Below are 72,089 nucleotides of genomic sequence, written 5' to 3' on the forward strand. Positions count from 1 at the left end.
TCACTTGATAAAGAGTTGCAGCGGCACTCGAAAGCTCGTGAACTTGTAAGCTAGTGAACACTTTTTGCGAGAGTGATCACGAATTTCCTAGAAAGCCAGTGAACACTTTTTGCGAGAGTGATCACGAATTTCCTTGTTGACCATAGTAGATTGCGAGACAAATGAATACCCTCTAGCGATTATTTCAATCCGCAATAATGAACCTATTTAGTATTAGAGTAAACTAGTTTACTCTACTCGCTGAAATGGGAACCAGCGCGTACAACTCTATGGAAAACTCCACATAGAGTTGTACACGCTGGTTCCCATTTCAGCGAGTAGAGTAAACTAGTTTAATCTACTCGCCAAAATGGGAACCAGCGTGGAAAATTCTCAATAGAGTTGTACACGCTGGTTCCCATTTCAGCGAGTAGATAAAGACAGATTACTAGTAATATTTATTTCGTTAGTGACGATTCTCTGACGAAATAAATCTGATTAATAAACTGTCTTTATCTACTCGTGAAAATGGGAACCAGCATTTATAATTCAGGAGAATTTTCTTAGATGGTTCCCATTTTGAAGAGTAGATATAGAGAGAGATTGCCAATGAGATTTATTTTGTCAGTGATGACTCTTGACGAAATAAATTTCACTAGTAAACTGTCTTTATCTACTCCTGAAAATGGGAACCAGCTATGCTGGTTCCCATTTTCACGAGTAGATAATACAGTTTACTAAAGTGATTCATCCCCAGATATATCTTGTTTGTGATTTATTTAGTGAATCGATTTTGTAATATAAGTTTTTGTCAACATTGTGAAAGTGGCAGAGTGGTCTTGAAGAGCAGGGAAATGCGGGGTAGATGGATAATTACAAAAATTATAATTCCGCGGAAGCGTCGATGTCATCTGAAAACTTGTCCACCCATGGCAAACTGAGCCCGTTAAACATCGCATGAGGAAAGAGGTAACCAGTTGTGTGAGGAGCTTCGCATCGTAAACAAAGCCTCTCGCATCATAGACCAAAAGCTTCAGTCTCTGTATTTTGGTTGTTCCGCTGAACTACGTTGGCTCCACTCACCATACATAGACTGAAGGGGATGGGGCCCCGTACCTACAGCCAACGTATAGTGAACTAGCGTTTTATAGATCGCGATTTAAAACTGTTTTTTAAGCAAAATTGAAAGTTTCATGGTTTCCATTATCAGGGAAATATAAATAACTTAAGTAATTGCATACCTTGGGCCGGAGTTATTGAAAAAAATCCTCTGGATGATTGAGAAATCTGTCATCTAAGACATTTTCACCTGACCTGACGGTTTTTCTTGCAAGTTGCCATCTTGAATGACGTCATTATCGTTATTAACTTAATGTCTCGAATCGATATATCGCGATTATAACTAGTACTAGTACTAGTATAACTAGTATCGGTTTCGTTCGCATATGGAGCAGATCGTATAATATCGAAAGCAATATCGATATCACATTCGTAATTGTTGACGTTCGTTTGTAAATATTTTATAGTTTGGTTGCCATTTTGACCATTTTTATCGTGTTCAACCCAATTAAACATCGGTAAAGTATAATTTTCATGCCTTTTCATCTATATCGTTTAAAGTATTTTGTTAATGGAATATCAAATTTTAAAAGTTTGTTGTTTTATACATCCTTAGATTGTAAATTCGATGTGTAAAATTACATCAAACTTTGGACTGTGAATTGACAAAAGGGAGGGAATGAGAACACATGCGAGCCCACACGTACACCCTACCGTCGGTAAATGGGGATTACAGTAAAATGTCAGAAATTGTTGAATAAATCCCCAGAAACGACGGTTATTCCTGTCTACTCGCATCAATTCTTTTCAAAATCGCCGAAGCGAAGATTCTTTACATATCGTGGTGAAAGGAGGTACAAGTTCAATTTGGCTACCAGTTCCCAAAAGCACAGAATGGCCAGCGATGTCTGGATTACCCCTTTCTGAGATTTTCTGAGATACTCTACTCTCGAGCTCTCCTGAGCCGACATCCTCATTATACACACCACACAGTTTCCTACGCGTGGGTCTGAGGTAATTTCATTTGTTTTTTTAACCATGTTCCCCAACAGCCAACTTACCTTGTCAGTAACCAGAAGGTCCTTCTTCGATTGTTTGTCTCCTTTTGCACCTGCCGGTAATAGCAGATAAATTAAGGAGACTAAAGCAACAGTAAATACTGCAAGCACCTTCATTGTTCTTGTAGAAATCATGCGGTTAACAACAAAAGGTAAACGGAAGTTGGCTATTGAGAAAATGCACCTCGTAGTTGATACCGCTCAGCCTGTTGAAAATAAATAATTTACGTGTAATTACGTTTCGTACCACTGCACAGAACGAGTGGGGTTAACATTTGGAACAAGGCTATTTACTTAATATATTTGAGTAACTTAGGTAGTATGGATGGGTGGTGACACGTGTATCTATTTCGATTGGTCCAAAGACGAAAGCACTGGGGCCCGTAATTTCATAAATACTTGCAATCTGGTTGTAACTTTGCCATTATGGCAACTACCATGGAAACCTTGATTATAATTGGCTGCTGAGCCTCGTTACCATAGTAGTTACTTTTACAGCAAAGTTACAAGTCCTTTAAGATGGTTCCCGGAGCGGGTCCTAGATCATATATGTATTTGTCAGTGCTAAATTAGTCCAAAACAACCATGTGGTATTTTTTTAAGTTAGGCTAAGGGCCTAGCCTATATCATGTTGGATTCAGCTCAAATACAGTATCTTTAAATAATTTAGACCATCTTCAGGAACGTAGGCCTATTAGGCCCCAGGGTAAGGCCAAGTATATTTTTGAAATGTATAAATGTTTTTTGCCCGAATCATGATTAAACCTGCAGCAATTAAATTACATTCAGTCCTTTCTGGATATGTAATAATAATAATAATTAGGCCCTTAAAAATGGTGATGTCCTATCGAGCGCACACACCAATCTCATGGCGCTAGCCCATAAATATTAAGCTCCCTACAATCACCATAAGTTTTATGGAGCTTAAATTCAAACATATAAATCGAACGAAAAATATATTTTTTATCGCATTGATTGAGGCAAACTAAGCAATTGACAAGTTATGTCAATATTTTTCGTTGGCATGCAATCGCGCAAGAAGCAGAAGACCTTAACAAAGTACGAGGGGCGGACTTGACGTATAGAAGGAGATTTGGAAAGAGAAAATGTTTATCTTTGTCCGGCGTGCGCTTAATCTTTTGCGAATAAAGATTGGCATTCCAATTCATGAAGCATTAAACATTTTTTGAAGCATTCATGCAAAAGAAATTTATGTGAAATGGCCGAAGCCCTTAGCTGCTTTATGTCACCCCACTGACTGAAGTGGAATATTGCCCTCTTGCGACGAACCGCTCGACATTTTCCCGAGCTCAGTTGCAAAGGGGGTTAGGTCCATTATTCATCAAATTTGATTTTTTTTTTTAAATTTTTTTTTGGCCTAAATGTATAAACTTAGTAGCTCTATAAGATGATACAAAAGAAAAGTGGAATTTCTCATTAAACAGTGATCAAAATGGCAAAGAAAAATCACTCTTTTTCCATAAGGGGTTAGGTCCATTTCAGTTTGTTGCAAAAGGGGTTAGGTCCACAAAGATTTTTTTTAATAGAATATTTTTTAAAATATGAAGACAGGTAGATTTACTTTATACCCAATCTTATGTTCACATGGTAAGGTATCATGACAATTTAGTTTCGCATAAGAATAGTGTAATATTCTTAAGACATGGAATAGCCTATATAATGAATTGTCACTGCCCCAAGTGTGCACAGTTTTGAAGCTGCTCTGGATAGATGCTAGAAACATGAGCCAATAAAATATGATTACGAAAGCCCTGTTCCCGGACGTGAGCCATCTTGTGGAGGAAAACCTAGAACTAAATACTATGCAGAGGCATAACATAACTACATTTAGACATTTCCTTAGGTATCCCTAGGTAATATGGGAGAATTGAAAAAAAAATGATTTTCATGGAGTGGACCTAACCTCTTTTGCGACCAAACTCTTCTGTTTTGTTTTTTTTACGAAGTAAGAATGCCCTTCTGTAAAATTGTACTTGATTTGTATTACTTTATATTACTTTGTATTATGTTTTTTGAATGGAAATGAAATAAAAGAATTGAATTCTGAAGAGCTCATTTCTCAAAAGATTTTTCATAAATTTTATTGTTTTCTGTTTCAAAACCCAGTATAGATTTTTAGTCGCTCTGCATGATGATACCAAATAAAATGTGAAATTCACATTAAAACGTAAATGAAAGTGGCAAAGAAAAATCACTTTTTTATTCAAAAGAGATCGGATTCATTTCAGTTTGCTTGCAAAAGAGGTTAGGTCCACAAAGATAATTTTTTTTTTAAATATATTGAAAAAAATTGAAGACAGGTATATTTCTTTTAAATCCAATTTCATGTTCATGCTAGGACAGTACATCATGACAATTTAGTTTCTCATAAGAATATTGCAATAAGGGAGAATACAAAACATGATTTTTCTCGGAGTGGTTGTTACACCCACAAATGTAATAATCGCCCACAAATGTAATAACGCCCACAAATGTAATAACACTTTACCCACAAATGTAATAACGCCCACAAATGTAATAACACTTTACCCACAAATGTAATAACGCCCACAAACGTAATAATTTTGATCGCCCACAAATGTAATAATGACTTTACCCACAAATGTAATAAATTCGAAGGGATTTTTGGCGAATCCGTTCTAAACTGAAATCCTATAGTAATACGTTCATATAGCACAAAAGTGCACAAAAATAAAGAAAGTATAATATGATCCAAAGTCTTTTCTTCCAGACCCGGTTGTTTCAAAAATTATAATATAAGTCCAAAGTCTTTTTCCAGACCCGGTTGTTTAAAAAATTATAATATAAGTTCAAAGTCTTTTTTCTAGACCCGGTTGTTTAAAAAAAATTATAATATAAGTCCAAAGTCTTTTTTCCAGACCCGGTTATTTCAAAAATTATAATATAAGTCCAAACTAAGATATGATAATGATATTCCAGTGGAATAAAAATGAGAATTGAGCTTAGTCTTTTTCCAGACCCAGTTAATTAGAACTGGCGGAATTAGCGTCTTTGTTGTTGTTTTCACTTATACGGCGCATATTGTGAATATATGCGCTAAGAGTAAATTGAGAATCAAGCATAGTCTTTTCTCCAGACCCGGTAACTAAAAACTAAAACCCTATAGTAATGTGTTCGTATAGCACAAATGTGCAATGTCTTTTTCCAGACCCAGTTGTTTCAAAAATTATACTCTAAGTTCAAAGTCTTTTTTCCAGACCCGGTTGTTTCAAAAATTATAATATAATTTCAAAGTCTTTTTTCCAGATCCGGTTGCTTCAAAAATTAAAATATAAGTCCAAACTAAAACAACAAAACAAAGACCTATGGTGTAGTCTTTGCTCCAGACTCAGTTATTTCAAAATAGGAAATTATAAGAAACAATAAAAACAAACAAACTATATCAACAAAGACCCCACAATATCATTGATGTAGAATAACGTTGTTATTGTTATCTTGAGTTTTTAAGGTCTGTATCATTCAGATATGAACATTTAGGCCTATGATTAATTTGTCGTTTTCGTGGTATGCGTTATCACAGGGTTTTAGTAGTTTAGAAGATGCTGGGGTTAAGTTTTAAGATTAAAGTTTCGCTTAATTTGTATTTTTCAGAGAACTGGGGGTACAGACAACACTCTAAACCCAATCATTTTAACTGGGCTTAATTTTGAAATTTGGTCTTATTTTTTTTTTTTTCAATATTTCTTTATTTTTTAAATAACCTGGTCTAGACGAAAGACTAAGCATAATACTCGTGTAATTCTACAGGAATAAGAATATGACAAAGTCTTGTGTTTTTTATGACTGTTTGAATTATTTTTAAAATGACTGGGTCTGGAATACAGACAACGCTCTAAACATGTGCTTTTCTACATGATCTTAATTTGGAAGATTGTTGGTTCTTAGATTCGTTGTTGGGGTTGGGTTTTATTGCTTTTTTATTCTTGAAATAACTGTGTCTGGAGGAAAGTCTACAATCGATCTTCATGTTATTCCACAGTAATTAGATTATTGGGTATTCGTTTTAGAATATTTATAAAAGCTATCTTTTTTTTCAAATAATAACCAAGTCTGGAGAAAGGATGTTTGCTTTATCCATGCATTATTACAATGTTTTGTAGGGGTCTTAGTATTATTAAAAAAAAACTGGGTGCGGGGTAAATACATATTTTTACACCCAATAAGGGTGTAACTTTTGAAGATTGGTCTTAGATTTGAACTGTTGAAGTTTTTTAATTCATTTTCTTCTAAATAACCGGGTTTGGAGAAAAGAGTACGTTTTAAAACTCGTGTTATTCCAGAAGAATAAGAATATGATATAGTCTTGCGTTAGAAGATTTTTTTTGGGGGTAATTTTTTTAATGATTAGGTCTGGAATAAAGACAATGCTCTAAACCTCTTTTTAAAACAGGTTCTTAGGTTGAAGGATTGTTTGGTCTTAGATTTGGAATTTTCTTATTATTACTGTTAGCGTTATTTTGAAGGAAAAAAATAACTGGGTCTGGCTGAAAGACTATGCTATATGTCCATGTTATCCAGCATTAATAAGATTATGGGGTCTTTATACTGTTTGTGTTGTTGTTGTATTGTTATTTATAATTTTCGAATAACAGGGTTTGGAGAAAAGACTAAGCTCGATTTTTATTTTTATTCCACTGGAATATCATTATGGTATCTTAGTTAGGACTTATATTATAATTTTTGAAATAAATGGGTCTGGAAAAAAGACTTTGGACTTATGTTGTAATGTTTGAAACAACCGGGTCTTGAAAAAAAGACTTAATTTAGACTTATGTCATAAATATTTAATTAACCAGGTCTGGAAAAAAGACTTTGCACTTTTGTGCTATATGAAAGCATTACTATAAGGATTTAGTTTTTAGTTTTAAGTAACCGGGTGTGGAGAAAGACTACGCTTGATTCTCAATTTACTCTTAGCGCATATATTCACAATACGCACCGTGTAAGTTCAAACAACAACAAAGATTAATTAACTGGGTCTGGAGAAAAGACTAAGCTCGATTCTCATTTTCATTCCACTGGAATATCATTATCGTATCCTAGTTTGGATTCATTTTATATTTTTTTCAATAACCGTGTCCGGAAAAAAAAAGACTTTGGACTTATATTATAATTTTTCAATGACCGTGTCTGGAAAAAAAAAGACTTTGGACTTATATTATAATTTTTGAAATAACCGGGTCTGGAAAAAAAGACTTTGCACTTTTGTCCTATATGAACGCATTACTATATATGATTTTAGTTTAGAACGGATTCGCCAAAAATCCCTTCAAACTTATTACATTTGTGGGTAAAGTCATTATTACATTTGTGGGCGATCAAAAATTATTACATTTGTGGGTAAAGTGTTATTACATTTGTGGGCGTTATTACATTTGTGGGTAAAGTGTTATTACATTTGTGGGCGTTATTACATTTGTGGGTGCAACAGTGGTCCAGAGTGGACCTAACCCCTTTTGCAACAAAACTCATTCAGGGTTGGGTTTGCGAGCAATATGTTAGCCCTTAGTTTAGAGACACCGATTTCCATCATTCGGGAGGCAATGCGAGAGGGCACGGAAAACACAAAAAGAAAAACGAGGACATGTAGGCCTATACAAAATCAGGTTAAACATGTTAACGTTCAAATAAGTGGCCTCTGGTTTTTGTCAATGATTTTCTTTAATGTTGATCGTTTAACTAAAAGAAAACAATACTGATTATTAATGGTCAGGCTTTGTATCACCTAGTACAATCCTGCACACTTTGCGTACACATTTGAGCTTCACTTGTTCAAATTTTGTATAAATGGGTGTCCAATTTAAAGGTCAAGTCCACACCCAAAAAATGTTGATTTGAATGAATAGAGAAAAATCAAACTAGCGTAACGCTGAAAATTACATCAAAATCGGATTTAAAATAAGAAAGTTATGACATTTTAAAGTTTCGCTTATTTTTCCCAAAACAGTGATATGCACAACTCAGTGACATGCAAATGAGACAGTCGTTGATGTCCCTCACTCACTATTTCTTTTATTTTTTATTGTCTGAATTATACAATATTTCATTTTTCACAGATATGAGAATAAGGACCAACTTGACTGAACCAAATAATATTAAACAATGCTAATTCCACATGTTCAGGGAGAAATAAAACTTTGTTTCACAAGACAATGAATAGAAAATTAGAACATTTCATATTTCATGTAATAAAATACAAAAGAAATTGTGAGTGATGTCATCAGTTCCCTCATTTGCATACTGACCGGGATGTGCATATAACTGTTTTGTGAAATTAAGCGAAACTTTAAAATGTCATAACTTTCTTATTTTACATCCGATTTTGATGAAATTTTCGGTGTTATGCTTGTTGGATTTTTCTCTTTTTATTCAAATCAACTTTTGTTGGGGTGGACTTGTCCTTTAATAGAGACAATAAGGAGCTTAAGATTTGTGACGGCACCGAGGGCGGCCTTTGGATATTTTGACAGGGACGAAGACGAATCTATCCTCTTCCTTTTATACTTTCCTTTCTTTAGGCTTTCACTTTTTTATTCATATAATTCCAATTATTGACATAAAAATCGTAGGGAGGGCGCTCGCCTCTCTTGTGCTCTGTGATTGTACGATGGGCGTACCTCGGAGAACAAGGCTAAACTTTACATCTTCACAGACGTCCTTATTTCACAGAATGCCTAATTGCTATGCTGAATCCGAATCCCATAGTGACTTCAGAGATGCCTTTTGCGACTGATATCGGATATCCTGATGTACTTCGGCGATTTTTTGAAACGCTGAATTTCGTTCAAGGAAGACCCCCCCCCCCCCTCAAAAAAAAAGAATGAAAAGCATTGGGGTAAACCGTCACATATCGGCGTAGTTTAGATGAAGCAAGGGTGTGCCTGCATGTCAGTTGGAGGGGGCCTGATATATATGTGTTTAGATTTATTTTTTTAGCTAGTTAGTTTGCAATAGCAATTTCTCGCTCTGAATTTACTGTTCACGTTATTGATGATTCAATGCCTTTTATTACGCCATGGAGTCTTTAGAAGGTGAATGGATACATTGCTATCTTCATTAGATGACTAGTGGTCGCATTTGGAAGGCAAATAAAATTAATGTCCACTTAAAAATTATTAAAAAACAGTTTATTGGTGGTTTTATAAAAATCTACAAAACTAGAACTACCTGTCTGAAAGACATGTCGAGAAATTATTTCTTTCTAATCTGTTTCCAACTTCGTTCTACCCCCTCGCTCTCTTCCTTCTTCTTTCTCCCCCCCCCCCCCTCTCCCCCTCTCCCTTTCCCCCCTCTCTCTCTCCCCCCCCTTCTCTCTCTCTCTCTCGCTATCTCTATTTTTCTTTTTAATCTCTCTCACTTCATTACCCATTTCTATTAAGCCACTTTTTAATTACCTTTCTGCACTCTTGATTATCGTCTCCACTCCTCTTTTGCCCATTAATTTATCGAATTAATGTACTTTGAATAGACCGAGACCTTTTTCTGTCATGTCCTGTCCATGTCATAAAAGCCATCAAGGCTCAAGCTGGTCCCGGATCTGACAGGTTTCGTTGTAGTTATAAAGGGTCAGCGAACCATGAATAGATAATGTCTTATGAGTGGAGCTCTAATGAGCTAGTCTTCGTCGCATACGTTGCATCATTCGTACATTATTATCTTTATCCAAACTGATATATAAATTATGAAAATAATAATCCATGATGGTGTTAATTTTGGCCTTAACATATTGTTGTTGCTCATAATTCTTGGGAATGACAAACTATGAAAACTGGGGGAGGAACTGGCGTAGGCATTTCAGATACTTTTATAATTCACACGATGAAACGGTCCTTCATTAGCTGCTATAGTGAGATGTGAATGTCGCGTGATATGGTAGCGCTAGCTGTCCGTTGGGTAATCCGTCTGGTTTGGCGCCAGCCCCCTGTACACTCAGCATGACTCCGAGAAGAAGGGATAAACAGAGAGAGAAAGAGTTTGGGAGAGGAAGAGAGAATGAGTTAAATAAATCTTACCTGTTTGACTTACCATAAATGGGGGAACGAATTAAGTATTAATAGCGTCTGGACCTCCTTAACAAAGGGTTAAGATTTCCCCCACTGTTTCCTTAATCCTATAGAGTAGTTGTCAATTAAAATGAGAAGTATCTCACCTTGGTGTCACCGATTATTTGTGAGGATTTTTTCTTCATTTTTTTTAGCATGGACCTCTCTAGTAGGTCCATGCTTTGAGGAATCAGAAGGAATGTTTCTTATCATAGGGAAAACAAAATAACGCATATATTATGTTCGAAAATATACTTATATTTTCTGACATTGTAGGGCCTGCTTTATTGATCTTTTCTATTTCATTAATGATGCCAAAACAGCTCATGCTGTGACACGTATCAATCATGCTTTCCATACTAACACTGAAATTAAAATTTTCAAATAATATCCAATCATAATTATTATACTGTGATTTTTCTCTTTGTTTCATTTATACAAGACATCAAGTTTTTATTGAATAATTTTTGTGTTTGATTATTCATCAAATTGATCGTAAAATTAGACGAGATATACTTGGCATGATTTCATAGGACAGAGCATATTAATTCCGATGAAAATGGAAGAAACGCAGATCAAGTTTGACTTCTCCTCGATCTGTCGATATTGTGTTTTATTCGCTAACTGATCTAGGTTTGATGATGTTTAATATACGAATGACAAACATGTATATCATAAACTTTCCATACGCACGAATCGTTATTGAAGTTGTAAGGTTTTAGGGTAAGGGTAAGGTCCTTTTTCTGTTATTGACATGAATCCGTATAACAAACTTTTAATAATCATTTAGAGGTGATGAAGACATAGGCCTCTAAATCTATAAAGAGATGCATAAAGAGACATCGTTTCATTGTGTGTAGATAATGAAGATACTTAAGTTATGAATTTTGTATGTTTTCGATTTCAAGTAAAATCCTAGAAGTCCTATATTTGTATTGTATTGTATTTATATAATATTGACTGGCCTTGAGGGGAACATCAAATATATTGCCAGCAAAAGAATCATATTGGCCAGAGTCTTTAGACGAGGGCAATATGGGTCTTTTTAGGGCATATGTTTGATGTTCCCAGAAAGAAGAGCCAGTCAATATATCTATTATCATCCAAATCAGATATCTAGAGCAAAAATAATGATAATGGTGATATTTCTTTTAAGAATAGAGTTCTATTGTGCCATGTTAATATCAGGGTCTAGGCTCTGCACTCTTCCATTATCACGTAGTTGGAAGCGCCCAGATCCAGCGTTGTCTTTATTATGACATGTATTGTTGGTGCGCGGATCATTATGAAGCGTATCTCTTCATACGCATCCCCAAAGGCCCGGATGTGACACCAGGGAAAATACAAAGGTATATTTTGTGTTGTCTCTGCACGCAAAGTCAATACGTGCATTGAGACCGAGGAAAATACAAACAATATACCTATTCTTCCCAATATTCATACAATGTAGGGCAATACGGTTTTGCAAATGACCAGCTCAGATGTCTGATACGGGTGATAATGTATTATATTACATAGGTTATGTAGATTCAAATCAGTGATAGGTCAATACGCCATCACGTGACCATAGCTGCGAGGATCGCGTTTGTTATATTCTAGGTTTTTACGTCACCTCAGGGAATATACTGCGTTGTATTTTCAATTGCGGCGTTATATTCACTAAGGTGACGTCACTCGCTGCATACAAGTTGCGTAACAAGGTAGTTTATTTGATGTACGCGCTAATGTTAACGCGTCGATTGCATGAAGAACGCGTTTGATGTATTTTCAAAAAAAAAAATCTATTATGACGTAGATGGATCAGAGCTGTAGCAAGAATTTCGGGTTTGAGCCAGATGATGCCTGCAATTTCTGATGGCGAATCCACATATACTATATAATATAACAGATATTGCCTGGTCTATCGTTTTAATAAATAACATTTCAACTCCCCTCCGACGCTATATTTTCCCCTCGGGATAATATTATTTTCCCTCAGCGCTGCGCGCTTCGGGCAAAATATAATCCCTTGGGAAAAATATAACTCCGTCGGGGAGAGGAAATGTTATATTCAAACTCTAGGTAGGCAATAACTGTATAATATTGTGTTGTATTGTATTGTATTGTATTGTATTGTATTATATTGTATTGTATTGTATTGTAATATTGTATTTTATTTTATTGTATTGTATTGTATTGTATTGTATTGTATTGTATTGTATTGTATTGTATTGTATTGTATTGTATTGTATTGTATTGCATTGTATTGTATTGTATTGTATTACATTGTATTGTATTGTATTGGAACACATAAAGAAAAACATACATATTAAACTGAAAAACAATGATAAGTAACACTATATAAAACCATATAGTATTTCAAGAATTTGTTCGTGATAATACATTCTAAATAGATCGTGGGTCAGATCTATGACCCTAAAACAGTTTGTCAATGGTTCCAGGTAAAAAAGAAGGCCAAGACGTCCGACTTGACATTTTGTTGGTCAGATCTTACTATTTCTGTTTAATTATAATATATATCATATTTTATATTTGAACACCTTGAACTTAGCTTAATCAATCCATATTTTGTTTGAATTAATATTCGGTGACCTGATATCATGAGGACTTCAAAATAAAACCAACATAAATATGATTGGAAAATTGTAACATTACTTCATTATTTCCAACGTTATTATACACACATGCAATTTCCTCAGAGTGGTTGAATATATGCGTGCATGGGTGTCCTAACTTTGCGGGTATGTTGATAAATACTTCTTAACTGGCGCTTAAAATTTGTAACATGACCATCCTCACCAGAAGACCAGCCCCAACCCCCAGCCCCCCCCCCCCCCCGATATTTGTCATCCCCTATATCTAGAGTCTCTATACGCATCTGATCGGTGATCACGTTGATATAACGTACTATATATAGGCGTCCTTACTTCCTACAAAAATCAATACATCGTGATATGAGTATCCTTAATAGATACAGGGCAGGAGAGGTGGTCTTGCATGATTTTCTAGGAACTTTTCTTTCCTCTCTTTCCTTTACTTTTTCTAACTGATATAGAATAAAGAAATTTTCCTGTTTTTGGAAATAAAGGAAAGCAAATTAACAAGGCGACAATAGTCAAAACTGACTAGTTTACCTATTCAAAATATTACAATGTGTAATATTATTACAATGTGTATTTCGAGAAGCATTGGAATTATTTCTAAGTTAAAATTTATTTTGCTTCTTAAAACTTTATTCCTATTGTACAATTCCTTAGTACTCCCGTATATTACTTATAGAATAAAGAAATTTTCCTGTTTTTGGAAATAAAGGAAAGCAAATTAACAAGGCGACAATAGTCAAAACTGACTAGTTTACCTATTCAAAATATTACAATGTGTAATATTATTACAATGTGTATTTCGAGAAGCATTGGAATTATTTCTAAGTTAAAATTTATTTTGCTTCTTAAAACTTTATTCCTATTGTACAATTCCTTAGTACTCCCGTATATTACTTATAGAATAAAGAAATTTTCCTGTTTTTGGAAATAAAGGAAAGCAAATTAACAAGGCGACAATAGTCAAAATTGACTAGTTTACCTATTCAAAATATTACAATGTGTAATATTATTACAATGTGTATTTCGAGAAGCATTGGAATTATTTCTAAGTTAAAATTTATTTTGCTTCTTAAAACTTTATTCCTATTGTACAATTCCTTAGTACTCCCGTATATTACTTATAGAATAAAGAAATTTTCCTGTTTTTGGAAATAAAGGAAAGCAAATTAACAAGGCGACAATAGTAAAAACTGACTAGTTTACCTATTCAAAATATTACAATGTGTAATATTATTACAATGTGTATTTCGAGAAGCATTGGAATTATTTCTAAGTTAAAATTTTGCCTCTTAAAACTTTATTCCTATTGTACAATTCCTTAGTACTCCCGTATATTACTTATTGTAACGTTGTTTGGGCTAATTGTGGCTCTATAAAAAAAGCTGACTTCTATTTTCAAATTACAAAAGAGAGTTATTCGCATTTGTACAGGATCTCATTACTTGGCTCACACTGATCCATTATTTTTCAAACAGAAAACACTAAAAGTTGCCGACTTGTATACTCTTCAAGTAGCTATCATTATGTTTAAGTATATTAATAACCTACTTCCTTCTTCTTTTGATGATTATGTTTAAGTTCAATACCTACCCAACTCGTACATCTAGAAACTTTCATCTCACAAACCCCAGACTGTTAATTACCTCTAAATCAATTCGACATCATGGTCCAGACATTTGGAATAATCTTGCAAAAAATATTAAATCTTGTTCCACTTTATACTCTTTAAAATCAACTCTTAAAAGAAATATAATTCTATCTTATTCATATAAAATATAAATTCTACAGCTATCTTCAGCACCCGCACCTGCACCTGCATTGCACCCACTTGTTCAGTAATTACCAATCATAGTCACGAACCCTTTTTATGAGGACGCCATCAATTACAAGCTTAACCGCTCACGATGGCGGTCTCCTGCGTTCATTAAATTTTGTTAATGTTTCTTTTTTATTATTAAAATGTGAAGTATATGCCCACACCATTTTTTTTTTCTAATTATGTATTATGTTTATATTGTATACATTATTTTGTATATTACAAACAATGTAAATATTTTTGATAATGTATTGTGAACGCAGAAATAAAAATAAAACAAACAAACAAACAAAAATAACAACAGCAACCTTGATTTTTTGGGGTTTATAGTATGTCACTCTTTTGAACCTTAAACCAGTAATTAAAAATATTAGTAATTCCTCTATCAGTATGATATTTGATACTTAGACTCATTAACCACGCATTGAAGCAGTGACATGTACATGTACGTCCCAGTATATAGAAAGATATTTGAACGATTTTCTAATACCAATGCACTGGAAATGACATCATCAAGCCTGTTATGCTATAGTAGTCGTACCGTCTGCGTTCAACAAAAACGCTCGTCAAAAGTCGTAGGCTTTGCGAATACTTCATTAGCCAAACATGTCCGTATAGTTAAAAGCACGAGATAATAACAGTAAAGGATCAAACGTGTCTGGCCTAATTGACGAAATGACAGAAAATCTTTACTTGTCAATTCTATAAACACAATCACACATAATACACCAGATCGAATGAAATGCGTTATGCTGATGGGCCAAGTATTGGTATCAATTATTGGCGACTGCTCGACCGTTGGCTCTTTGTATGCATTGGGGTTGTGATCTTCTTTTTTTTTTCTTTTCATTTTCACATTAAATAGTGTCCCATTTAAGAATATAATTCCTTTGGTTTATAACGTGATATATACATTTTTATAATTATCATTTTTTCATAACTCATGATTTTTCTAGCATGCATGATCAGCAATCCATTGTAAAAACTAAACTTTAAGTGAAGATGAACCTGGATAAATATATTGCAAAGATATTTAGCAAAGCATATCTATAACTTTATGGAATACAGTAATATAATTCTGTGATAAAAGAAAAAAAAACATTTTCATAAAGATCACCCACTCATAACGTGACACAAAACTAACTACGCCATATCTGTTTTACCATGTTTATTGAACAGTATTTTATTTTCGGGTCACAGTGGCGAGATATGGTCATCTATTTAAAGAGGAAGTTCGACCTGAAGAAAAGTTTGTCGTAAAAATAGCAGAAAAAAAAATTAAAAACACTGGTGAAATTTTTAGGAAAATCCATCAAAGATTAAGAAAGTTATTAGAATTCTAATTTTTGGACTTGTGGCGTCATAAACGAGTAGTTGCCCCATATATTATGTAATATAAAGTGCATAAATTTAATGGTTCGTGATGCCTTATTTTTGTTTTATTTTTAGGGAAGGGTGTGAATTTTCTTTTCATACAGTCAAGGCACAGTAAAACATTTTCCGTTTTCTGAGAAAATGACATTTCATTTTTTTTTTGCCATTATAGGAAAGCTGCTCGCATATGACGTGACAAATAAAATAATTAAAATCCTAACCTTTTTATTTTTGGAGGGATTTTTCTCAAATCTTGGGTGTTATTTCTAATTATTTTTTCTGCTATTTTTACAATAAACTTTTTGTCAGGGTGAACTATCTTTTTAATGATAGCGATACATCAGTTTAACCTAGCAAATTTTAGCATTTTATCATCAAACGATGCTCACGTAGAATAACTCCTCTGGCGAGATATTTTGTTACTCTGATAAATTTATTAAATACATAATTTATGAAATACATGATATACATGTATTTCAATTTTTCAAACTTAAAATCAATGTGCCAAATGACACAACGTTCGCCCTAATGGCTGAAGTCCGTTCTCCTAATTTGAAAACAAATCCTGTTTAATTAGCATTGTGTTGGTTATTGATCATGATAAGCGGGGAGGATAGATTTTGATGTCAATTAATCTAAATGTTTTTTCCTAGTCAAAACAAATCTCATTTTAACAAAGTCAGACATTCCGTCTGCATACAATCCAATCAAGGATAATTGGTGAGATGTACGTCATGTATGTTTTGCCTTTTGTGTATCTTCGGTTATAGGAATCATTGTGTTAAAGGGACTGATCCAAAGTAAGTCGATTGCACAAAGGGGCTCTCTGATAGAGAACGATGTAAAGGAAACAAATCATAAGATACGTGTTTTGGTTTAAAAAATCGATATACTGCAAAGTTTTAAGTCTGCACTCGTAGACAGATGTGGGCTGGGGCTCTGCCCCCCATAAAAAAAACCGATCACGACCAAGGAAAAAAAAGAGAAAAGAAAGAAAAGGGTGAAATGTGATATTACTTGCTGAGAATCACGAAATTATATATTTTACTTGAAAAAGGCCCACATTTTCGATTGCTCGGAATTTTTTTACACAAGTCGCCGCTCAAAATGCTTGGTTCATTACGCCACTGTGATTTAAAAAAACATGAGTGCAGTTGCGTAATGAGCCCCCCAAAAAATTGAAGGGGCTAGATAAGGTGTATCGCGTATTATAATTCATGAAAAAAAAATCGACAACTTAATTACAAAATCCAAGTTTGTGTTGGATTTTTACATATTATTCAGTACATGATATCATATTTCACCCTTCTCTCTTTCGTTTTCTCTTCTTTTTTTTTTTTGGGGGGGGGGGCAAGAGCCCCCTTCTGCACGCTTGTGCTTGAGCGGTATCAGGAATGTTTCTAACTGGACCCGTATTGCCGTTACTACAAGGGGTGTAATGGGTAGCTAGGCACGGCCCTGGGAAGTGGGGGTGCTGGGATTGCTGAAGCACCCCTAATATTTTCCCCAGGGGTGCTGCGTGTATTATTTTCCATTGGCAGCACCCCCTGAAATTCTGGTTGATGTGTTACATAAAAGAAATGCATGAAAAATGACCAACATCTTGTGTTGAAACCGTTTTTGACACCAAAACGACCTTCATTTTGCAGTGAAATTGTTTTGTTTGTTTGTTGTTTTTTGTTGTTGTTTTTTTGCTTGTCAAGTTTACATAGGCGGATCCAGGGGAGGGGCTGAGAAAAAAAAAGGGAAACGAGAGGAGAAAAAGAGGAGGAAGACGAATGAATAAAATAATGCATGTTTGATGAGATACGTAAGATTTTTCCTCAATAGGTTGATATGGAGCTTAATATATCAAGTTTTGAAGTCAATATACAAAACATATTTCAGCGATGACATCGAATTTTCTTTGTTTTGTTTGATTTACAAGCTGATTTTTAAAACGTGCTCTGTAAAAATAATGTCCATTTTATGGTCTCAGTATATGAACATTTTCAGCTCGCGCTGCGCGCTCGCATTATTTGTTGTCAAGTACCTATTCTCTTCGTGCATTCTTTAAATTTCTCAAAATATCACTTTTCAGGTTTCATTGTCAAAACCCATCGGCCAGCGCTGCGCGCTCTCATTTTGATTGGTGAATAATGTATACCTCTATAATAATAATAAGTTATTCTATACTTAAAGGACAAGTCCAGCCCAACAAAAGGCTGATTTGAATAAAAAGAGAAAAATCCAAGAAGCATAACACTGAAAATTTCATCAAAATCGGATGTAAAATAAGAAAGTTATGACATTTTAGTTTCGCTTAATTTCACAAAACAGTTATATGCACATCCTGGCTGGTATGCAAATGAGGAGACTATGACGTCATCCACTCACTATTTCTTTTGAAATATTATAATTTTCTCCTCATTGTCAAGTGATATTAAAAACGATTAATTCATCCCTGAACATGTGGAATTAGCATTGGGTAATACTATATGGTTCAGTCAAGTTGGTCCTTATTGTCAAATCTATAAAAAATGAAATATTGTATAAATCAAACAATAAAAAACAAAAGAAATAGTGAGTGATGGACATCACCGACTGACTCACCTAGTTGTGCATATCACTGTTTTGTTAAAAATAGGCGAAACTTTAAAATATCATAACTTTCTTATTTTACATCCGATTTTGATGAAATTTTCAGCACTATGCTAGTTTGATTTTTCTCTATTTATTCAAGTCAGCATTTTCCTGGGCTGGACTTGACCTTTAAAATCCACTTTTCATTAATTGTTACAAATATATTAACCCATGCATTCTATTCGTATTTACAAAAGTGCTTTACATGTCCAGTTTTCAGTCCTTTATCAATCAATTTTGAGCTGTCGTTAGGCCTATTAGATTAATAATTACAATAATAACATTTTTATGAATTCCTAACAATTAAATTGTCCCTTTTTTCAGACTGGAATATATCATGCTTAGGAAGAGGAATAGAAGAGAGTCATCATTTTCATATGATGACAAAATTTCCTAAGAATGTCCAGGTCGATCAAAATAAAAATAACAAAAATATCAGCTTGCGCTTCGCGTTCACATCATTTTTATTAAGAGCGATCCATAATATCCACCTAACAATTTTCCTACACAATGCTTGAATCAGTGCTTAAATTTATAATTTTCAGATCGGATTATCAAATATTTTCAGCTCGCGCTCGCATTATTGATTTTCATGATGAAAATATATTAAGAATGCCTAGATACATAGGCATAATTCTAAAACACACGCACGCATTTTATTGAGATACGCAGCTTGTTTTTTATTTAAAATATGCTTAAATTATCAAATTTGAGACTAGAATATCAAAAAATTTCTGCTCGCGTTTCGTGCACACATTATTGATGCATTATACCAAATTACCCATCCTTTTCATGATTTACAAACATGAATAGAGGGACCCGTTTTACATATTAGGTCTAAAGCTCTTTATCCGCTCGCACTTTGCGCGCGCTTTGTTTAGATATACCTTTCCTGTTCATGATTGCTAAAAGTTCTAAGAAAATGTCATTTTTTTTGGTTGAAATGTCAAAAATTTTCAGCTCACGCTTCGCGCTCGCTTTATTTGATTGTTGAAATATGCATCGTCTTCATGGCTAATAATACAAATGGTCCTTAACAGGTTCATTTTTACATTATATGCATCTTGTTCAGGATCACGAACAAGAATGTTCAATTTATAGGACAAAATACTTGAAATTTCCAAGAAAAATAGCTCGCGCTTCGCGCTCACAATATTCAATAGGGCTTATGAGATTACTATATATGTAAGTTGTCTTATAAGCATATAGCTAAGAAGTAACTGTTATGAAAACCCTTTCAAAGAAACAAACAAAAATCAAGTTTGAATGGCCGATCGGGGAAGATTGTGAAAATGTTTTACGCCCCCTCCCCCCAATTGGCGAAAGCTGGATCCGCCCCTGTCAAAAATCGTTCCCAGGGCACTGTAGTTAGGGCATAGGGGCTGTAGCTGCACCCGTGAAATTATGCGAACATGAAAAGAAAAGAAACAAAGATAAGTGGAAAAGGGGAGACAAGGGATGAAAAAGGATCCATTAACAAGAGGATTAGTGCATTTTCTTGCTTTGATGTGTAGAGGGACGTTGGATTATTCCAAGGTACATTAAAGAATACAAGTTATTTATTTTTCTCTATCATTTCTCAGTCACTTTTCTTCTACCCCGCTCTCTCTCCCCCTTTGTCTCTTCTCTTCTCTCTCTCTCTCTCTCTTTCTCTCCCTCCCTCTACCCTCCCCCCCTCTCTCCGCTAACCGATCCATTTTGGTAGTGTTCTCCCCAAACATCACAATAAGCATGATAAGCCTAACTGTGCTTAAAGACAACAGATAAAATCATTACAAAATATGGGAAACTTATACAGTTGTCTAAATGTCTTGCTTTAATAATCAGCACAAGGATTGTGAAAATCAACAAGGATCATTGCGTAAACATAAGACAACTCTCGCACAGACAAGAACGCATATACTAGTAGACTTCCTACCATCTTTTTCTCGGAAATTACATTACATCATTATAATTTGTTTCGAATTATATACAAACTTATTCACATTTCATACAAATAAGGAGAAGTTGACGACTGAGAAATGAGATACGTTTCATCATGAAAGTATCAATAACATTGAACGTATACATGAAATACTGGCATGAAGGATAATTCACAAATTTCATAGAAAAGTGCATGTATAGTATATACATTTTGATGACGAACAGATCAAATAACGAAAAAGGTTTGAAAATGATGATGATATTGATAAAAATAATAATAATGATGATGGTGATGATGATGATGATGATGATAATGATGATGACAATAATGATAATAATAATAATAATGATAATAATGATAATAATAATAATAATAATAATAATAATAATAACAATAATAACAATAATAAATAGAAATGAGACACGAGAAAAGCATCAGATTAGAAAAAAAAGTATATCATGCTACTGTAGCTTGTTTTGTTTCTTGTTTTACATTGATCGATGTTGAAAAGTTGTTGAATTCAAAATGATTCTTTTAGAATCGTCATCACTGACCTTTTGATGACAATGATGAAGATGAATCGACAGAAATTTATCGATAATAAATGTCTCCATTCCTATACTATGTACTCTCCATTTGATTATCTAGAAAGCAATAAGAGTATCCATGAAAAACTGAGCAAACAAGGTAACCGAAACAGAATACTTTGCTTCATCTTTCATTTTCTGTGGGTATCTCATTTAACTGGGCGTTGTGGCCTAAGCCTGTAATCCAAACTACATGGGGAAGTTACGAGCTGATGAAGGGGTTCGAGGTTCGAGCCCTGGTCACGTCTTTCGGATGGTGACGTTAAAGGTCGGTTCCAGACTGAAAATCACGATCTGATTGATACACGTCTGAAAAAACTCAAGTACACCCTCGCACACACACATCCACTCTCACATCCTCGTGAGTGCATGAAATACGATAACGGTCTATCGTTTCCAACGATTTTTTAAAATCAATGCATCTAATTTATATTGCATGTTACCCGCTAAGAAGCAATTACTGTCCCCCTTTAAAAGAAGATGTGCATAGTTTAACATTAAACAAAATAATAAAGAATAGTTATGCCTGCGTAGTGAAATGTTATTTGCTTTGAAATAACATTTTGTTGTTGCATAAAGGCAAGAAATTGAATTAATCAAGGCAAAGAACGTAATGCGTGAAACATTAAAAAATATAACAATCCAAGTGATAATAGATCATACAAATTTGCAAAAACATTAATGATATGGTAGAAATATTAACACAAAAATAACAATTAATAAATATTGTACTGTGATTAGCCTATATGTATGTTTTAGAAATGATGTGAGCGATAAACACGCGCGCCTTGTTACTTAAAAAAAAGACTGTCTCTTCCCGCTATTTTAATAATGAAAATACTTCGAAATATATACAGTAACCTTATACTCTTATCTTCAGGCAAGAAAAAAGTGTTTGTTTTTTAAGATAATAAAGGAGAGGCCTTTTATCTGTTAATAATATTTTTATGTATAACCTGTACACCAACTGTTTTTAAAGGGGCTATTCAAGCACATAAAAGAAATTCAGCGTGAATCAGAAAGGGGAGGGGGGCTTTCGCCCCCACTGTTTCTGACGATATTTTCCAGGTGTGCCATCGCCTTTTTGCGTAGCGTTACAATACTGGAGCTCTGTTGGTCTTCCCCTAATGATCCTCCCAGATCACTCCCGCTAGAACTCTCACCGCTTGCACTTTCTTGGCTGTTCAAGCGCTCCTGACTACCTGAACGGCCGAGAGGCGATGTCAGACGAGTAGGACTGAGCAGCGGAAATGCAGACGCAGCAGTCGCCGATTGGTTGGCGGCTGCTGCGACAGCGGCCACCGCTGCTTGCTGGCGCTGCTGCTGGTGTTGCTGATGGGCTGCTAAAAAGGGGAATGCAGCACTAAGATGGGTCAGTCCCGGGGGAAGAGGTCCACCGGCAGCCGCTATTGCTGCAGCGGCAGCGACACTAGCAGACAGCGATGGATGAAGAATACCAGGCAAGGAGAGGGCTGGTAATTGTCGAGCGGTAGATAAGGGGTTAAGCCATGGATCCAGAGGCAAAGAGCTTGCCATTGAAGATGGTATACATCGACTGATGCTCGGTAGGGAAGAGTCTTTCAATTTTAGAGTACTAGCTTCCATCTTTTCCTGACGACGCCATTTCGCTCGTCTGTTCTGAAACCAAACCTGTAGAAGACAAGAGAAACACAGACAAAAACTGATTAAAACAATTAAACCCCATCTTAACAATAATAACAACAGCAACAAGAGGAAAAACAAGAAAATCAAGATACTTTGCTTCAACGATAAAATGAAATTTTTGGCATGGTATCACAGCAACCCAGTGCATGCATGCAATATTTCCAGCCAGCCAAAAAAAAAAGATATATGTTCCTTATACATTTGACACAAGAAAGGGAAAAAATCACTACGTAAATGTGCAAGAAAATTTGAGCATCTTAAAAGATACAATATTTAAAAGAAATTTGAAAGTTTTGGGCCACTGTTTGTAAAATATGTTTGTAAATCCATGCGCGACATCATCGTCAAGTGTACGATGGTGGAGGAAGTTGGCATGAATATGAATCGGCGAGGGTAGGACGGGTGCTTACAGGCTCCCAGTAAGCCATATTTTTTTTATACGCGCTATCTACGAAATAACATTATTTCATTTCATTTCATCTATTGATCTTCAAAATCAGACAAAATTGCATCAATATCCAAAGCTAGAATGCAAAATAAAATTTGTTAGAGAGCCCCCCCCCCTAAAAAAATAGAACTTAGGCTGGGCTCCCTGGGTATATTTTTTAAGGGTATACAATTCAGAATCGATGAACAAAGTGAAGTATGTCCCCCAAAATGAATCCGTGTATGATTGTAATGTTTTATCAATAGTAATAGCTTGCATGCAAATTGTTTGTCTTTTTGAAGACATTTGGAAAAAAAAATTCCCTGATGGTGGTGATGATGCTAGTGATTGTAATGGTGGTGATGGTGGTGGTGGTGGCGAAGATGATGACATGGATGATGATGATGATGGGGAAGAGGAGAAGGAGGATGGTGATGATGATTGTGGTGGTGGTGGTGATGATCGATGATGATGGAAATATTGATGGCGATGTTGATTGTTGCGATGATGACGCTAATGGTGATGGTGGTGGTGCAAATGATGATGACGATGATGATGATGATTATGATGATGATGATGACGACGATGACAAAATGTAAGACGATGAGAAGAAAAGGAGATTGAATGAGGTGAGGGAGAATGGCTGACGAGCAGAATAAATCTGATAAATTATAAAAGTTGATGTCATTCACACACCCTTCTTATGACGGGAGAATAGTCCTCATCATAATTATTGTGCATTAATCTATCGCCGAATAATGAACTGTAATTATATTCAGGATCCATTCATGTGCAGATAATATCTCAAATTTAAGTTATGATTACACTTTCATTTTCATTGTAGCAGAAATAACACGCGGGAGTGACGAAAAAGTTTCCACTTACAGTAGTGGCATATGTTGTTGTATAAAGTAGGGGATTATCATGACATCGTAACATTGGCAATAACTAAAGTATCCCGCTTTACGCGGGTTCATGGTATTAATTAGATATTTAGAAACATAATGACCTTTGATATTATATTATCCCCGATGAAAAATTGGCAATTTCTAAACTTGACACCTATATGAAGAAAGAATGTATGTGAAGATGATTAGGAATTGGTAGACCATTACAGGTAATGATTGGAAGTGTTTTATAAAATATAGAGCTTAGACACACGTCTAAAGTGATGCCATTAATTGCTCCCATTTCTCATTAAATTATGAAAGCAATTAAGCTTTGTAATTATCTGACGGTGTAACATCCCCACTCACTCTCCGGCTTTCTCCCAAAGTTGAGCTAACTCTATAACATGTATAATGTTATTTGAACCATTTCAATCTAGTTAATGTTCTTCACTTTTCTACCCCCCCCCCCCTCTTTCTCTCTCGCCCCCCCCCCCCCCCATCCTCGATTGCTATCTGTCCTATTTCATCGCCGTCACCCTAGATATCCCACTTCCCTGTTACACATCACAGATAAAGCGAGAAAAGTGGAGTAAATAGGATAATCGTTGCTTCTACAGTAAGAGTTCGGGATAATCGAGGCCCGTATGCCCCATTAATGCTTAATTTGAATTTTGATGGTTTTAATTAATATGATAAACCCTTCAAAACACAGGAACCATAATAGCGCGCCTACCAAGCGGCAAGAAAAATTAATTCAGCTAACCGACTTTGATGTGGAAGATGATCATCGTACCGTGACGCCGATGTTCTTCTATAAAATAGTTTATTGTTTAATATGGCGACAATAGTGGACCCATCCTGATCTTGTGGTTCGGACTCTCGTCTTTCAAAGAGAGGGTCGTGGGTCCGAATCCAAGTCATGGTGTGTTTTTCTTCAGCTCGAAATATCTCAACAATGTGCTGCACTCGACCAAGGTGAGGTGAATGGGGGTTGGTATTAATTGGCTTAATTCCTTGAATGCTCTGGGCAATGCTGATAAAGTGTTAGCTAGAGTTAAGGCGATAATTAATTGCGCTTTGTTCCCTTTGGCCAAATATTTCAATCCAGCTATCACTATTAAACATGTTTAACACGACGGTGTTTCTCCTTATTTACTTTTTTTTTGGGGGGTGGAACCAGTCAATGTGCCTGTATATGGGAATTTTAATAGAGCTGATGCAGTTATAATATACGCGTACTAATAACTGTATGGAAATTGACCGGGTTTCGGTGCAATTTGCTCGATATCGCTTGAAAAGTGCAAATATCGACATTTTCATCCTAAACGAATACTTTTGGTGTAAACTATATGCACTTATGAGCAAAAAATGAATGAATTTATTTCAAATGCGGTCAGACTTTTTTTTTAAAGAAATCTCAAAAGATAATTTAGTTTATAATTTGGATCTTCAGCATATGTTCATGGTCTTGTTAGTGGTCACTGTTATATTCATGGGTAACGGTTACTTCAGGAGCGAATCCAGTATTTTCACGGGGGGGGGGGGGGTCATCAGTCATCAAACTTTTTCTGATTTGCTGTTCGGAGGCTAACAATTATATTTTTTCAGAGGGGAGTAGTCCTATAACTGACATTTAAATTACATATTAACCTCATTTTTTTTATAACCACATTATAGGTAATCCATAATGCGAGCTCGAAACTCTAGCTATTTTTTTTTATATTCTATGTATTTAGACCTGACAAGAACATTCTAAGGGTTTTTTTATAATCATAAAACATGAATATCTTACTAATCATTAACGAGGCTGCGAAGCATGAGTTGAAATTGTTTATATCCTTATTATGAAAAGGGCCCTTTTTTATGAAAATTATGGGAAATTATGAAAAGGTTACTTATAAATAAATCGAAGTGCGAGCTCAGTGATATTTTTAGACCTGAAAACAGTACAGTTTAAGCATTTTGTTTTCTTCAATCATGAACATGATGCATAATTTCACTTCACAAAATGTATCGACGGCGTGTGTACCATCGGGGGGGGGGGGGTAGGGGACTCGTGATTCCAATTTCTATCTTTTTATATTTTTTTCTGTGTGTTTTGGGGGAAATCACTGAAAAAAATAATTTAAAGGAAACGAAAGCAGACAACGTAATCAGAGAGAGGGGGGCGGGGGGTAGATAGACACGATGAGCGAGGGGGGAATTATAGGTTACGGGCGAGAGAAACATTCAAGCAGTAAACGAAGATTGAACTCATTAATTTGCCCTCGTCGATAATTATCCTACATCCTCAAGAATCAATAATGGTTGCTTTTAAATGTTGCAAAGGGTTATAGGTTGTTCGTGATAACAACACGTTGAATTTACAGTTCGTTAGATTCCAATATAATTCATAAGGCTTTGGTGTACTTTTACGCCACGTCCTTCGGTCCAGAAATAATACATATCCTTTTAGCAACGTAAAATCGATAAGGTTAAGTCATGTAGAAGAATCAATGAGAAAACCATGGGCGGGGAAATCTACTTATTAACCCTTCAATAAATACAATAAATAACTTAAGACTGACTTTCCTTCTTTAATTATTATTATTACTGCAAAAAGGCCACTGTACTTACTGATATTAGGCGATATATGTTTAGTCAAATATAAGATTGGCATAATATTGACCAATAAATAAATAATGTAAATATATATGATATTTTACATTATTCATTTGTGATTATTGTTGTTTTGGGTAATGTGAAAAGCATTGTTATTTCAAGTATGATTTATAGAAATATCGTTAAATTTGATTTAGGTCATATAATTATTTTGAGGGTTATAAATTCCGGTCTGATATGACTTCGCTATACTATTTGTTATAAACAAATGAATAAAATAAAGGGGAATTCATTTTTATGTAGGGGGTGACGTGTCTACCGAACCTTATGTATTTTCATATTATATCAAACAGTGTCGGATATTGTTAGATTTCTTTCAAGGTGGAGCAAACTAATCCCAGAACGGATAATCTATCTCGGACTTGAAGTAACCTCGTTACAACAGTAAAGGGCTTCCAAATTTAGAAGATGAAAAAAAAATAATATATTAAATTGAATTCATGATTGAGCTCTATTTTCATCAGCAAGAATAAAAATATTATCATTAGAGATGATCTTTTGGGTATGATGAGGAGATAAATTGAAACATTTATAATTTTGAATATATTTCAATATTACAGACAGGCTTGGCAATAAATTTGAAAAAAAAAGTAAAGTAAAACAGAAAAACAATTTTTATCACTAAAAACGCTTTAATGCTTTTGAGATATTTTCATAACAAATTATTGATTATCATGATAACCAAGAGAACTATTTCATCTCAATTAACTGATCGATTCCAATAGATGAATGTGTGAATGTAAAAATTGATGGATGGATGGATGAGTGAATGAATGAATGAAAATATATATCAAGATAAGATAAAATAATATTTCATTAAACCCTATCGACCCCTAGCTGGTCGGTAGTATAAAAACATGACATTCTTCTTCTTTTTTTTGAGGGGGGACTAGTTTGCTTTGGGCCCTCAGAGTACTTGCCTCATTTACACTTTGCCCTGAGATCCGCTATGAACTAGAAATGTTAATATCATTGCTACGATAATGGTCATTCTGACTAAAATTTGGGTCATTTTTGACTTAGAATCATGTTGGTGTATATTGGATCCCGTAAATTTGTCGAAGCTTATAGTCTACTGATTTATGGTTGCTTCTTCTCATTTTGTTTATATCTCTTGTATCCCCCGGTAATACATAAGAAAGTATTGCCTATATATTTTGACTTGCTACCCTTCAAAGCTGCGATAGTCTTCATTATTAACTTGTAAATGTCAGAATAATGGATAGCTCACAATTTGTAGGCCATATTTTTCGCTGCTTCTCAGGCCGAGCCAAGGACCTATGCCTACAGACGACCCGTGAAAATCATCCAAATAATTGATTCTCCGTCTCAGATTCACAGGTCTTTATGATAAATTCACTTTCTCTCTGACAACATAACGAGTGAATAATGACGACATATCACCCATATACACCCCATCATATTTGTCTTCTTTAAAAGAAGATATATACATTCCTAAGTGAGAGGTGTGTCGTATAATAATTCTTCCGATATTTAGATGCAGTATTTTTTCAATGTTTGGCGGGATTGAATAGCGGGGACCTCGGGTGAACGGTGTTTCTTTATTTCTCCCCTGAGGAAATATGGTCACGGCAAAGAAATAAAATTTGCTTCAGCTTTTCCCTATCTTCTCTTTCTCCTTACCTCATTCTCTCTATCTTTTGCCTTACTTTGAGGCCAATTAAGCTATTTGTGCTGTCATTAGTACATTTATTTTGTCATATCGGATGATTATTATTAATTACATTGCACCAAAACAGGCATGCGATCGAGCTCGGCTGCTCCCAGCGGAGCACCAGCTGCTCTTAGCGCCACATCCTGGGGGCGAGGTCCGCATTATTATGAGGTTTCTTCATTAAAATGAAAGAGCGATGTGAATAAAGATCTAGTCGGATACAAACTTTAAATGTCACTTTTTAATGAGGTATTAGACAGATGGTGATGACTTGATCATCCTAATTTTTAAACAAAGCTTATCCTTGGATACTGTATTAACAGACGACACAAGTAAATCACAAATTTGACGAATTTTTCAAAGTAAGAGTCAGATCATTAATTGTGAATACATCGAATTAATGTATAGTAAATTTTGAACATAATTATTATAAAAAAACGAAAAATATCGAAATTTGGCCTGAAAAACAAGTATAAATGCTATTTCCACAATATATGATATCTAAAATTTCTTTTCCCATTTAATTTAAACACTCAGGATACTTTTATCTTATAGCTTTAATTCGGACCAGAGGCCGTTTAAGAGTAGAATTAGATCGATGATACTCTTCGTGAATGTAATGTCATCCTACTCATCAGGAAATAATAGGCATTTCTTCAATACGCCCCCATCACATCCATCTCATCAAGCATTCTCAGACCGTCGTCTTGAATACACAATCTACATAACGGTGATATACATTCATTTTGTATATTCAAGATATCATTGATTTGTATATTCTACATGAAAATGGATGAAATGTCACTCTGAAGAATATGAATGTTGAATTGAATTGAAGTAACATAATTATTATTTTAAGATCAATGATGTATTTTGGAAACAAAACCCTGCACCTTCACGCTTTATGTACCCGCCGTGTATGCTGACGCCGGTCACTTTTTTTTCTTCGTTAGATTAAATTTCATTTATTTTAATTTCTTGTTCTTATTCCCCATCTTATATATATATTTTTTTAATTCTTTGTTAATACGTCTTTGTATTTTGGGCACCCCTAAAAAGTGGCACCCGGGGAGTATATCACATGTTTTTTTCAATAGGGGTGGGCCAGTTGAACATATATTAATCTGTTTTTAACGTACTTAAATTTGCTCAATATCCCATGATTGCATTCCGCTATATCTTTCCCTCCCTTCCTCTTTGCCTTTCTTCCACTCTCTTTCTCTCTGTTTGATATTATTTGCCATGATATACTAAAATAAAATATAAAAACAACACTTCTTAAATCTGACGCACTATACGTTTTTAGAAAATGAAAAATAAAGTATTCATTTTTTTTTCTACATTTGACAAGACTATTCATCAAATCACAATAGACAGCAAAAATATCGATTCCACATGTCAAGGGTGGAATCAACACTTTTACATTATAATTCGGAGAAAAATATTATTTCATAAGAAAATAGAAAATAAATACATGTAGTTAGTGAGTGACGTCATCGGTTTCCTCGTTTGCATACCGACCAGAGCCCCGTTGCATAAAAGCTATGGTAACTTTGCCATCCAATGGTAGCCACCATGGTAACGCTGATCAACAGCCAATCAAAATCAAGGATTTCATGTAAGTTACCATTGTATGGAAAGTTAAATGGTAAGTCTTATGCAACAGGGCCCATGCAGGAAGTGCATAATGTAATTTGTGAAATCAAGCTCTCTTGTTAGTTTTCTCTTACAACCGATTTTGATGAAATTCAATTTCTTTGGGGTGGGCATTATCTTTTAAAGGTCAAGTCCACCCCAGAAAATGTTGATTTGGATAAGTATAGAGAAAAATCAAACTAGCGTAACGCTGAAAATTTCATCAAAATCGGATGTAAAATAAGAAAGTTATGATAGTTTGAAGTTTCGCTTATTTTTCACAAGCATGTGACGGGAGAAAAGACGGTGATGTCCCTCACTCACTGATTCTTTTGTTTTTATTCTATGAATTATACAGTATTTCATTTTTTACAGATTTAACAATAAGGACCAACTTGACTTAACCATATAGTATCAAACAATGCTTATTCCACATGTTCAGGGATGAATTAATCTTTGTTTCACTTGACAATGAGGAGAAAATGAGAATATTTCATATAATACAATACAAAATAAATAGTGAGTGGATGATGTCATCAGTATCCTCATTTGCATACCGACTAGGACGTGCATATATATTTTGTGAAATTAGCTAAACTTAAAAATTAATTCATTCACTCATCCATCCATCCATCATAAGTTTCTTATGTTACATCCAATTTTGATGAAATTTTCAGTGTTATGCTTGTGGATTTTTTTTCTTTTTATTCAAATCAACTAATGGTTGGGGTGGAGTTGTCCTTTAAGCATGTTAAGTAATAGAGAAGCCACATAAAAGGTCCTAATTAGTGTCCGTTTCTTCTATCACAACCATCCATTATCTTGCTATCGTTTATGACCTTTATATTGGATGACATAATGCCATTTCTCTGGTACACTTTTTCTGGAAGAATATTGGCGTGCCAGAGTCGCCCACAACATGACGATGAAAAAGACGAGATTAGATGTAAACATCTTTGAGCAGTGTGTGTAGTTCCGCGTGATTAAGTTTGTTGAGAATAATTAACAAACTTGAAAACATTCAACTTGAGAGATAGTTAAGGACTCGTGAACATAATTTGTAATAAATTTTTTTTTTTTTCAATGGCCGCATTGTGATCTATCCAAAGATAAAAACATATTTTTACAGTAGTTAATGGTGATAATTATATAAATCTAACTTGATGTATGTGAACAAAAATATCGTCGACGTTATTTTAAGAATATAGAAGAAAATAAGGTATAACCAATTGCAATAACACTATTATCTACTTTCCCGGAAAAAAAAGAAACTTTGAAATAAAGAAATCATTCTTAAACCTGTTAAGAAAATCAACCACCGGTAGTAAAATCTTAAGGATTATAAACATAATGGGGGTAAAATGGTGCATTAATTCGATTTGATAGTAAAAAGGGGTTTCTTCAAGCTCGACCTCGTCGCAGCTTTTAACATTATGCACCACCACCTACCAGATCAAATAGTTCCTAGACTATCTCTGTCCAGAAAATTAACACGCTCCCCGCCTTTCTTCTAGATTTAAAGAGATCGACATTACTAACTTTATTCGGTTTAATCGATAAAAAATCCAGCGTGTTATCCTTTTCTTCTACTACTACTTCTACTAGCTAGGATAAATCCCCTCTCTTTTGGTGAAATATAACAAACTATCTTATTTTTGAAATCGGCGGTTCTTATAGCCCATGTAAAGCTTTGGTAAATGTCAATTATTATATGAAATCATCTATAGTCACAAAATTTTAGTTTGATGTTTCTTAACCGTCGATCCTCTGTGAAAATTTAAGACTGGATATTGATTTATATAGCACCCTCTATCAATATTTTTTTCTTAAAAATTACCTTTCAGAGCACTTATCTTCCAGACTATATGTTTGTGGATATCAGAAAGCTACAGACAAGATTATACCCTGAAATTTCCTGTACGAATATCATAGTGCATACATGGCAAGCTAAAAAAAATAGCGTTCCATAAGCATTACAATCATGATAATCTACAGTTTAAATGTTGAAATACAGTTGTACCGGATATCCAATAAAGAAAAAAATTAAGATTCCGCAAAGAACAACGGTTGAAACAAATGAAAGGGCATCGCACTTTTGTAACATTGGAAAGTTAGATGACAATCGAGTATAATTCGCATTATTGACTTATTATCAAAGTTTTTAAATGGATTTTTATATTACTTAATAAAAAAAATATAGTATACTTTTTTTCCCGGTTTTTTTTTTTTTTTTTTTGGGGGGGGGGGGGGGGGTTGTGACTGTGATTAGTGATTTTTTTTCAGATTTCACGATGCCGCAATTATCTGTCAATGAAGTTTAATGTTCGTCGATCCCCAGATGACGTTACTTACTTGAACTCTGACCTCTGGTAGATTGACCTTAAGTGCCAGTTCCTCCCTGCTGTAAACATCCGGGTAATGTGACTTCTCAAACGCCCTCTCCAGTTCATGAAGTTGGTAGGTGGTGAAAGTGGTTCGATTGCGACGATGCTTCTTCTTTGGTTCACCGTTTTCATCAGCCTCCATCTCGTCCATGTCATCTTCCATCATCGATAGCGATGATTGATTCGGTGATCGAGATCGCTTTCCCGAATGTCGCGGGCTGACGACGTTGCCATCGCTGTTGCAACCCGATGTTGTACTGCAACCAAGGGCTTGTTTTCTTCCGGGCAGATAGGTTAGCGGAGACATGGATCGGTGGGACGATAAGTCCTCGACGTCCGAATCGTGAACCCCAACTGGTGTATATTTAGAAATATCAGAGTGATCGTTGACTGGTTCATCCATCGATTCATTTCTCTTGGACATTGATTCGTTTTCTGTGTCATGTTGAAGGTCTAGGTGGTCAGGTCCATCACCGTCTTTAAGATTGTTGCCTGATCCTTCAGCTGGAAAAGGGATCCCTTGAATTAAAAAAAAAAGAAACACACATCACTCAGTTTTTATTTCCTCAGGTAATAAAAACATTTCTATCGGAAAAGCGAGACAGGTTGAGGGGAAATAGAATTACATCAAAATAGGGAAAATCATAAAGTGTTGGGGGAACAACTAATGAAAGGAGGATAGTTAGTAAATACATCATGGTATAGACAAGCATTGAATTGGATGTAAGTTCTTCTATCAACTTCTTTTCTCTAATTATATCTGTACACAGTTGGGCAAAAGGCACTTGGCCTAGACTTTTTTTTTCCATAGCATATTTTGAATTTCACTAAGTCTGCAATAGATCCTTCAATTTCCAATCAAAACTAAATATAAAGGATACCTTGGATTCGTAATCAGTTTGGTCGCTTCACTCTCTTGCTAGGTTTGTATATTCTTGATATTTGAAATATTTGACGTCGCCCCTTGGAAACAAATTTCTACAATTGCCGGGAAATGACCAATTTCAAAACTTAAGACTTTTATCTTTACTTCCAGTTTAACAAAAACTGAATACTGTCCGATTCATTGAATAATTGAGAGTGTTAAAGTGAATGAAAAGAAAATGTCCGTTTCCCCTCCTGTGTATCTCTTTATCAATGTATATAAAAGAATACGGGTGAAAGTGAAGAGCCGTCATTATTGGTCATGTTCGTAAACCATGCAGAGCAGTGTCGCAATGGACTATTCCAATAAAACGCGCTTGGAATGACATTACCGCAATCAACCGATTATGGCCCTCATTGTAACAATATTTTGATATGTTTATTCAAACACCAGCTTGAATTATACCCTGCGGTCAGATTTTGATTTATAGACTAGTTACAGTAAATGCGCTTTCCCATAATTCGATAAAATTTGCCAAATCACCTCTGAGGCGATTAAACGTGCGCGGGAAGCCTTTTATAACTGCAATTTTGGCGGGAAGGAAAAATATGAGTCGTCGTCTGCAAACGATCAGTGCATGACTTTAGTCGCATCGTCCTATCTCTTTTCATTTCCCATTTCTCTTCCTTTCTTCTCACTCTCCTTCCATCACTTCTCCCTGTGTCTCCTTATTTCCTAACCGTATATTGAGCATGGGGCTCATTAATTTAATGTAGACGGATGAGGGCTGGTATCATAGCTAGTGGGGTAGCAAGCTACGCGGATGCGACAGGGATAGCGGTTCGTGAATGACTCGCTCAATTTGGCCCATTCAACAACAAATCGGTGTTTGGAGACTCGTTATCAGGCAAGCACGGCATTGGACGAAAAAAGATATGGAACAAAATTGAATTAGAAAAAATTCAAGAGTAGACATCGTATACCGTCTTAATAACCTTCCGATGGAAAGAGTATCGTGTGGGATAATTGAAGGAAATGTTTTGATGGCGCAATAATCATTCAACCGTGAAATCAATTTGATGGAAGTAAGGAAAAAAGTAAAGCAAAATCATCAAGCTATGGTCAGACTTCATAGATATTTGGATGAGATCATTTCGTCATTATACTCCTTTCCTTTTATCACACATTAAATTCCCAAATGTAAAATCATTGATGATGATGGCACCCAAAATCGCAGCATTTCTATTCCTTTAATAGGCCATGATGAAACTCCACTTGTATGGGTCATTGGCTACAAATTAAATAGTTCTCCAATTATATATTTTTTCTTTCCTTCTAGGTTTTCATTCTTTCGTAGACTGAGTGCAGTGTGACTTTGACCTCATCTCGTTGCCAAAAAACGCAATTAAAGCATTTAAATCCATGATTGAAGATATCGCCAGTGTTCACGGCTTTACAGTAATGTAATTATTTCATCAGAAACTATACGAAATAATTAAATATCTTTACCGTCATCTGATCATTGGCATGCAGTTTGTGTTTTCATACTTACACATCTTGCAGGGAATTTGATGCAATTGCTACTTTATTTTAGCCATATTCATCCCAAACATTTTTTTCAAATCGAGAATAGGACAGACGAAACAAAAGTACTCTACAGCTGGACGGGGCACAAAAACTCTATTATGAATGTTATAATCTAGTGGAGTGACCGTAAATTCAATTTAATTTTGTTTTATTTATAATTATGATCATAGATAATATGATAAAGATGACACGAAATTGGGCGAACACCCTAGTGAGCTGTGCATTCCACTTGTTCTACAAGCATGTCTATCAAAGCATGAAATATTGCAATGAAACTCAAATAAGTTGTATACAACATATAGCCAGCTCGCTAGGAAGATAAATATATTGAAAAAGACTATAAAGAAATATATCGATATAAACACAAAGAAAGAAATAGATTTTAAGAATGAATACAGAATGAAGAAAAACATTTAGAAAAAAGGAGATGAGTTGCGCAGGATTAAGGATTAAGAGAGGGGAGGTGATGTATAAACTACATACATTGGGGAGATGGGGCACTTTCCCAAAAAATAAAAAGATTGAAAAGATAAATAAATAAACGAATAAAAAGTAGTAGCAGTACGATAATTATATGTTTCATATGTAAAACAATATCAGAATTGCCATAAACAATTTATTATTTTCAATTTCCAATCAATAACATTTCACTACCAATTGAATTTATCCGCCCAAAATAAAATCCACGATATCCAAATAAACCAAAAGAAAATGATATCATGAAATATCACTAACTGAGTGCTTTCAGTTATAGATCTTGCTTTTAAAATGGTATCTGAAATTGCTCACATGAACAGATGAACACTTGATTTTAGAATAATTGCTCCACTGATTATTCGTCCATTAATTTCGACTTCACTGAGACGCCCGCAACAGAGCGTGTAATAGAACACTATCAAATCCAGCACGGTTTATGGAACGCTAAGAGGATAATCTTCATTTTATATCTGATTTATAGACATGATAGAATACACCCTGTGTTATGTGTGCACACAATCAAGGGTTCCAAAAAGTTTAAATATTTACAGTTTAGAAGCTGGATCTATGATAAATGATGTCAACATTCTTAATGAGAATAGCATTTTTTTCATCTGGCATTTATCATGTCAATAAAGATGTTGTATTTATCTGAACTTTCTATAATAACGCATAGAAAACAAATCGAGTTATAGGATATTCAATTTGTTAAACCCATGTTTATAGAATTTTTTATATTCATGAGTGTAGCTGTTAACATTCAATCAAAGCTCTTATTTTCATGAACAAATTTGAATGTTTGATGCATGGGAATAATGCCTGAACAAATTGTTAATTACATGTTTAACTTAAAGGCGGATCAGAGCAATAAGCCACCATAAACAGTTGTCGTACATTGTTTATTAGCTCATTGAACAAGATAATACACTTTCATTTCAAATCAACTGACCATGCATTAATATAACGTATGTCATCTTCCAGGCCATTGTTCGGACAGTGCTCAGATAATTTCAGGCTTGCGTTCAAAACAAGGTAAAAGATCAATGACCCTTTCGTTGCGGTTTTCTTTCTCATTCATTTTGTAATACTTTATGTTTAATTGTTGATTAATACATGCAGAGCGGTAAATAAAATTATCAAAGCTCCCTTATATATATTCCCTATTCCTCACTCTATTAGATAGCATCTATTTAATTAATTACAATAATCCTTTCCCTCTGTCTCCTCGTCTCGCATTAATGATCAAAGAACATTAATTTATGTGGGCATTTTAAGCTTCAATTAGTGGAAGTATGCAGCCAACCATAATTCACAAACCATAACGGCGGTTGCAAGCCAATTTATTGCGTTTTGCTTACAAGTGACAAACGCTTAAATGTTCCTATGTGTGGCCCCGTTGACGATTTGTTTGTTAGTTTTTCTCTCTTTTGTTTTCATACAAAGGGGTCAAAGCTATCACCCCTCAGGCGGTATATAGATCCAGGGTAGCGCGGTAAAAGAGAAAGCGTATGCTTAAAAAAAAAAAAACAGGCGTGGCGAGCACTTCTGTTGCCGTGGACAGCGGCAGTGGACCAGGCAGAAGAGATCTACATTAGATGTCAAGCTCGTGAGGAAAAATTTATAAAAAAAAAGGGGGGGGGTCTGACCCCGAACTCTGCTCACACAGCTTTCTTGTGTTCGATATCAAAATACACACTTGCTATACATATAAACAAATTAACGAGGCCCCTAATCACAATTCTTAGCTGTAAAGCTTACCCAATTATAATGTCACATGTATACGACTCACACCCACCGAAGGTATGTCATAGGTATATATCTTTTGTCGGTCTGGAGTGTGTGTGTAACTGTAGCATTCTATGTGAAATATTCTGAATATTCAATGGGCATGATAGGATTGCATGGCAGAGAGGATGAGCCTTTACGATGTATGCCGAAATGAAATATACATTCAATTTGTAAAAATAATGTGACCAAATAGGGAATTATCATGGTAAATTGGATTAGAAGGAATTTAATAGTGCTAAGTTTACAGTATAGTAATAACAATCTATACAGGACTGATGTTCACCGTCAATTGTCAAGCTAATAATGATATGGAATAATATTTCATTGTTCAAGGTGACATACAAACAAAGCCCACCCAACAGATCGTATTTGAGTGATTTACATCTCATCAACAACGAACAGAATTTATATTTTTTAATGTGTAGGAAGAAAACCACATGATGTTTGACGATGCTTAATCGTGTAATATCATTATTGTCGCTCCATAACTCAAGGGTTAATGAAATTCTAAATCTGAATGAGGTCGCAATTATTGCTATACGAAGTGAATATAGCTGGCCTGGAATTTCATATTCAAGAACAAGATGCGAATGCCGATCGTGGTTTTTTTTTTTGTCTAATTAAGATAATGGAGGAGAATAAAGAAAGAAAGGGGAAGAAGAAGAAGAAGAAGAAGAGAAGAAGAAGAAGGAAGAAGGCAGAAGAAGAAGAAGATAGAAAGGAAGACTTTTTTGTTATTCCATTACTGAAATAATATACAACTTGCACTTTATGTTAGATTATTTAAAATACACACATTCAACCTTGGAAAATAACGAGACAGTATAAATAAGCATAATATGTTGAGAAGTAAATTGAGTGAAAGAGATGGAAATGATAATGGGGGCAAGGAAACGAACGAGTGGGATCGAGGAATAATGGGAGTAAGAAGAATGCAATGATAATTAGCGAGGATTAGCGACAGGACGATTAAAAAAAACAGAATGTAGAAACAGAGAGGCATAGAAAGAAACATAATCCGTGAAAATAAATAAATGAGGGCGGAATAGAAGGAATATGCGAAGAAGATTAATTAAGGGTGATGAAAATAAAAGCAATACCGAAAAATATGAAGAAAATTAGAAGGGAAAAAATACTGTAAATTAATTTAAAAAATGACACAGAAAGACGAAAATAATAGAAAAGAAGAAGAAAATATAGATATAGATAATAGAAAAAAGGGATGGACGTTAATGAAATAAAGAAGGTGAAATGAAACAGGTGAAGAAAAAAAAGAAGAAAGAAAATATTGTTTAAAAAAAGCAAAATAAAAAGTGTGAAAGGAACAAGAGGGACAAAATAGAACAAAAAATGTTTAAAAAATATTATACAAACGGGGGAAAACCATATCAAAGAAAACGATGAAGGAGAGGCGGAAAGAGAGGAGTGTGATAAAGGGAAAAGATATAAAAAGAGAAAGGAAAAGTTATAAATAAGGAGAGAGGGAGAGAGCGAAAGGATGGACAATTTTCATGATAAAATGTAATGAAATAATACTCTTGACCGTTTTTTTTATAATGAATCCGAGTTTTGTAATAATGGGACACGTTATTATGAATTCCATAACAATGACAGTTGTTTGTGACTGAGGGTTGAAATCATTCTTGATAATAATAACGATGATAATACATTTCACGGAAGTTTGACGGGGGATGAAAAGGTAAGTTTATTGATGGGAAGTGAATAAAAGAAAATTAAAAATTCTACAATCGTGACAATAGGAAATGTGGGAGGGACATAACAAATTATAAAGACTGCATAAAGAGAACAACAAAGTTAAATAACAATGTGCTAATTAACATGACTAAGTTAGCATTGTATAATTACGACAAAAGCTTTTGTGATCTCATGTGATGGGTTAGATTTGCAACTAAAATTATTAGAAATACTAGAAGGGAGATGAAATAAAATAATAATTATTTTCATTTTAAAAGATGAACAGGTAGGCCATTACAATTGTGCTATATATCCAAAAAAAATTAGTCAGATTAATATCATTTTGAAAAATTTTCGGAATTTGCTGGGAATATACATATAGAAAGAAGGTGGCGAACAGGCCATTGTACTCTGTTGTATTAAAGCACTTAACTGATTGATGATAGGATAATGAATCGAATAAACTGGAGGAAAATAACTTGTTTTATATATATCCATTTAAATCGTAATTTCGCATTAACGGTATATACTTTGAATATCAATAATATAATTCGCATCTAATTGTCATTTTCCCCTTTGCTATGATATCATGCATGACTCCCCTATACGGGTGGTATACAACCAAGCACTTTCGCTCCGTTTTTATCTAATTCGATTAAATGCGCTCATCAATTAATTAGCATAACGCTAACCATCCAGAACAAATTGCATGCAAAATTCAACGCGTTAATTTTCTTAAAACTGTAGGGCGTAATTTCTCTTCTTTCATCCACCATTTTGCACGATAATCCAACCATGAGATGATGATCTATCTGGGATCTATCTGATGAGTAAAAGGTCTAGGGTTGTTTTTGTTTGTGCAAGAAATAACGCGGTGTCGATTGCCCTATTCTTACACGATAAGGCTTGATGAATCATACTAATAACCTCAATATTTTCGATAAGATTTGGAGTGACTTGTTTTACATGATTGTTTGATTTGGTTTTTCCATGTTATAAACTCGTTTAATGTTTCTATAAATTATGATAATCTACATGGGCAAATATCTGAAAGGCTTGTGAAGACAATAAAATTGTGAGCATGATTTGTTTGTATCATGTTTAAAACGATATGAGGTATATAGATCTTCATGTTGACTGATGTTTTATGATGACGATGATTTATTATTTTGTTAATTTATTAATTCGGTTATCAATTGTGACAAAACAGATTCAAATTAGCTGTCAAATGCAAAAAAAAAAGTTTTATCTATTGGGAAGTGATATTTAGATATTTAATTAAATTTAATTAAAAAATTATTTAATTAAAATTATTTTTATTCTTATCTCAATCGAAGTAATTTCTTTAATTTAGTGTTGATGATTCCCTCAAAACTTTGCCTAGGCCCCCTCTCTGCTTATCATCTTCGTGTATTCCAATGATAATATTTAAAAATGTATCCTTGTTTGTAGTGTTAAGATATTGTTCATTTCCCAAACGTTTGTATTGGATATGTTGGATGTAATTATAATGATGACTGCGTTGTCATTGATAATATTTTCAATAAGGAACTCTTGACATTTTGCTCTTTTTAAAATATCATTTTCAATTCAGAACACTGAATAATGCGACCGTGCTATTCTGAGATTAGGCAATTCCAAACCATAACAACGAGGTATTCTGCAAACTACATGTTTTTTTTATAATAAGTATTTATATAATCTACAACACATGCATTCTGAAGGCCTATTCAATTCGAATAGATACCTTACATGTCAGAGGGCACTTGAAATGATTTTATTACAAAACCGAAAAGTCCTTTATGAATTCTATACTGTTCATTATTTTCTTTAATATAAATTCCATTAATCAAGCGTTCCTCTGATAGCTAAAAACATTTATAAATATTTAAATACATTGCTTTGTATACATGGTATATTTCATTCTTTGTTGCCCTGTGATTTGTGACAGGAAATAATTTTAATCAAAAGAAATGAAAAATTATTGACTTTAATTTCTTTGAGTTAGAGCGCTTTTCCGCTTGGGTTCAAAAGTATCCTTTGTGCTATGAGGTAAATTGAATCGTTTAGTTTGATTTATGTACTTATGTCATTAGAACAATCGAAAATTTAAAACAGATTATCTCTTTTTGGTATAACCTGCTTAGAAATATGATCTGACGTTGATTAAATTGACATTCTCAACAGGGGGGGGTGACAACCCGCACGCTTTGGAACTTAACTCATTGATCAAGCTTATTCGTCAACCATGGCGCCTACGTGTACGTACATCTATCAAATCTAAACTCAAATGACATGGTGATACACAATCATGTCAGTAATTGGTCAGTCCCATTTATTTAACCTTTATTCAAAAGTCATATTTGACAACAACGTAGACATTTCTGTCTTGAACATGTTGACATAGTACCAGTAAATGCTATATTAATAAAACAGTTCTTATATAGCGCATTGTATCATTGAAAATGTCTTTTAAAAATGGGTCGTCTGGTCTAATGGTTAGAGCATTGGATTGTGAGGTTGTGAGTTCGAATCCCCGCTCGGCCATTATCTGTGGTCTAGATAACATGTATAAGGTCAGCTACTATAATAATTATGACTGGTTGACTAGAGTTAAAACTATCTCATTATTTTTATTATTTTGATGTACCATCTTGGCGTTGATGAGGCGGAGAGTTATCAATTATTACGGGAGTTATAACTTCAACAGAAATTATAAGACTGAATTTGTTCCTATACCTGTATACTCGTCATAGATAGCGACCAAGGGGGCAGGTGTTTCTCGATTTTGTTTTACTGGGGGATCGTTCCATACTCGAGTCTTACAGATTGATGGAATACAAATAGACCAATCAATATAGGCCAAGAAAAGATCGATACCGAAATTAAGCATTTTTCTTTTGGAAATTTGTCAGTATCAATATTAGTTTACATTTAATTCTTGAAACAGATCTAGGCAGTGAGATGGGGGAGGAGGCAAGAAAAAATGAGAAATAGGAAGAAAGCAAATGGAAGGAAAGGGTGAAATATGATATTGTTTTTGAATATCATGTCAAAATCTATCACAAATTTGGATTTTTGCATTAAAAGGTCAAAAATTTGCCCATTACGCAATATCTGCCTCCCTAAGGAGTCTTGCAAATTACGTCACTGTTTATACAACTTATTTAGTATATTCATCCATAATTATCTTAACAATTTGTCGACAACAATTTAAGTGTGTATAATATATGCCATGCAGGTACACAGTTAAATAAAATATCATGTTGTTTAAACCATCTTTAAAAAATTAAACAACTTGTTTCAAACTTTAAACAATTGATGTTTGAGTGACCGGCTTCAACAACCTTCTTGAAATTTAATCTGTTTTTACAGCGTTTTACAGTGTAAAAGTTATACGCTACTTGTGCATGTTGGGGTATATAGATTATCAGTTTCTGAAGCAATATCATAATTTTGTTTTAATTTATATTTTAAAGGTCCAGTCCACCCCAACAAAAAGTTGATTTGAATGAAAAGAGAAAAATCCAACAAGCACAACGCTGAAAAATTCATGAAAATCGGATGTAGAATAAGAAAGTTATTATATTTTAAAACTTTGCTTAATTTCACAAAACAGTTATATGCATATCCTGGTTGGTATGCAAAGAGGAGACTGATGACGTCATCCACTCACTATTTCTTTTGTATTTTATTATATGAAATATGAAATATTCTAATTTTCTCCTCATTGTCAAGTGAATCAACCATTAATTCCTCCCTGAGCATGTGGAATTAGCATTTTTTTAATATTATATTTTTTTAAATACTTTCATTCATTTCATTTTGTTTATTTTTGAAAGTGTGTTTCTTGCAATCTAATAAATTGATTGCAAGATGGTCTTTTTTCGGAAATGAATGTTAACCAGGGAGTAGCCTAGATAGGTCTATTTGGCTTTTGCTATTCCCCCACATCACATTCATTACCCTATTTATTTTGTTACTTTTGTTAATTTGTCATTTCACAATATTCATTACTCCATTACTATGGAATCATTTTGATTGATCTCGATGTATTGTATCTTGTATATGTTTTTTAGAGATGTGAAAAATAAATTAATTTGAAAAATTGAATATGGTTCAGTCAACTTGGTCCTTATTGTAAAATTTGTAAAAACTGAAATATTGTATAATTCAACAACAAAAAACAAAATAAATAGTGATTGATGGACCCATCGACTGTCTCATTTGCATGACAGTGACTTGTGCATATCACTGTTTTGTGAAAAATAAGCGAAACTTTAAATGCCATAACTTTCTTATTTTAGATCCGATTTTGATAAAATTTTCAGCGTTATGCTAGTTTGATTTTTCTTTATTTATTCAAATCAACATTTTTTAGGTGTGGACTTGACCTTTAACTAATATGATAATATATTATCTCTGTTATAAACTGTGGTATTTAGCCTCAGGTATATATCCACACTGTTGCCTAAGAGGTCTTTCTCCACACATGCATCACATAAAACATGGATTATTGTTTTAATGCCTGAATGATATTAGAGTAAACTTGCAACAATAACAGAATATGAAGACTTATTGTAGTGCTAAAATTTTGAGATTACTTTGACAATGGTTTCCAGTACTCTAAGCAAAATAGAGTCAAAATGATCTGAAATATACATTTCATAACATGAGTCACTGACTTTATCTTATAGCAAAGTAAGTTTATTTCAGATATAAAGATTACATAACTTTAACGATAATGCTTATCTCATAATGATTGCATTTTTTTTTTCATTTATATTTTGTTTGAAATGAAAGTGAAACAAAAAAAATTAAAATGATTAAGTTGAATGCTTTGAAAAATACCGTCAGAGCTATGTCGGGTTCTAAACCACATCAAAAGCAACTCTACAAATATCCAATCAAAAGAAAATATTTATTACTTCAAAATGTAAGCTATAGGCCCATTTAATGTTTATTGTGATTAGATATTAGCAATACGTGGTGCACCTACATCGAACAAATTTAAGTTTGAGTTTAAGCATTCCATTATTAGCACTTATTTGAGTTAAGATATTGTTCTATCATCAGTTTCATCATATTGCATACTATATTTTTTGTATTATTTTATACGACGTATCTACTATATGTTAAACATAAGTAATATTAATCGATACACGGCTGGTGTGTTATTATCATTTGATTTATTCTTGATGTGTTTTCCTTTTGGCCCTGCTTTAATTGTTTAAATATGACTTATATTGATTTTATTCAGGGCCGTAGTCTTTCTTGAGGGGCGTCCTTTTTCAAGCCTTTGTGCTTATGACTGTCCCCTTCCATGCAATGATTGTTTATTGTTATTTTACCGTGAAATATTATCAATTTATTTTCTGTTGTATGATTTATCTTTTGCATGGAAATAAAGAATCAATCAATCAATCAATTAAGACTCTTACTGTGTTACCAAGAATATTATATTCAGGTTGTCATATTAAATGGAAATGATCTCACAAGAATGTTATAGAAAAAGACTGTTTGCAAAGAAACATAAAGGCAAAATCACAAATGGATATAAACTTTAAAATATGGACATATTTGGGTATATTTTATATACTTTTAATCAATGAAAATGAATAAAGATGCCATAATATCCGTTACATATTAAAATGTGTATTGAGGTGACCCTTTTTAAGAAGAAATAACCGTGCTATGAAAGAACAATCTTACCAATTTTGTCTCCACTCAAATGTTGTTGTTCCGCTTTTACGGCTAGATTTAGGGGTAGCATGTGTTCTCCACTGGGGCCAAGACGGCTAGACAATAAACCAGCAAAGGGATTCGGCCCCGTGAACAACGGTCGAAAGAACCTGTCCGATCGAGACTGCTGCATTCCAAGTATAGCATCAATGGAGTGACTCGGACGGGATACTTTAGGCGCATCTTCACCTCCGTGTCCGGTGGTGAATTTCCCAGAGCGGGCGAGCACGATAGGAGTTGGATGGCGGGGAAGGCTGTCGTGTACCATTCCGTGTCCCGTACTCACCGGGCAGGCTGGCGGTGACATGGCCGTGATAAGATGATGCGCTCCGTCCATTGTTAATAATGATGAACGATCGCTCTTCGAAAATCGGTAATGATCAGCAGATAAAACTAATTCAAATTAATGCAAGTGATGTCAATCTCGAATGGTGGCGCTGATGGCTTGGTAACCGGTTTTACTCCACCGCTACCTGTACGATATAACGAGGATATTATATCCGTCTCGGGTATCTGCTTTATCAGATAAGTCAATCAGTAGATATTAATTTCTTGAAATGTCAGTATACCGACCAAACAATCCGATATCAATGTTTAGTACTTGACATAACGCCGCAATTACTATCAGTTATCAGATCTGTTATTTGCTAATTCGGATCTTTTTCTTTAAACCTCTTTACTTGAATCGAGTTGATATTTAATGATAACAAGAAGCTGTTGTTTTATATACATAATCCCAAGGATTAGATAGCATAGACATTTATGAGGAGCTATACCGTAGCCGAATACGGGGTGGGCGTGGCCTGTATAGCTTTGTGACAAAATTTGATTGACATTCAATTTATAACCAATTATTTCTTTAGAAGGAATGATGGTCAATAGGGCATTACAAATGGCGTTACTGCGCAGCTTTTCTCCACTGCCTCAACCAATAATACTGATATAATTATTCATTATAATGAGCAAGCTGCTATCTACAAGATAAGATGTGAGCGTTAATTTTCTGATGCCATACAACCCACCCAAAATTAATCTTGATTTGAAGAACATGCATGTTTTGTAATATAGAATTAAAGTATATTTTCCCTGTTCGAAAGTAAGTCATTTTATCAATGCAGAATTTTACTCGAGTCTGTGAAATTCTTTGGTCAGATCTGGGTCCCGTAACACAAATGTTACCGATTGTCGTATGCTTGATTTTCACGATTGATTGTATTATAGTCAATGCAATCAATCGTAGATAAATGTTCTACGATCATTGATAAATTTTGTGTTACGGGCCCCTGGTGGATGTTTCATAAAGCTGTTCGTAATTTAAGAGCGACTTTAAGAACGACTGGTGATCCTTTCTTATGGTGAATGTTTTCACCATTAAAATAATGTTTAATGGTGATTATTAAGCGCATAAGAAAGGTTCACCAGTAGTTCTTAAAGTCACTCTTAACTTACGAATAGCTTTATGAAACGGTTCATGGCCTTTATCTTTTTTAATTTGGTTCTCCCATGGCCCGACTTGCCCATTTCCCTGTTACCGTAACTGCTTTAAGGACAAGTCTACCCCAACAAAAGTTGATTCGAATGAAAAGAGAAAAAAATCCTACAAGCATAACACTGAAAATTTCATCAAAATTGGATGTAGAATAAAAAAGTTATGACATTTTAAAGTTCGCTTAATTTCCACAAATTAGAGTTCGCGCTTTACGCTCGCAATATTTGTTTAAGCCTTGTGATACATGTTTTTAAGAATAAAATAAAATATTTATTGCCCCCCCCCCCTTAATATATATAAAAAAAAAAAAAAGCATAACACTAAAAATTTCATCAAAATCGTATGTAAAATCAAAAATCAAAGTTTCTCTTAGTTTCACAAAATAGTTATGTGCACATCCTGGCTGGTATGCAAATGAGGAGACTATGACATCATCCACTCACTATTTATTTTGTATTTTATTATATGAAATATGAAATATTCTCATTTTCTCCTCATTGTCAAGTGATACAATGATTAATTCCTCCCTGAACATGTGGAATTAGCATTGTTTAATACTATATGGTTCAGTCAAGTCAAATCTAAAAAAAATGAAATATTGTATAATTCAAACAATAAAAAACAAAAGAAATACTGAGTGATGGACATCATCGACTTACTCTATAGTTGTGCATATCACTGTTTTGTGAAAAATAAGCGACACTTTAAAATGTCATAACTTTCTTATTTTACATCCGATTTTGATGACATTTTCAGCACTATGGTAGTTTGAATTTCCTCTATTTATTCAAGTCAGCATTTTCCTGGGGTAGACTTGACCTTTAACAATTTATCTCGGGCTATACAAGAATAACCACGCCGTTTCTCTTTTGATCATGCTGTACCATTCTTTGAAAATTACTTTTTTAAGATATAGCGATTCCAGCCATTTCTGTGTCAAATCGGCCCTGATTTGACGGTCTATCCGGCTTAGGATATCGTAGATGTATTCTGCTAATTGTTTCTATTTTGCTTGTTTCTTGCTTATTAATGAAAGTAAATGATATTTTTCCGACAGTGAGAATGGGGATGACACGCGACCTTACTGCGTCAGTTTCCCATCACTTTCAACCTACAAGCTGTCGATCTACAGTGAAAGCATGCGTTAAGAAAACGAGCGAACAAAAGCGACGGGGAGGATCAAGAAAAAGAAGAATGCCTCACGAACAACTGACTTCTAATTAGACGACCGTCCAAAAATAAGTAAGAAAGGGATAGAATGATCGAGTTTGATTGTAAAATGAAGTAAAGAGGAGTTTAAGTATCAGTCACACATGTTTTATTTAGGTTGCGTCAGTGAGACTAGGGGGTCACATATCTCATATGGTATCTTTGAAGACAGGTGGTAGAGAATCTCTCGAGGATGTAAATACTCATTTCAGCAATATTTATTCCACTTTTTGAAGGCAAGATTTCCCCCAATACGTCTAAATCTGATGTTTTTGCCAACGATAGATTTCAGCTTATGTTTTGATCAAAACTTGTTTATTTTTTTCCTGAATTAAAAGGGACATTTTTGCCGATTAAAAGATTTTGCGTCATAGTTTTCTTTTCGGAATTAATTAAAAGTATCAAATGCAAGATATCAATGACTCAAAACGTGATATGTATTTCGTGTATATTTGGGGGGCTGAAAAAGAGACAAAAAGATCTCTTTTCGATCTCTCGTAAGCATTAATTAGAGAGAAAGAAAAAATCTGGAATTCATCAACCTTCATTATTTTAGTAAGAAAAAAAATGAAAAAGCCAAATCATCACATGTGTTGCCTAGAAATATGTATAATTACTGATTACTTTGTAGTTCTAATGAACTTCTTTTAATGTCCTTAACACCATGAAAATAACAATTTCTTCTATCTGTATAGGTCTTTTTCCAATTATACAGATTTTTTTATCATAACATACCCCGAGGTAAAACTCTTTTCGACAAGCTTCCATCTCCCGTTGTGTAATTATATTGTATTGTGAATCATGGGACTATACTCAGAAAATAATAGCCTGATTATGATGTAATCATGAGATCTCTGTCCTATAATTATTGTTTTGTAGATTCGTTTGAATCTGTTCATTGACACGACAGTACAAACATGTTGAAATGAAATTGAATGATAGTTCACAACCAGAAGTAATCGGAAATGACAACAATATTTGTAATAAAGTCAAATTACCAACTACCTTCACCACTTGTATGTATATTTCATTTTTGCAGATTTAATAATGAGAATCTTTGAATTTATTTATATTAGGTTACAATAATGGAAATTCCACATGTTTAGGGGATCAAACTGCGCTTTACTGATGACAATGAGGGAAACAGGAATTATTTTATATGAATTAAAAAGAAATAGTAAATTGGTGATGTCATCAGTTCTTCTATTTGCATCCTGTCTATGTCTTGTGAAATTAAGTAAACTTTTTATTTCTTTTTCATCCGATTTTGATGAATTTTTTTAGTTTAATATGCGAGTTTGGTTGTCCCTTTATATTTCTAATGATGTGCATAATCAAAATCTTACCTTAGATACCCACTAAATTTTTGTCAACAAAATACTTAATTCCACAGTTTTTGCTAAGGAACACATACGCTTCCAACTGAACTTTCATGTTAAAAAGACCAACATTGACATCTTGTTTTTTTTAAACTAAAGTTTATACGCTTTATTTTCAATCACTATTATTTTGTGCTTTTGTTTATGACCAGGATTAACAAAGCATTTCGAGAGAGCCTAGTTTAACACATTTTGCAAGTCAGCAAAACGAGCAGGTAAAATATGTGATTTTATATTCTGCCATAAATTATGTATGTTAGAAGTAAAATCAGCCAGATGTCTGCGGGTGGGGGGGGGGGCTCGGACCCCCCCCCCCCTCAACGATTCGCGCAATATTTTCGCCTCGCGAATTGTTTTGTACGCGCCACTTGCTGACTTCAAATCTTGCGCACCTTTTGAGACCAAATTTGCGACGCCCGGGTACGTGGTTCCGAAATTACGCAACATTTTGTAAGTGCATGTCAGACCAAAGATTGCTCAAAAACGTGATTTCGTGTACAAAGTCAATGCGAATCGTGTTTTCGACCGAAAAATCATAAATGTATGATTATTTTTAGTTTTTACGGTAAAAATGGATAGATTTTATGCTGTTTATGATTTCATTTGAATCCCCGATAAAGTTCATCGAAAAAACAATGAAGAACAAAAGGTTAAAAAAAATTGTAAAAAACAATATAATACATAAGTAATTGATCTGATATCGCATTTATTTTACGTTCATTTGCTAAGAACACCACAGAGTTTCTACACCAAAAATTAGAACATTTCGAGGTTTATTTAGGGAATTAGAGGGAAAAGTATGATTTTGCATTTTAATTACGCATAAATTAGCATAATCAATTAATAGCGATATGCATGAAATAAATTAATACAGAATTTTGTAGATTATATCCCAGGCAACCTGAGTGCCGATTTTCGGCGCGATCGCACAATCGACGACCGAGATCTTAAGGGGGGCCTGGGAGCCCCCCCCCCCCCGGACATATGATCTCCCAAATTTCCCGGCCTTGATAGGGTTAAGGAATTTACATTATTTTATTCATTGCGCTGAACAAAATATAATTATGTGACTCTACATAAAATAGATTTTTACGGAGCCTTTAAAGTGCCATCGACTTGACGACTTGGTGAGATACTTTATCTTGCCATGTCGACATAACAACCTTATTATGTCGACATGGCAAGATACGTTATCTCGCCAAGTCGACTTATAAAAAGTTATATGTCGACATGGCGAGATACGTTATCTCGCCAAGTCGACTTATAAAAGGTTATATGTCGACATGGCGAGATACGTTATCTTGCCAAGTTGACTTATAAAAAGTTGTATGTCAACATGGCGAGATATTTTCTTATCTTGCGAAGTCGACATATAATGTTTTATAAGTCGACTTGGCAAGATAAAATATATCGCTATGTTGACATATAACGTTTTATATTAATGTATTATGTGTTTTGTGTGTTTTCTTAATGATAATTATTCCGCTGAGAGGGGGCTCTTGCTACTCAAAAATCGGAATATTTTTCTTTTAAATTAAAAGAGACATTAAAAAAACGCCTCTTGATCGTACAAGGTATATATCAAATGGTTTCATTCTGATGTTCCCTAATAAAGAAAAACAATCACTAGTTCCTAGTACTACATAGTTTCGAAATCAGGTCACGAGAAAATAAAAACAATGAGAAAAAAGGGTTATGTAAGTCCAGATTTTTAATCTTATACAAGGAACCTAAATTGAAAGTAATGAAAGTTTATCTTTTTAATTTCTCTAATTCATTTTTGTTCGAGTGTGTGGTTGATTGAACTGAAGATTTGCCAAAGCATTATCATAATTACTATCATCATCACTCATAAATAATTCAATATTCGTATTTTTCTTTTCCTGCGGCTATATTTTGTTGTTACAGCACTCTTAACTACATTTACCGTATTCCCATACAGCTTATACACTAAAATCAGCTGATCAGTGTACGTCATTGTGTGTTGAGAGTAACTTCATTGCACTGTGTGATCATAATTCATCAACAGTGTTTCAATTATATTCATCTCTATTTCGTTTTATTATTTTTTACAATATTATTGCCATTGTTATTGTATTTTGTATATTTTATTTTTAATATATATTTATTTACTGTATTATGTTATGTCTACTCAATATTACCATCATTATCATCATCATCATCATCATCATCATTATCATCATTATTATTATTATTATTATCATTACTACTACTACTACTACTATTATTATTATTATTATTATTTTTATTGATAATAGCTGGTTATTAAGGGAGGGCTGTGGGGTGGGGTTAGGTTGTCTGAGGGGTCGATGTGATGGGGGTTTATAAGATATTGTTCATGGCTTGATCCGTCTGGGTTTTATCAACTTTAGCTTTTTGTGTATTTGGGAAAATCACTTTTTAGGTACTGTTGTGACTATACTGCACTCGAAAGGAGTTGGTGTATGTTAATGTTCTACTTTCTATACAGTATTACCATCAATATTATTTTAAATATGTATTAGAAGATGGAGTTTCAATGCAACATACAATGATACTAGATTAATACAAAGGCCTACATATTTAAAAAGAACTGGGTAAAAAAAAATTAAAAAGAAACATATGACATAACATATTGTTAGCGCTTCAAAAAAAAAAGAAAGACAGGTAATGTGAGGTGTTAAATATACGTTATGAGTTGTCAGAGTATCTACTAATTTATAAAGAGATGATATTTAATTTGCATTGTATTTCATTTTCTTTATGTCAAAGAGTTGGAATTATTACATTACATACAAACAAATCATGATATAAACAATTTATCAGATCTAATGGCTGAGTCGCATAAAAAAGTCTCTTAATCATACAATATACATAAAGCTTAGGATTCTGAAGCCCCCAAATTGAAAAAAAAAGTTCCAATGTAGTATTTCATGATTTCGAGCACTCTGAAAACAGAGAGTAAAAATTTACCCAATATTGGGTAAAAAGGGAACATGCATGTTTGCTGGGTAATTTTCCCCTAATATTGGGCAGAATGCATGTTTGAAGGGTAAATTTCAACGCAACATTGCGTAAAATTTACAAATATTTGGTATCTTTTTACCCAACAAACATGCATGTTCCCATTTTACCCAATATTGAGTAAACTTTTCTTTAGAGTTAAATCATAATGGACGCGGGAAATGAGTGGGGAAAATGTTATGCAAGTCCCATTTGTTAACCTTATGCAAGTAACCTACATGTAACACATTTGTAATATTTTCTTGAGTTCAAACATTCCATTTCAAGATTCAGATTCTTTCCATGCACTTAGCTCTAATGATATGCCTAGTTGACACTTTCACGATTTTCGGTTCCCGCATAGTTCACGCACTGATATTGCGTCATGCGTGCCAATGCGTCGACACTTGCGGGAAGGGGCGGGACGATGAGCGGCAATGCGCAGCAATGCGTGAAGAGCGAAAAAAAATTTTCAACATGTTGAAAATTTTGCCACGCACTTCCCGCATTGCAGCAGTGCGCAAACTATGCGCAAACAAGTCGTGCCACTGCGTACCACTGCGTGGCATCGAAATATAAAATTTGTGGCGCAAAGAATAGTAGGCACACCCCCGGGGTAGTGGCACGCAGTTCACGACTAGTTCACGACAGGGTCGCGCATACTTTGCGCATAGGTCAAGCATACTTCACGCATAGTTCACGAATGATATGCGCAAATTGTGAGTGCAGACCACGTGATCAGTAAGAGTCGTCCTAATAAACGAACGTAGAGGGTGTCAACACAAGAACGTTGAATATTTAAATTTGCGCTAGATACGTCACAGAATAGGGTGTCGAATATATTTGCTGAAAGCACGTCGGGACAGTGCGTGAACACTGCGTGAACTATGCGCGAACACTGCGTGAACTATGCGCGAACTATGCGCAAACAATGCGCAAACATGTCGTGAACGTGTCGGAACATTGCGTGAACTGATATAGCCAAGTCGTGCCATGAAGTGTCCCGCACTGGCACGCATCAATGCGGGGCAATGCGGATACCACAATGCGTGCAAGTGTCAACCAGGCATAGTCACGGTAACTGAATATGCTGAAGAGCTGTTAGAAACATGAATAGCAACAGACTGGTCATTCGTTTGATCAATATGAACGCCATTGCTTGGACAGGATTGACATGATTGAAGGTTTATTCTCTTAATTTCCTCTTCTTCATTATTTTAGAGTATGTGGTTAATTGAAGTTGAACTGAAGATTCGCCAAATTATCACCATCATTACTTGCGAATAATTCAATTTTCACTATAATATGTCTTTTCTTTCGGCTACAATAATTCAGCAAAAATTATTGATTTGTTAATCCATCAATTCAAATTCAATCTCAAGTTACCAAATCTGATCTCAGAAAATATTCCGGAATATTTTTTTTTTTTATTTGAAAAATATATCGGTAGTCTGATATATCGTATTTCTATCACATACATGTATTTAGCAAGAAATGTAATGTCATAATTCATACCACATGGACAAATTAAAACAAAAATATTAAAAGGTTAAAAGAGATCAGAGAAGGTAAATTGACAAAATAGTTTAATGCCTATATGTCGTTACGCAATTGGACAAGATAGGGGAGGGGACTATTTTGTAATACTCTGGTTTTACATTAAGGACTCTTTTTGGTTTCTTTCAAGGAGCTCACTAATTTGTTTTGTGGGCTTGCATCGAAAACAGGAGCACCGCGATTTATTTATTTAATTATTTAACCATTTATTATCTTTTTAAAGTATTTGTTTCAATAATCGTTTATTATCTTATCTGTTTATTTTGTCGATTATTCTCATTTTTTTTATTGTTTCATCAAATTTTGAAAGAAGATATCATGCCTTTGATTTCAAAGGAACAATATATTTCATGACAAAGGAAATATCGAAAATCAAAATTTTTGTATTAATTAGTTTTTATTGACAACGTCAATTCATATACAAAATAAAATAAATGCTTATGTATATCGATTGACAAAAGTTGAAAAATTAACTAAACTGCTAAAGTTGAAACCCGTAACAAACTTAACAAACTGTCAAAGAAAGATAGGTGGTATAAGGAATTAACCAAGAATGACCACCGTAATCCAAAGTTATTGAATGGATAATGAGCTGTCAATGAAAAGGTCATAATGGACTGAGTAGAGACCGGTTGTCTAGCCCAAAGAAAGGGCTTTGAATAGACCTCTAATTCGATGTGTGTAACATCCTAACGTTTCATAATTGACTTGAATAGATCCAAACCCGTTAGTATTCCTTCTCAGGGGTACATTGACAAAAAGACATGGACACGTTTCCCACGTCACATTAAGAATTACGTCACTATATATGGCGTATCGCTTAAAATTTATTTAAAATTGAGGGCGTGATATAAAAATGGAAAATTAAAAACTGATGTGTGTATACTGAATGCCTTCGTAATACGGACACTTCGTTGCTAATAAAATTGGTGTGGATGTGTTGTGCAATTATTATATAGGCCAATATTTTACGCTATTCACGCCATTCGAATTATTTACACAGTTCAAAATAAGATATTCTATAATAAAAGGCTATACATCCTGTAGTCATGGTTCGGTGACGTAATGAAAACAACATGAGGGGGCTAGATATGGCGTATCGCGTAAAACTTATTTTAAAAATAAAATAAAATTGCGAGCAAGCGAGCGAGAAAGAAATTGACATTTTATTCAAAAAATTAAATTTTGTCATAGATTTGACATAATATTCAGAAAATAATATCATATTTTCCATTCTTTCTTTCATTTTCTTTACTTTTATCTTTTTTATAACTTTGTCGTAAAAAATTAGGAAGGGGGCAAGAGCCCTCCCCCCCCCCCCCTCATCTGTACAACACTGTCATGGTTTACGCTCATCTACTCGTTGTGTTCAACTTAACCCAAAGCACCGTATAATGCTGAAGTATTTTCTAAGTACTGCAGACGTTATAAGATACAGTGGTGTTATAAAGAAAATGAACATATTCAAAAGTGTTCCAGTTCTGCCATGTTTCAATTAATAAAACATTTCATGATTCAATAAAGTTTGTTTCTCTGGGCTGGCCGAACATTGAAGTCTTGTTGTCTACATTCCACAATCCGCATGAAGGGGTGCATTCTTGTGGTGGGGTATACTAACTTAAAGTTTAAACAACTTGTTTTAAACTTTAAACAATAGTTGTTAGAGTGACATGCATAAACAACATTGTCCTGTTTCTCCAGCCAGCAGTCACTATTGTCTGCAAAGATCATTGTACAATACAAAATTACCTATCTTTGTTCTGTCTCATTTAATATGCCTACCTAGAAAAGCTTAACTGAAACATTCTGGAATATTCCTTAATCATCGGCAATGAATATCCTCAGAGAAAAAATAATAATAAATGGATATGAATATACATGTAATTTCTATATATTACACCCTTACTTCATTCTGTTTCATTTACATATGGATTCTTTTTTCGTAATTCTAGTAACATGACATAAGTAGGCTTGAAACTGTAAATTTTCCGTGAGATTCTTTCGTTTTGCCCAGAGATCGATAAGCTAGCATAGTCGAAATTAAAATGATAGTCGTTATAGGTCCATGGTCTCAGACATGCTCCATGGTTTAATAAGCAGCGTTCCAAAAAGAAAATCTATAAGCCCGTCTAATCAGGTCGAACAACCTAAAAGTACTCAAAAAGTATATTGATAGTTTGACTCACTATATAATTTAGACCATATATCACCCCTAACAAAACAGATACACTTGCATTTGGCAGATATATTTGGATCTATTAATCATTTGGACGTATTCGTGAGATATCATTAGCGGAGTGAGTGCACCCCATGATATGCAGTATATAGGCCTATATACAGATACTATGAAATGTGGGATTTCCCCCGTAAAACGCATATTCATACTGGAGAAGTTATTTTAGTTTAACTGTTGGTCTAATGGTCCATGATTTGACTAACAACAAGCACCACAAACGCTTAGACATGAAGTAACGATAAAAAAGCTAAACCAATAGCCAAACATTTGTTTTTCTTGGGCAGAAAATTTCCAGTGGTCCTATGTGTTTTCCTTCGAGTCTGCCATCAATGTAAACCAGATTACAAGGCTATAACACACAAATAAACGTTTATACAAATCTCTTAGAAGGTGAAAACACTTGAAAAGTAGAATAACCCTAGAATATAAAGAACGGATAAGACGCAATCCAGTCCAACTCTTGAATCAGTTTTTAGTTTCGTTTATGAGCACCAAGGAACTGGTCTACCGAGTTTTATTGGAAAAAAAAATAATTGTATCTTCTGTCGTAAATATAGACCGAAATCGAAAGAAGAGTTAATATAACAAACTTAAAATACTCTAGAATGTATTTTAAGATATAATGTAAAATATTCAATTTGTCTTTAATATTTATTGATTGAAAATCATGAAAAATATTTGTATAGTAATCGTTTAATAGATTGATAAAGATGTTTGATCTTAACAAATATTACCATGATTACTGGTATATACATCTAACGATTCCGAGTTCTTCTAGTTTTCTGCTCTTGACTTTGTGTCATTTTCACCCAATAAATCACTACTTTTTTTTTGGGGGGGGGAGCAACGTTGATTATATGTTCTCTGCCGATAGAGGGCCATAAATATCCGGACAAACCATGATGAGATACTTGCTTTATTTCTATGGCGTCAACACTTTGGCTGTTGGCGCCAAACTGCACACCGGGACTGCACACTGTAAAAGGGCGCTAGATAGACCCAAAAATCATAATTCGAATTTTTACAAAAAATATTGTTTAAAAAAATAATTCAGTAGCCGATTACACTTTTGTAAGTCAGATTATATGAATGCAAGACGATAATAATCAAGTAAACCAACGAGGGTTAATTTTATCGTGAGAGCTGGTAGGTCATTTCCTAGAAAGTAACTCCTCTGTAACACCCAATTACATACTAGGTCATTCATTAAATTAACCTAATCATGTTAATTGGTCTGGTTTGCCATCAGATCTGGGGTGCATGTTTGCTGCGGGAAGCTATTCAAATAATCGTTATATATACAAAATTCGATAAATTCGATAAATCAGATTAATGTTACTAACTCTCACCGTGGTCGTTACAACTAATCCGACTCCATACTGACCGAAGATAATGTCATTTAAAATAATGTAATAGTTTTGGACGATATGCAGTTGGTTACATTTGTCATGTTTGTGTGACTGGCTATCGGATAAGAGACCAAGCTTAGCGATCTAATCTGACATGTTATCTGTTTACTTACATCTTTTATTTGACTCACGACAGGTTAAATTAATGAGCATGGCTGTCACTCACTTCAACTTCTAATCAAAGCATGGGGATAAAGGAGCTACATTAATGTATTCTTCAGCTTACCTAGATATACGAGATGAATTGATTAAATTTAAATAATTACATTGTGTATTACTTTAAGAATATTATTCTAAATGAAAATGAAAATCCACAATTTATTGTTCGAAATAGACATGAAATGAAATACTCCGAAAATTTGATTGCCCAATTTTTGAAGAAAATTCCTTATTTTTCTATCTCATTGTTTTATTTTTTCAGTAGTATGTTTATTTTCCATTTTTTTAATGGTTTTACATATTATAATGATTGGGATTCTTTTCATCCTAAACTCAGTTACTTACATTGAGGATACACTGCAAAAACATTTGTGTTTTTAATAATTTAACACCAGCCCGGCATCCATATCGGAAAACAGAGAAGTGTTGAAAGAGCACCAGCCTAGAATCAAACCAATGCTGTTTTGACACTCGACGTTGTATCAGGTTAACAACGCCTATCTGGTGTTAGCCTAAAGCCGAAGTGGTGTTGTTTTAACTCCTCTCAGGTGTTTTCCTATATAGATACCGGACTGGTGTTAATTTAACACCGGCTGTTTACACTGTATGGTAAATAATAAGCCGATGTAGAATGAAGTGACCCAATGTTAATCACGTGACCCGATCTATAATATTATCTCTCTAACTCTCTTTGAATTACAACACAATAAGCGGGAAAAACAAGCACTGATAATTAGGCTTTCTCTGGGATGTCAATTATTTTCGACCTAAACCAAATATTAACATGAATCTAGTCTGATAACAAGCTGGTGGTCTTTACATCAACATGACTAAAGACTAACATACTAATTGTAAAAAAAGCTGTCTTGATCTGAAAGAACATAATCACGATAAAGTAAAGAACAGGCTATTGTCATCTTTTATTTATCTGTCACCAGTCTCCGTATCATCAATGGCTACAAAATTCTTTAATGAAATTGTTGGAGTTTATAATAGATAACATTACACCCTGTGGTGAGCGTTTCGACGTAAATGAAATTTGAAATGTGGATTATTTGCCGAAGCAATTGGCACCTGTAAATAAGTATTTGTATCTGTATATAATGGCGATGAAAAATAATGATTGAAAGGAGTGACCTCCGATTCACTCTTGTATTCGGCATACATATGCTGGCAGCAAACCAACTCAAGCACAGCAAAAACTGCGGTGTTAACCGGTGTACATAGAGGACCACACCAGTTATTTTACACCGGTGTTAAATTGACAGTGTTAGTTTAGCACCTATAGGTGTTATTGCAACACATTTGGTTGTTACATGTACACTCTTTGGTGTTATATTAAATCTCTAGGGTGTAATTTTAACACCAGAGGGTGTGGTCCTCTATTAACACTCAATGGTGTCAGTTTTAACACCACAGTTTTTACAGTGAGGGAACGAGGATTGTGAAAAGAATATATAAACACTTGCATTCGACTCAACTTCAAAACACAATTTCAATTTCTCTTATATCTTTTAGTTCAAATAAACGGTTCCAAAGCATGTCGTGTCATGTTGTCCTTTTCGTGTTGTATACTTCAAGATGAACAAAGTAAGGTCAAAATTGAAAACTGATAATGTATAAATCTCTTCCGAGTTTTATTTTTTCTTCGTCCTTTCATTAATGAACTTCATTGAATAATCAATTATATGTGCGTATACGTTCACTTTGATTAAAAAAGAATTTGTTAACGGTTAAAAGACGTCAACACAAAAGCTCCCTATTCCGAGTGTTCCAAATAAGAACTTCAAGGTGATGGGGGAGCTAACAAAAATGAAAATGATGGATAGAGAGTACCGTTTGGTTATCAAACCCAAACATCGGATCAATCACTAGGCGGTAAGATCGAATTTGATACAAATTTACGAAAATTTATCGCAATTAAGCCAAGAAAGCGATCAATTTTACCCGCATTTGTGTCATGTACAATCAAACCCGGTCATTGGGCCCGTTTTAAAGGAGTATGTAAAGTAAATCGATGGTTACATGGATGTAATCATTAAAGCAAGTGAAAAACTGATCGTGCAATCGGTATGATGTGAAATGGGATTTGAAGTGATAATTTTTTTTTATAAATCTAAACAAATAATTGCTGAATTCCATGAATTACAGTGCTCACGAATGGAACTTTGTAATCTTATCATATTTCATTGATGTTTCATCTGAACCTAATTCATTTCATGGACTGAGATCATTCGTTATAACTATGAAAAAAAAACTTGTTCACTCAGTCTCGTCAGATAATTAGGTCAGAGCGACGCCGGGGATAGTATGGTCAAAATTAATTGTTACTTGAATCATATTTGTTTGTTGGACATGGAAACAAATGAAAATTGCAAAAAAGTGCAGACACAAAAATAACCAGAAACACTTTAAGACCCTTCGGAAACTCTAATCATAATAAATAACTATACGGCCTCGTAATTCAGCCCCCCCCCCACTTTTTAAAAAATCGTGTACAAAAACGTAAACAACTCCGGCTCAGCCCCCCCCCCCTCCACTTTCAAAACCCTTCCGCGGCCCCTGTAACAGGCCTTGTAGCTTTTTTTATTTATATCATAACTTTCGAACTACAGAGCCCAGATTATAATAATGCGCAACATTACACTAGTATATTCTGAGGAGAATCACATGACAAATTGTACACACAAGATCCACTAATTCTTAACCAACAAAGACATGTTACTGTAATTCTGGTAAAGCTAAGATTTAAAAACCCGGAATGTCTCTTTAAACATTGTGTTGATGAGTGTAATACGGTGCTAATTGCAACCCTGTTTTTTATCCTTATGCAGAACTCAAACATGATACGTGTAACCATACGGTACAGTAAATAGGCTCCGGGTCGCTCCATCACTCTTAAAACTTAACAGCTTCATCTCAGAAAGGACAAAAGAAAAAGAAAAATATTATATATTCTATCGATTTTGCAAAGTTTACGAACGCAAATCCCAGAAAAGCAAAAACCTCACACAAAACCCGGAAATTTGATTTTCAACTAATGGAATGGATCATTACAGTCGTTTATTGTCAATTTCAATTTAAATAGATTAATTCATTTTATTAAAAACATCCAGAAATGTACATTCATCATGAATACAAACAATTCAAGTATATACATATATATATATATGTATATATATATATATATATATATATATATATATATATATATATATATATATATATATATATATATATATATATATATATATACGGATTTGAATTATCTTTTTTTTGTCACATCATAGGCACTGACGAAGAGTATGACTTTACCTTCCAATTTTGAGAGCTGCTCATTTTAAAATCTACGATTTTATTTCTACGGCATTTACTAAAACCATTTGTGATTATACATACATATATAATTATATTCATTTATTTAAATTTATATCGAAGCATATCAATAAAATGAAAGTAGGGGCGATGGAATCGAGGGAGCATGGGGAACTTGCCCCCACCCCCTATAAAAACATTTCAAAAAAAAGTTGGGAAAATTCCCTTTTCAAAATGAAAAAATTCGTTTTTTTAAATTGAATGTGCATTTTTTCCAAATAAAGTACCCTTTGTGAAGGAATACATTTCAGATTGGAAAAAATCACTCGTGCTTCATGCTTGCATCATTTGTTTGGTACGATATCCATCCTATTACAACATGTGGTTAAAAAATGATTACAAACGTGCTTAGAATGTCCAGTTTTGAGGTACTTGATACTTGAGATAATTCCTCTTGCAGCTCCAAAACGCCAAACTGGAATGAAACATCAACAATTTTCAGCACGCGCTTCGCGCTCACATTATTCGATTGATAAGATATGTCTCCTCTTCATGAATCGCTGCAAGCAGCCCTTACCATGCAGGCCCATTTTTGAGTCGGTATATTTAAAGATTCAGCTCGTGCTTTGCATTCGTGTTAATCCTTTAGTTAGATATGCATCTTTCTCATGATTATAAAAAATGCTCAAAATGTTTGATTTTCAGGTCCAAATACATGAAATATCCCACAAATTAGAGCTCGCGCTTTACGCTCGCAATATTTGTTTAAGCCTTGTGATACATGTTTTTAAGAATAAAAGATGTATTTTGAAAAAAAATCAGCTTTCAGCCAATTCAGCGGCTGATCGGGGAAAATGTGCATGAAAATATTATCCGCCCCCCCCCCCCTTGGAAAAAAACAACTAGATCCGTCCATACATAGTCTATGTTCTCTTAAAGCGACAAATGAAGTATCGTTTTCACTTTGTATTAAACAAACAAATATATTCACTTTGTCTAGAGACTTGCCTTCGACTCAATTTCAATTTCAATATCACTCTGTTTAATTGGTTCCATGACATGTCGTTTCACTTTAATCCTTTTCGTGTTGTAAAAGATGAATGAAATATAGGTCAAAGTTACAAACTTTGACCTATAGTTATGAATCTCCTCGGAGTTTTATGCTCTCTTTGTAGTCTCCTTAAAGGACAAATCCATCCCAACAAAAGTTGATAGAATATATAAAAAAAAAAAAACAAGCATAACACTGAAAATTTCATCAAAATCGGATGTAAAATAAGAAAGTTATGACATTTTAAAGTTTCTCTTAGTTTCACAAAATAGTTATATGCACATCCTGGTCAGTACGCAAATGAGGAGACTGATGACGTCATCCACTCACTATCTCTTTTGTATTTATAATATGAAATATGAAATATTCTAATTTTCTCCTCAATGTCAAGTGAAACAACGATTAATTCCTCCCAAACATGTGGAATTAGTATTGTTTAATACTATACTGCTATATATGGCTCAGTCAAATTGGTCCCTATTTTTTCTTCAATTTCATTGAATAATCAATTATGCGTGCGTATACTTTCACTCTCTTTAAAAAGTGGACGTTTTATGGATAAAAAGACGTTTTCTAATAGTTAAAAAAGATGTTTTTAATGGTTAAAACGTCAACACTAAATGCGGAAATAGAAGAACCCCCCCCCTAGCCCCACCAATTTCCCGGGGTTAAGGGAAAAAAGTGCAGTGTGAAAAGCATATTAGTGTAATCCTATTGGTTGAAGAAACTTTAAGTCTCGCCGCTCATCATCTCAATTTTACGAGAAGAAGTGAATATCGGAAAGAAATAGCAGTAATATCTTACCGTATTGAATGCAAAGGCAAAAATCACTGCAAGAATCTGAAAGACTAACTATTATTTTTCTTTTGAAATTTATCAAGCTTTAATGAGTTGCACTCATCTTAAAAGGATGGTCCAGGCTGAAGATATTTATATCTCAATAAACATGATAAATAGAGTAAAATTCACAAAGCAAAATGCTGAAAATCGGATAACAAATAAAGGAGTTATTGAATTTTAAAGATTTGCATTATTCCGGTGAAACAGTTCTAGGCATGTTTTTATGAATATTCATTAAGGTGAGCTGATGATGTCATATCCCCACTTGTTCTTTTGTACTGTATTATTTGAAATTAGGTTTATTCAAATGTTTCCTACCAAGAGCGAACAAGAAAATGGATTGACAACTGATTAGGTGCATTATTTATTTATTGCCGCAACTTATTTCATCAAAATGGAGACACATCATTTACACATTTATGAAAAAATGAAACATTTATGATTTCATGTAATAGCATAATAAAAAGGAAAGTGGAGATGTGACATCATCAGCCCACCTAATGAATATTAATGGCGATGTGCATATAACTGTTTTCACAAAAAATTGATAAATTTAAAATTCAATAACTTCGTTATCTTTTATTTGATATTGATGATATTTTCAGCATTTTGCTCTGTGAATTTTACTCTATTTATTTAGATATAAATATTTTCAGCCCGAACCATCCCTTTAACCATGTTAACTGTAAATTAAAGCTAATTTAACGGGGATGTTTCATCCTGTTCGCAGCCCGTTAGTGAGCTCAATAAAACCAACACCAACACCGAACATGAAATCACGATTTCCCCATTCCTGTGGGTAATTGGTGTTGGTGAATAGGGAAATTAGACACAGGTCGTCAACACCAACTAATGCTCGGGTCAGCAGGTTATTTGAGCTGTGATACACCTGGAATATCACATTTATCAAAATTTCAATTTGTCTGTGTTGTCTGGTTTTTTGTTCCATAATAATCATTAAAAAGGTTGACAAACGACATCCAGTGCCACATGCAACTAAAAGAAAGCTTTAATAATCACAGGGGTTTTAATTACTGTACATAGTCATGCAGACGCAAAACCATAAAAAGCTGTGCTTGCTCGATCATCATGTGAAAACTGTCTCCGATTGATTTCACTTTATTTGTCACGTGATATATCGTGAAACTTTTTTTTGTCGAGTCACGTGATGATCTCTAATTGTAGGCGTGACCGTGTAGCTGTGTCTTCAACCAATCGGATTGCACTAAACTTTGCCATAGCATGATAGCTAGTGGCTTATGAAAAAAATCGCGACTGGGGACAATATTTTCGAAGCGAAACCGATAATTTTGGTACACTTTATTATCAACTTCCAAATAATTAAACATCTACAACATCTTTTAATTCCTAAATGGGATATTCAACAGATATAGGCTGCAAAAGAACATGACCCCAGGATTACTAAACAATTATGACAGATTATATACCCATTTCGCAAAAAGAATTTATTATAATATGCAAAACCTCCATGGAAAGAAGATTTGACGAACAATTCAAATTGGATTTATTTAACACCAGGGACACAAGGAAAGGAAATAAACAGAACTTTTAGACAATTCAAATTCAATATAAGGCAAGAAAATTATTTATGTTCAATACACAATGTTAATTTGAGAACAAAATGTAATCAAGCTCCGACTGAGCGCTCATAATCTACCGATAAAAACAGGGAGGTAGACCGTAGAAGATACCACCTAACCTGAGATTTTGTAAAGATTGCAATTTGAATTTGGTCGGGGATGAGTTCCACATTAATATAATAAAATGTAACAAATATATAGATTTGCGTAAAGATATTTTTGAAAAGATAAATACCTTCGATATTAGGTTTATTGAAATAGACTGCCAAAACTGAAGTTTTTATTAAATTGTTTTATTCTTTTATCCAAAACATAATTGCTATTAGGGGTGTTGGGGTGTTTTCTGAAGATACACTAGCAGCAATAGTACTAAATATATCAACCTGCAAACATTCTGTAGTAATATAGTCGTAATATTTTACATATCGTGTTTACATGTAATGCCCTTCTTCCGATTCTTCCTCTTTCTCTCTCTTTCTCTCTCTTAACCCCCTCTCTACCTACCCCCTCTCTTTCTTTCTCCCACTTTTTGCAATAAACCATTCAATTTAGTCCCACAAAAATGGAAAACCGTTTTTAGACTAAACCAATATGTTTCGATCATAAACCTAACATAACAGTATCTTCTCTTTGATTTGAGACCAAATACTTAGTTATTTATTCACGTATTGCGGAGTAAAAACTATAAATATTGAGGCATAATCATAAACGATTTGCGCAGAAACTCGCTATATGCTATTCCTTGCTTTTACTAATCATGCTAATAGTCGTCGCATCCTAATCTAGATCATTTTTTTGCGCAACTTGGTTTTGACATTGATTTTTCAAACTTTTCTTGCTCATCAGTACTTTTCACATATTTGGTATCAAAATGAAGAGGAAAAGCTGCATTCTGTGGTTGTGTAGAGAATGTAAACCGTTTGGATATGATGAAAAAAAAAATGGAAATGGAAATCTCAGTTTCAATTTATTTCACTGGTAGAAATAGAGAAAAGGGTTTTTAATTGTATGCCACGAAGGGAATAAAAGGAAGTGTATACAATGTGTCACTTGGTATTTTAGGAGCTATGAGCTCATTTTATTGCCATCCAAGTTTTGCAAAGACAAAAACCACATAATACAAAGTTAAAATAAATGATTACGGCCTTTCAGGCATGTCAAAATTGCTGTAAACTGTATACAAAAAGCGAAATGATGTATAAACACGTTGGAATGGAATAAAAAAAAATTAAAGACTGGTGTATTAAAATGATATTGTTATGCCGGTGAACCCGACTTTAGACCGACAAAAGCCATTACATTATTTCTAAAGGCATTTTGAGTCGGTTTCCTGAGAATTGAATAATATTATCAACTTGCTTGTTTCCGACACATACGGAGTATGCTCCAGCAAGAGGTTTGAATCATTTTTGAGTGATTATTTCTTCGAATTAAAATTGGTTTTCGATTTTTGTTCAAATAGACTTCATTATACTGTCATTCATATCATTTTAGTACAGTCAATCTTCAGAGATATCATATCAGACCTTTCGATTATAATGATAAATTCCAGCACATACATGTTTCTTTAAAGGACAAGTCCACTCCAACAAAAATCAAACTAGCATAGTGCTGAAATTTCATCAAAATCGGATGTAAAATAAGAAAGTCATGACATTTTAAAGTTTCGCTTATTTTTCACAAAATAGTGATATGCACAACTAGCTGAGTCAGTCGATGATGTCCATCACTCACTATTTCTTTTGTTTTTTATTGTTTGAATTATACAATATTTCAGTTTTTATAGATTTGAAAATAAGGACCAACTTGACTGAAACATATAGTATTAAACAATGCTAATTCCACATGTTCAGGGAGGAATTAATCGTTGTATCACTTGACAATGAGGAGAAAATGAGAATATTTCATATTTCATATAATAAAATATAAAAGAAATAGTGAGTGGATGACGTCATAGTCTCCTCATTTGCATACCAGCCAGGATGTGCATATAACTGTTTTGTGAAATTAAGCAAAACTTTAAAATGTCATAACTTTCTTATTTTACATCCGATTTTGATGAAATTTTCAGTGTTATGCTTGTTGGATTTTTCTCTTTTTATTCAAATCAACTTTTTGTTGGGGTGGACTTGTCCTTTAAATATAATTCCAATTTATTTATAGAAACTACCAGTTCGTTTCAAGTACTGCATATATTTCAAGTACTGCATTTAAATTTATTTGTTATTGTTTACATGAATTATGTCTATATCTACTTAACTACTATACAATTGTCACCTTTGTAATTTGATCATTATGTATGTTTGATGTTATATCATTGTTATAAATTTGTAATTTTGATTTATTAATAAATGCAGAAATACCTGCTTAAATATTATGATCTACCTTGATGTAAACTACTAAGAATAAGTAAAATATCATTAATAGGCCTACCTCTTGTGATCTGGAATCTGACCAGTCGAGAAATGAAATAAACAGCAACACTATTTGACTCAAAGTTTCTTGAATATTTATCTGCTAAACCATGATCTAAAACTACTTTTATATGAATCGATTTTCTTTGTCTTGAATAATAATTGATATTAATACTCTACTTCATTGCACAAAATTCGAGGAGCTAGGGGAGGGGGGGGGCGCAAAATGTATTTTTTTATTTTATCATCCTGGAAACACGGGGATGTCAGGATGGATCCGAGGCCGAGTATAACAATAATCATCATAGTCATGAGGCCGTTGCATGTTTTCCCCCATTTTTGTGTGTGACTGGGACCGAGGCCGACGCAAGGCCGGCCGGAACCGTGCAACCTCGTGGTCAGACATCATTCTGATCTAAACATCAGCAGTCAGTGGCTGTATAATGACGTACTCAGTGAATTAATACCGAAAGATGTTTATCTACTTACTGATAAAAGACCTTTCTCATGAAATTAATGTTACATGTAATTGTGATTATTTTCGTCTCGGTATTTGAATGGTCAAAATTATGGAAAGCCAATGTGGAGAACCTCTCGACAGAATTTTCAATTATTTTAGGTGATCCCCAGGCATTGGCTGGTGCTCAATTTTACATTTCTTTTGTAATGTTTCTATTGCTGTCATGTTTTTTCTTGCCTGGAAATGAAATAAATAAATAAATAAATAAAATGGAAACCATAAAAATCAGTGCGTAGGAGATGCGCCTATGTAATAGGGCGAGGTTCTAAACACGTGGGCTTCAACATTTCTTGCGATCAGTTTGATTATTGGATGGAAAGTGGTGAACTAGGAGGTGAACAACAGGAGGAGTCACTGAAAGAATGATCCTTGGCCTTGGATCGAAGGGTATCGATGCTTTTCTTTTTCCTTGTTTCTTCTTCCATTCTCCGACCCTTTTCAGCTGGAGACATGTAAAGTTTCGGGATCGTTATTGGTAGGGAATGGGGGAGTTTGGTGCCATGTTGTAACGCTCCAACCCCAGACAAACTAACCAGGTCCATTGCCTTTTGCCCGGTTCTTAATAAATCGATGTCAGTTGTGTGCTGAAATGCAAAGTGTGGAGGTTCGCCACCGCGTAGAACTCCGGCCAAATAAGGGTTAGCAATCCATAGGGGTGGTGGCGCTGCTGGAAGCTGAGAGGGTATTCCTAGACCGAATGGGTTAGCTGGTAAGGGGATACCCGCCATTCCTCGGTTTGAGAATGCTAAAGGATGGCTTGGTCTGTCCATCGGATGAAGAAAGGGATCCGCCATCTTGGTCATCTCGGTAGGATATGGTTTCCCGAAGCCACCAAAACTACAAGGACTCTTACGGTCGAAGAGTTTTTCCTTCTTACGCCATTTAGCCCTTCGGTTCTGGAACCAAACCTAGACAGATGAAGAAAGTTGGAAAATAACAAACGAAAAATAATTATACATGTGGGTTGTTGAATAGATGATGCAGTGCTCTGCTGTGGTAAAGTAACCAAACAAAAATAATACTATCGAGTGCATAACAATGATAATTATCAGTTTTCATAATAATGGGCTCATTAGTAAATGGATCGTTATAAATGAAGAACACGAGGGCTTTGGTTGTATCATTAAAACAAAATAATAATACATGTATGTTTAACTTTTTAGCAGACCTTTGGAGTTTATTACAAACGCAATTATAATGATGTGTGTAGATCCATATAATTATGGCTTGTTGTTTAAAGATAAGATAACGTTAGTGATGCGTCTTTCTTTTCTATTCATTTAAAGTTTGGCGACAAAACATGATTTTAAAAACAATTGTTGAAAATGTCCCAAAGTATTAATATGTAAGAAAAGTGATTACATGAAATTAAAAATGTTTTGGCTTTCTGTCATTTTGAATGATTTACCAAAGCTGACTTTAATGCTCGACACGATTGAGGGATAATAGTATAGACCTATTGGCCCGTATTCTGAAGTCGGGTTTAACTTAAACTCAGGTTTAAAGTTGTGGTTTAAGTATGGATAGCCAATGGTTACATAAATCACTAACAGTAGAGATATCATATTTCTGCTCATATGGCTCTCAAATCATTCATAGTTATCAAGGAAGTATAAATAGATGATTGTCTTTACCATTAAAGAATCAGGCAAGGGCACAGTAAATATAAGAAACATACAACTTCATACAATTTTTGACACTTTTGGCTTCCCATAATTTTAGCACAGAGTTAGACCATGGTCTAAGTTAAACCTGACTTCAGAATACGGGCCACTGTGTTCTATTGGGGGTCTATTGGCGCCAGGACTGGGGTCTATCATGTCTATTGGCGTTAGGATTGGGGGTCTATTGGCGCCAGGACTGGGGTCTATCATATCTATTGGCGTTAGGATTGGGGTCTATTGGCGTCAGAATTGGGGGTCTATTGGCGTCGGAATTGGGGGGTATATCATGTCTATTGGCGTTAGGGTGGTTATTCATTATATTAAATCTCATTGAGTGAGGAAAACAAACATTGAGATAATAATACCTGAACTCTTGATTCGCTCAGGTCAAGTCGGAGAGCCAGCTCCTCTCTCATAAAGACATCAGGATACTGGGTCATATCGAACGCTCGCTCCAACTGATGCAGCTGAAAGGTGGTGAAAGTTGTCCTAGATCGTCGGAGCTTCCTTGAGGAACTATCGGCATCATCCACTGCGTTCGCCTCGTCTCCTGACATCGTTGTTCTGTCGATCGCGGCAGAGAAGTCGGAATCTAGGGACGATGAAGATGATGAATGCGTGGATGATGTCGGTGATATGAGTGCTGGGTTGATGTGAGGGATGTTCGACGTTGGTAGATTGCGTGATGGTAATGATGTAAATGGAAGGGAAGATGGTATGTAGCGATCTCCTCTTGATGGTGGTGAGGAGGAGTTGGAGGATGATTTCACCGATGTCATGAAGTCAACGTCTCTGTCATCTATAAATGGATAAAATCGTTTAATAAAATAATTATTACTATCCCATTCTGAAAACAATTATGATTGTAACAAATCAATGCATATCCACTTTCAAAATATGTACAAAGGGATTAGTTAAATTAATTCGATTTATTCATTGCATTATTCATAGAAAATATTCTGAAAATCGAATGGCAAGAATGAAAATTCGGTAAACATGTTAAATCATGATATTATTTTTCAGAGAACATTTGAAGTCCCCGGATAGTATGGATATTGACCAAACTTTTTACTGTTTTTTTTTTAGTGTAGGGGACAAAAGTAAAATCAGTTCTGCAGCAGTAAAGTTCTATATATCACCAGGCCTATGTATAACCTTAACATTATGATATGATTTAACACAAATATATAGGGCCCATTCATTTCTGATGCACTCTGAAAATTTCAATTATTTTCCTATAAAGAATGAACATTATCTGTCTATTTTAGAGAGAGAATTTTATAATTTTCCTTTTCCTCCTGCAATGATAAACGTGTATACAGATAAACATGCTGACATAAAGACACACGATACTCGTTAGCATGGATATTGACACATAAATGATTAAATTTGAATTTATTAATTTATTGAAGCGGTTGAGTGTAGCAATTCATCAAAGATAGTCAATTGAACCACTATCGTGTATTAGCCGAATAGTTGAAGAGGACCGTATGTTTTAAGAGTACAGTCTCACTAACCAATTCGACTCCAAATCGATCAAAGCGAATACGTTCTGATCCATGCATAGTATCGGTCGGTTGGGAGTCATTATCGTTACAGGTGTGACTGTGACATGCCACAAGTAAACAGTAGTGAAATGCTTTCTGAAACACCCCCCTGGTTTCATATACAAAGGTAAGCAGTTTTGCATTATCATTTCTCTTCAAAACTATTCTTGTATAAGGAAATGAATCAGTTGCATGTATAATATTTTGGTTTTGACATTTCCCCATATTAATGATGATAATGATGATGATAACAATGATAATAATAACAATAACAATATTTATGATGATGATAATAATAAAATATAATAATAATGATAACGACGATAATAATAATAAGTATTTTTATCAATAGGCTTATTATGTGATATTAAAGTTAATATATCGTTATTATCAATGTTTTAAAGCATTCAAATTTTCTTGTAGAATTCTGAGTAGAATGATTCTTTCCTATCTTTGAGGGGAAATCATAAAGTTATGTGAATAGATATATTTGATTGCTTTATTTTATACCCAGTACTCTATATAGAGTGTAGTAATCAAATACCAATCATACGATCTGTTGCAAACTTTGAATGAACGTAAATGAATTGAAATAAATGTACACCTATTAATTGGATATTTCAAAAAATTCGTTTAGTAGTGATAACAGTTGAATGAAATTGAATAAATATATACTTTGCAACGAAAGAAATCACAAAGGATTTTTTTAATGTAAATTATAGTGTTTGTATTGTCACTGTATTCTTTCTTTTTTTTAATGCTTGAAAACTGTGTTACTATGTTTATTTAGAACTTTATAATTATGTCTACATTGTTTTGTATTCAGCAACAGATGAGGTTTTTGTGACTCTAGTAGAAAACGAAGGGGGAGGTGAAAGCATTGGATTGGAATTAAGTATCATTCCTAGAATATAAACATCCTAAATGCAATCAAAACGTAATATGATAAGAAATAAGATCAGAAAGTCAAAAGGGGCCTAAGCTTTCGATCCTAGCAGAATCTTCGTCGGAGGCAAAATGAAATAAGATCGGGAGAATTGAATTAAACAAAATAGTGACGTGAAGTGATGTAAAATGTAAGCGCAACTGATTTGTTAGTCAATTAATAGAACAGAGTAAATTAAACCTGCCCATTCATCACATTTTTATATTGTTCATCGGCGGGTAAGTACCAAATTTAGGTTTTACTCGAATTAAACCACTTTTATTGTCCACTACAATAAGTTTGCTAACATATATATTAGTATGAAGCAATTTGATGCACTTTCTAATTACACACATTGAGTTTAATTGCATGTATATTTATAATTTCTTTCTCCTACTTTTACAGCTCAATAACCAGTACCATTGAAATTGAATTCCTGAAGATAATATGAAAAACAAGTTCGAAAAATATCATAAGTCTAATCTTAAACCTTTTAAGTTTTCCGAAATTATAGGTCTTCTTGTATTTTTTTGCCTCTCAAAGTTTAACAAGAATTCTTATATGGAGGAAATGAAAGAACCCTTACCCGTAGATTCAAAGTCATAAACATCACGATGGTAACACGCCCTTCTGTGGTCATCCTTGTCATGATAGCCTTCGCTGTGTTCCTCCCGGATAGGTGACCGGTCTCGGGCCATCACTTTCCGACTAGATTTTTCAAGAGCGGGGGCTTTTCTCCCAAGGAGGAAGTCTATTGAGTAGTTGCTTGGACCACTACACGGAGTGGTTGGTAAGATGGTCTTCGGCATGTTCACTGGCAAAACTTCCGGGAGTCTGGACTTGGACGAAGGGACAACAACTGCCGTCATTTTTTTTCTGGGGTATAGGCCTGTGATTCCAACGAAATTATGAAAATTGGCCTCTCAGGATGAAATTAGATTAATTTCGGACTAAGCAGAAGCAGCCCAATAGTTTAGATACTCAACTCGAGTCAAAACGGTAGAAACATGTTATGTATCCCAAGAGCTCAAGCCGATCAATTTGAGAGTATAGATCGAAATAGGTGAGAGAGTGAAATTCAAAGTCAACTCTGAATGTTGTTATCTGTAGGACTAGCCAACCCTGAAATGAAACAAAACATGACCCGTAGAATCTCTTGTACTACCGTACCCAC

General features: G+C 34.3%; 3 protein-coding genes across 3 annotated transcripts in view; all 3 read right to left on the reverse strand.

Annotated features, from left to right (window-relative positions):
- Positions 1-2,313, reverse strand: part of LOC129262584 (peptidyl-prolyl cis-trans isomerase B-like) — a 13,490-nt gene extending 11,177 nt beyond the window's left edge. The window contains exon 1 of the mRNA XM_054900720.2: positions 2,100-2,313. Within this exon, the coding sequence (XP_054756695.1) occupies positions 2,100-2,231 (132 nt within the window). The 5' untranslated portion in view covers positions 2,232-2,313. The remainder of the gene's footprint in view (positions 1-2,099) is intronic.
- An 18,072-nt stretch (positions 2,314-20,385) lies between these two features.
- LOC129261939 (retinal homeobox protein Rx-like) lies at positions 20,386-44,934 on the reverse strand. Its single transcript, XM_064099296.1, has 3 exons — positions 44,568-44,934; positions 32,412-32,962; positions 20,386-22,756 (listed from the first exon to the last, which is right to left on the reverse strand). The coding sequence occupies exons 1-3, from the start codon at positions 44,932-44,934 to the stop codon at positions 22,112-22,114; spliced, it is 1,563 nt and encodes a 520-aa protein (XP_063955366.1). The 3' UTR covers positions 20,386-22,111.
- Positions 44,935-64,891: 19,957 nt separating this feature from the next.
- LOC129262583 (retinal homeobox protein Rx1-like) overlaps positions 64,892-72,089 on the reverse strand; it is a 7,231-nt gene continuing 33 nt past the window's right edge. The window contains exons 1-3 of the mRNA XM_054900719.2: positions 71,502-72,089; positions 68,809-69,242; positions 64,892-67,687 (exon numbers count right to left, since the gene is read on the reverse strand). The exon at positions 71,502-72,089 is cut by the window's right edge and continues 33 nt beyond it. Of these exons, the coding sequence (XP_054756694.2) occupies positions 67,085-67,687; positions 68,809-69,242; positions 71,502-71,784 (1,320 nt within the window). The 5' untranslated portion in view covers positions 71,785-72,089 and the 3' untranslated portion in view covers positions 64,892-67,084. The remainder of the gene's footprint in view (positions 67,688-68,808; positions 69,243-71,501) is intronic.

Source organism: Lytechinus pictus, chromosome 5 (assembly GCF_037042905.1).
Source record: "Lytechinus pictus isolate F3 Inbred chromosome 5, Lp3.0, whole genome shotgun sequence".
Lineage (NCBI taxonomy): Eukaryota > Metazoa > Echinodermata > Echinoidea > Temnopleuroida > Toxopneustidae > Lytechinus > Lytechinus pictus.

What these genes read in the sequence shown, in the direction of transcription:
- LOC129261939 (XM_064099296.1), bottom strand. Translation starts at nt 44,934, where the DNA reads ATGGACGGAGCGCATCATCTTATCACGGCCATGTCACCGCCAGCCTGC. An exon ending in TTTGAGTGGAGACAAAATTG is followed by an intron (nt 32,963 to 44,567) that starts GTAAGATTGTTC and finishes TTTTAATTCAAG; the next exon opens with GGATCCCTTTTCCAGCTGAA. An exon ending in TACCAGAGGTCAGAGTTCAA is followed by an intron (nt 22,757 to 32,411) that starts GTAAGTAACGTC and finishes TGTCTTCTACAG; the next exon opens with GTTTGGTTTCAGAACAGACG.